The sequence below is a fragment of the Ips typographus genome, linkage group LG3, assembly GCF_016097725.1.
Source record: "Ips typographus isolate SLU linkage group LG3, UJ_Ityp_2.0, whole genome shotgun sequence".
Lineage (NCBI taxonomy): Eukaryota > Metazoa > Arthropoda > Insecta > Coleoptera > Curculionidae > Ips > Ips typographus.
In genome coordinates this window covers 13,273,927-13,346,015 of record NC_138424.1, presented here as the reverse complement: position 1 = coordinate 13,346,015, position 72,089 = coordinate 13,273,927, and the positions used below count along the sequence as shown (strand labels likewise).

General features: G+C 37.1%; 1 protein-coding gene and 1 long non-coding RNA gene across 2 annotated transcripts; one reads left to right on the top strand and one right to left on the bottom strand.

Moving 5' to 3' along the window:
- The first annotated feature begins 51,010 nt into the window (after positions 1-51,010).
- On the top strand, positions 51,011-63,239 carry LOC145726026 (uncharacterized). Its single transcript, XM_081974960.1, has 9 exons — positions 51,011-51,613; positions 51,689-51,888; positions 53,125-53,368; positions 59,941-60,480; positions 60,526-60,621; positions 60,715-61,267; positions 61,418-61,649; positions 62,886-63,129; positions 63,177-63,239. The coding sequence occupies exons 1-9, from the start codon at positions 51,011-51,013 to the stop codon at positions 63,237-63,239; spliced, it is 2,775 nt and encodes a 924-aa protein (XP_081831086.1).
- Positions 63,240-67,475: 4,236 nt separating this feature from the next.
- Positions 67,476-68,660, bottom strand: LOC145726243 (uncharacterized). The gene is made up of 2 exons (XR_014177542.1): positions 68,325-68,660; positions 67,476-68,268 (listed from the first exon to the last, which is right to left on the bottom strand). It is a non-coding gene; the product is annotated as an uncharacterized LOC145726243 (long non-coding RNA).
- Positions 68,661-72,089: the final 3,429 nt, after the last annotated feature.

Here is a 72,089-nt window from a genome sequence, read left to right as displayed (position 1 = left end):
TTGGGGCGATTTGGCTGAAATTTGGCACACATTTGCACGACCACCAGGAGCTTCTTCCCTGAATATTTCAAGCTTCTAACTGAAAAGCTGACAAAGTTATGAAAATTTTAAAAATTCCTAAAAATAAATTAAAATTTTTGGTTTTTTGTTTTTTTGCGACTACAGTGTAAATCTGGCTTTGAACCCTAAAGTGTTTGGTATGGTTGGATAGAGGACTTCAAGAGCTAACAGACAGTTTTTGTCCGGTCGCTGTAACCCAAAAAACAACCGAGTTATAACGTTTTTACGCACTCTCCATTAAGTGGGAGAAGTTTCCAAAACGCTGTATCTTCGAAACCTTAAGAGAGATTTAAGTGAAATTTGGTACAAACTTTCTCTCTAGTATTGAGAGTGTTCTTGCGTGGAATTATCCGGAAAACTGTCAGAAATGACATATCCAAAAATCACGCACTTCTGTCAAATCCTTCAGGAGTTTTTACGGGATTGAAATGACACAAAGTAGGAAATTAATGAAAAACGCATGTCAATGGAAAAACATTAATATCTCGGGAAGTAAAAGAGGTAAAAACGTGGTTTTTGCGTGGAATTATCCGGAAAACTGTCAGAAATGACATATCCAAAAATCACGCACTTCTGTCAAATCCTTCAGGAGTTTTTACGGGATTGAAATGACACAAAGTAGGAAATTAATGAAAAACGCATGTCAATGGAAAAACATTAATATCTCGGGAAGTAAAAGAGGTAAAAACGTGGTTTTTGCGTGGAATTATCCGGAAAACTGTCAGAAATGACATATCCAAAAATCACGCACTTCTGTCAAATCCTTCAGGAGTTTTTACGGGATTGAAATGACACAAAGTAGGAAATTAATGAAAAACGCATGTCAATGGAAAAACATTAATATCTCGGGAAGTAAAAAAGGTAGAAACGTCATTTTTGCGCTGACTTAATCAGAAAACTGTCACAAATGACATATCCAAAAATCACGCACTTCTGTGAAATCCTTCAGGAGTTTTTACGGGATTGAAATGACACAAAGTAGGAAATTAATGAAAAACGCATGTCAATGGAAAAACATTAATATCTCGGGAAGTAAAAGAGGTAAAAACGTGGTTTTTGCGTGGAATTATCCAGAAAACTGTCAGAAATGACATATCCAAAAATCACGCACTTCTGTCAAATCCTTCAGGAGTTTTTACGGGATTGAAATGACACAAAGTAGGAAATTAATGAAAAACGCATGTCAATGGAAAAACATTAATATCTCGGGAAGTAAAAAAGGTAGAAACGTCATTTTTGCGCTGACTTAATCAGAAAACTGTCACAAATGACATATCCAAAAATCACGCACTTCTGTCAAATCCTTCAGGAGTTTTCACGAGGTTGAAATGACACAAAGTAGGAAATTAATGAAAAACGCATGTCAATGGAAAAACATTAATATCTCGGGAAGTAAAAGAGGTAGAAACGTCATTTTTGCGCTGACTTAATCAGAAAACTGTCACAAATGACATATCCAAAAATCACGCACTTCTGTGAAATCCTTCAGGAGTTTTTACGGGATTGAAATGACACAAAGTAGGAAATTAATGAAAAACGCATGTCAATGGAAAAATATTAATATCTCGGGAAGTAAAAGAGGTAAAAACGTGGTTTTTGCGTGGAATTATCCGGAAATCTGTCAAAAATGACATATCCAAAAATCACGCACTTCTGTCAAATGCTTCAGGAGTTTTTACGGGATTGAAATGACACAAAGTAGGAAATTAATGAAAAACGCATGTCAATGGAAAAACATTAATATCTCGGGAAGTAAAAGAGGTAGAAACGTCATTTTTGCGCTGACTTAATTGTAGGGCGATTTTAACAAAATTTGGCACACATGTGTAGGTTAGTTAGGAGCTTCTATCCTGAAAATTTCAACTTTCAAACCCAACAACTAACTAAGTTATGAAGCTTTAAAAATTTTATATTTTTGTGACTAAATTTGCGTGTACACGTCCTTGGGAGTCGTGGGTAACTGTCCTGAAAATTTCAGCCTTCTAGGTGCAATAATAACAGAGTTAGAGCGTTTTGAAAACTTCTCCATGTTAATGGAGAATGCGTAAAAACGTTATAACTTTGAAAGTTGTGGGTCGATTTTGACGAAATTTGGCACACATGTGTAGGTTAGTTAGGAGCTTCTGTCCTGAAAATTTCAGCTTTCTAGCTGCAAAAAGAAGGGAGCTAGAGCGTTTTGGAAACTTCTCCATGTTAATGGAGAGTTTTCAAAACGCTGTAACTTCCAAACCCTTGGGGGGATTTTGATGATTTTTGGCACACTTCTCCAACCTGACAAGGTGATTATTTGTAGAAAAACTCAGCTTCGTTATAACTCGGTTGTTTTTTGGGTTACAGCGACCGGACAAAAACTGTCTGGTAGCTCTTGAAGTCCTCTATCCAACCATACCAAACACTTTAGGTTTCAAAGCTAGATTTACATTTTTTAAGTTTACTCTAGCTTTTCAGATAACCAAGATACAGGTAATTAAAGTTGAAGAAGAGTTTTGTTAATTACAGCGATGAGGGTTGCGAGTTTTCAAACTTTACAAATGCAACTTTGCCGTTTTTTGCAAATAACTTCCTTAAACGTCTCCGTAGACAAAAAGTGCTTATTACCATTCTTGTAGAGAATAAAATTCCCTACATTTTGCATATTTTAAGTTTACTCTAGCTTTTCAGATAACCAAGATACAGGCAATTAAAGTTGAAGAAGAGTTTTGTTAATTACAGCGATGAGGGTTGCGAGTTTTCAAACTTTACAAATGCACCGTTGCGGTTTTTTGCAAATAACTCCCTTAAACGTCTCCGTAGACAAAAAGTGCTTATTACCATTCTTGTAGAGAATAAAATTCCCTACATTTTGCATTTTTTAAGTTTACTCTAGCTTTTTAAATAACCAAGATACAGGCATTTAAAGTTGAAGAAGAGGTTTGTTAATTACAGCGATGAGGGTTGCGAGTTTTCAAACTTTACAAATGCACCGTTGCGGTTTTTTGCAAATAACTCCCTTAAACGTCTCCGTAGACCAAAAGTGCTTATTACCATTCTTGTAGAGAATAAAATTCCCTACATTTTGCATTTTTTAAGTTTACTCTAGCTTTTCAAATAACAAAGATACAGGCATTTAAAGTTGAAGAAGAGTTTTGTTAATTAAAGCGATGAGGGCGGCGAGTTTTCAAACTTTACAAATGCAACTTTGCAATGAGGTGCATGTCAATATTTTGACGGAAAATTCAAAATGGCGGCCTCGGACGCCATTTTGTCTGTCATTTCTTGAAACTACGTGAAATTTCCTTTAAAATGAGGTGCAAGTCAATATTTTGACCGAAAATTCAAAATGGCGGCCTCGGACGCCATTTTGTCTGTCATTTCTTGAAACTACGTGAAATTTCCTTTAAAATGAGGTGCAAGTCAATATTTTGACCGAAAATTCAAAATGGCGGCCTCGGACGCCATTTTGTCTGTCATTTCTTAAAACTACGTGAAATTTCCTTTAAAATGAGGTGCATGTCAACATTTTGACAGAAAATTCAAAATGGCGGCCTCGGACGCCATTTTGTCTGTCATTTCTTAAAACTACGTGAAATTCCCTTTAAAACGAGGTGCATGTCAATATTTTGACAGAAAATTCAAAATGGCGGCCTTGGACGCCATTTTGTCTGTCATTTCCTAAAACTACGTGAAATTTCCTTTAAAATGAGGTGCATGTCAATATTTTGACAGAAAATTCAAAATGGCGGCCTCGGACGCCATTTTGTCTGTCATTTCCTAAAACTACGTGAAATTTCCTTTAAAATGAGGTGCATGTCAATATTTTGACAGACAATTCAAAATGGCGGCCTCGGACGCCATTTTGTCTGTCACTTCTTGAAACTACGTGAAATTCCTTTAAAATGAGGTGCATGTCAATATTTTGACCGAAAATTCAAAATGGCGGCCTCGGACGCCATTTTGTCTGTCATTTCTTAAAACTACGTGAAATTTCCTTTAAAATGAGGTGCATGTCAACATTTTGACAGAAAATTCAAAATGGCGGCCTCGGACGCCATTTTGTCTGTCATTTCTTAAAACTACGTGAAATTCCCTTTAAAACGAGGTGCATGTCAATATTTTGACAGAAAATTCAAAATGGCGGCCTCGGACGCCATTTTGTCTGTCATTTCCTAAAACTACGTGAAATTTCCTTTAAAATGAGGTGCATGTCAATATTTTGACAGAAAATTCAAAATGGCGGCCTCGGACGCCATTTTGTCTGTCATTTCCTAAAACTACGTGAAATTTCCTTTAAAATGAGGTGCATGTCAATATTTTGACAGACAATTCAAAATGGCGGCCTCGGACGCCATTTTGTTTGTCACTTCTTGAAACTACGTGAAATTCCCTTTAAAATGAGGTGCATGTCAATATTTTGACAGAAAATTCAAAATGGCGGCCTGGGGCGCCATTTTGTCTGTCATTTCTTGAAACTACGTGAAATTCCCTTTAAAATGAGGTGCAACATCGTTTTTTGACAGAAAATTCAAAATGGCGGCCTCGAACTGTCAAAAAATACAACTTTTTTATTTGTCAAGTTACAGTTGTCATCTCGGTGTCATTTTATGTTAAAATTTCCCGGAAAAGACGCCGGTGCAGTCGGTTTTTTAATATCTCAAAAACTAACAGAGTTAGATCTAACCTAACCTAATTCAACAATTTCTTTGCTAGAAACTCGGCCGGATTGAGACATGAAATCTGACAAAAAAATATTTACAATATAATACGTGATATTATGGTAAAGGAACTTTGATGCCCTCTAGCGGCCAAACGGTGTTATCAATCAACTCATGGGGGGACATTTTTGGAAAGCTTGAAATCTGCTCTATCTTTTGTTTTCTATGACATTTTGACGTAACTTGTCAAATAAGGAAGTAATTTAGGGTCAAAGCGAGGTGTGTCCCAAAATATGTGATTTTAGGGTGAAATGAAATAACCTCGTTATTTGAGCAGCTAGAAGGCTGAAATTTTCAGGATAGACACTCAATCCCCTCAGCTACACACTCACAAAAAATTAACACAAACTGAACCATTCAAAACGCAGAACAAGTAACTTTCGGAATCCGGCAATCTGGAACGGAACATTCCAAATTACACCGATTTCGCATTTAAGTGATTGTTATGCTAATGGCGTAGTTGCTTCCGAATCGACGTGTACAACGCAGTATAATAAACCTTATTCGAGATAATATCGGTCGGTAGCTAACCTGAAAATTTCAGCCCTCTAACTGTAAAAACAACGGAGTTATAACGTTTTTACGCACTCTCCATTAAGTGGGAGAAGTTTCCAAAAGGCCGTATCTTCGAAACCTTAAGAGAGATTTAAGTGAAATTTGGTACAAACTTTCTCTATGTTATTGAGAGTGTTCACACCAAATTTCATCAAAATCAAACCCCAGACAGGGCTGGAATTGACCAAAATGTAGTATTTGGTAACTGACAAACTCAAATTTCATTTTGTTGCCTAAATTGACCTTTTCTCCATTAGAAACAACCTTCCTGAAAATTTCACTCCTGTAACTGTAATAACAACGGAGTTAGAACGTTTTTACGCACTCTCCATTAAGTGGGAGAACTTTCCAAAACGCTGTAGCTCGTGAACCTTTGGGGCGATTTAGCTGAAATTTGGCACACATTTGCACGTACACCAGGAGCTTCTTCCCTAAACATTTCAAGCTTCTAACTAATAAACTGACAAAGTTATGCAAATTTAAAAAATGTATAAAAAAAATTTAAATTTTTTGATTTTTTGGTTTTTTGCGACTACAGTGTAAATCTGGCTTTGATTCCTAAAGTGTTTGGTATGGTTGAATAGAGGACTTAAAGAGCTACCAGATGGTTTTTGTCCGGTCGCTGTAACCCAAAAAACAACCGAGTTATAACGTTTTTACGGATTCTTCAAGTTAAGGGAGAAGTTTCTAAAACGCTGTATCTTCGAAACCTTAAGAGAGATTTAAGTGAAATTTGGTACAAACTTTCTCTCTAGAATTGAGAGTGTTCACACCAAATTTCATCAAAATCAGACCCCAGACAGGGCTGGAATTGACCAAAATGTAGTATTTGGTAACTTAAAAACTCAAATTTAAATTTTTTGCTTAAATTGTCTCTTTTTCCATTAAAAACAACCCTCCTGAAAATTTCACTCCTGTAACTGTAATAACAGCGGAGTTAGAACGTTTTTACGCACTCTCCATTAAGTGGGAGAACTTTCCAAAACGCTGTAGCTCGCGAACCTTTGGGGCGATTTGGCTGAAATTTGGCACACATTTGCACGACCACCAGGAGCTTCTTCCCTGAATATTTCAAGCTTCTAACTGAAAAGCTGACAAAGTTATGAAAATTTTAAAAATTCCTAAAAATAAATTAAAATTTTTGGTTTTTTGTTTTTTTGCGACTACAGTGTAAATCTGGCTTTGAACCCTAAAGTGTTTGGTATGGTTGGATAGAGGACTTCAAGAGCTAACAGACAGTTTTTGTCCGGTCGCTGTAACCCAAAAAACAACCGAGTTATAACGTTTTTACGCACTCTCCATTAAGTGGGAGAAGTTTCCAAAACGCTGTATCTTCGAAACCTTAAGAGAGATTTAAGTGAAATTTGGTACAAACTTTCTCTCTAGTATTGAGAGTGTTCTTGCGTGGAATTATCCGGAAAACTGTCAGAAATGACATATCCAAAAATCACGCACTTCTGTCAAATCCTTCAGGAGTTTTTACGGGATTGAAATGACACAAAGTAGGAAATTAATGAAAAACGCATGTCAATGGAAAAACATTAATATCTCGGGAAGTAAAAGAGGTAAAAACGTGGTTTTTGCGCTGGACTTATCAGAAAACTGTCAGAAATGACATATCCAAAAATCACGCACTTCTGTCAAATCCTTCAGGAGTTTTTACGGGATTGAAATGACACAAAGTAGGAAATTAATGAAAAACGCATGTCAATGGAAAAACATTAATATCTCGGGAAGTAAAAGAGGTAAAAACGTGGTTTTTGCGTGGAATTATCCGGAAAACTGTCAGAAATGACATATCCAAAAATCACGCACTTCTGTCAAATCCTTCAGGAGTTTTTACGGGATTGAAATGACACAAAGTAGGAAATTAATGAAAAACGCATGTCAATGGAAAAACATTAATATCTCGGGAAGTAAAAGAGGTAGAAACGTCATTTTTGCGCTGACTTAATCAGAAAACTGTCACAAATGACATATCCAAAAATCACGCACTTCTGTCAAATCCTTCAGGAGTTTTCACGAGGTTGAAATGACACAAAGTAGGAAATTAATGAAAAACGCATGTCAATGGAAAAACATTAATATCTCGGGAAGTAAAAGAGGTAGAAACGTCATTTTTGCGCTGACTTAATCAGAAAACTGTCACAAATGACATATCCAAAAATCACGCACTTCTGTCAAATCCTTCAGGAGTTTTCACGAGGTTGAAATGACACAAAGTAGGAAATTAATGAAAAACGCATGCCAATGGAAAAACATTAATATCTCGGGAAGTAAAAGAGGTAGAAACGTCATTTTTCCGCTGACTTAATCAGAAAACTGTCACAAATGACATATCCAAAAATCACGCACTTCTGTGAAATCCTTCAGGAGTTTTCACGAGGTTGAAATGACACAAAGTAGGAAATTAATGAAAAACGCATGTCAATGGAAAAACATTAATATCTCGGGAAGTAAAAGAGGTAGAAACGTCATTTTTGCGCTGACTTAATCAGAAAACTGTCACAAATGACATATCCAAAAATCACGCACTTCTGTCAAATCCTTCAGGAGTTTTTACGGGATTGAAATGACACAAAGTAGGAAATTAATGAAAAACGCATGTCAATGGAAAAACATTAATATCTCGGGAAGTAAAAGAGGTAAAAACGTGGTTTTTGCGTGGAATTATCCGGAAAACTGTCAGAAATGACATATCCAAAAATCACGCACTTCTGTCAAATCCTTCAGGAGTTTTCACGAGGTTGAAATGACACAAAGTGGGAAATTAATGAAAAACGCATGCCAATGGAAAAACATTAATATCTCGGGAAGTAAAAGAGGTAGAAACGTCATTTTTGCGCTGACTTATCCGGAAAACTGTCAGAAATGACATATCCAAAAATCACGCACTTCTGTGAAATCCTTCAGGAGTTTTTACGGGATTGAAATGACACAAAGTAGGAAATTAATGAAAAACGCATGTCAATGGAAAAACATTAATATCTCGGGAAGTAAAAGAGGTAGAAACGTCATTTTTCCGCTGACTTAATCAGAAAACTGTCACAAATGACATATCCAAAAATCACGCACTTCTGTCAAATCCTTCAGGAGTTTTTACGGGATTGAAATGACACAAAGTAGGAAATTAATGAAAAACGCATGTCAATGGAAAAACATTAATATCTCGGGAAGTAAAAGAGGTAAAAACGTGGTTTTTGCGTGGAATTATCCGGAAAACTGTCAGAAATGACATATCCAAAAATCACGCACTTCTGTCAAATCCTTCAGGAGTTTTCACGAGGTTGAAATGACACAAAGTGGGAAATTAATGAAAAACGCATGCCAATGGAAAAACATTAATAACTCGGGAAGTAAAAGAGGTAGAAACGTCATTTTTGCGCTGACTTAATCAGAAAACTGTCACAAATGACATATCCAAAAATCACGCACTTGTGTCAAATCCTTCAGGAGTTTTTACGGGATTGAAATGACACAAAGTAGGAAATTAATGAAAAACGCATGTCAATGGAAAAATATTAATATCTCGGGAAGTAAAAGAGGTAAAAACGTGGTTTTTGCGTGGAATTATCCGGAAAACTGTCAAAAATGACATATCCAAAAATCACGCACTTCTGTCAAATCCTTCAGGAGTTTTTACGGGATTGAAATGACACAAAGTAGGAAATTAATGAAAAACGCATGTCAATGGAAAAACATTAATATCTCGGGAAGTAAAAGAGGTAAAAACGTGGTTTTTGCGTGGAATTATCCGGAAAACTGTCAGAAATGACATATCCAAAAATCACGCACTTCTGTCAAATCCTTCAGGAGTTTTTACGGGATTGAAATGACACAAAGTAGGAAATTAATGAAAAACGCATGTCAATGGAAAAACATTAATATCTCGGGAAGTAAAAGAGGTAGAAACGTCATTTTCGCGCTGACTTAATCAGAAAACTGTCACAAATGACATATCCAAAAATCACGCACTTCTGTGAAATCCTTCAGGAGTTTTTACGGGATTGAAATGACACAAAGTAGGAAATTAATGAAAAACGCATGTCAATGGAAAAACATTAATATCTCGGGAAGTAAAAGAGGTAGAAACGTCATTTTTGCGCTGACTTAATCAGAAATCTGTCACAAATGACATATCCAAAAATCACGCACTTCTGTGAAATCCTTCAGGAGTTTTTACGGGATTGAAATGACACAAAGTAGGAAATTAATGAAAAACGCATGTCAATGGAAAAACATTAATATCTCGGGAAGTAAAAGAGGTAAAAACGTGGTTTTTGCGTGGAATTATCCGGAAAACTGTCAGAAATGACATATCCAAAAATCACGCACTTCTGTGAAATCCTTCAGGAGTTTTTACGGGATTGAAATGACACAAAGTAGGAAATTAATGAAAAACGCATGTCAATGGAAAAACATTAATATCTCGGGAAGTAAAAGAGGTAGAAACGTCATTTTTGCGCTGACTTAATCAGAAAACTGTCACAAATGACATATCCAAAAATCACGCACTTCTGTCAAATCCTTCAGGAGTTTTCACGAGGTTGAAATGACACAAAGTAGGAAATTAATGAAAAACGCATGCCAATGGAAAAACATTAATATCTCGGGAAGTAAAAGAGGTAGAAACGTCATTTTTGCGCTGACTTAATCAGAAAACTGTCACAAATGACATATCCAAAAATCACGCACTTCTGTGAAATCCTTCAGGAGTTTTTACGGGATTGAAATGACACAAAGTAGGAAATTAATGAAAAACGCATGTCAATGGAAAAACAATAATATCTCGGGAAGTAAAAGAGGTAGAAACGTCATTTTTCCGCTGACTTAATCAGAAAACTGTCACAAATGACATATCCAAAAATCACGCACTTCTGTGAAATCCTTCAGGAGTTTTTACGGGATTGAAATGACACAAAGTAGGAAATTAATGAAAAACGCATGCCAATGGAAAAACATTAATAACTCGGGAAGTAAAAGAGGTAGAAACGTCATTTTTGCGCTGACTTAATCAGAAAACTGTCACAAATGACATATCCAAAAATCACGCACTTCTGTCAAATCCTTCAGGAGTTTTCACGAGGTTGAAATGACACAAAGTAGGAAATTAATGAAAAACGCATGTCAATGGAAAAACATTAATATCTCGGGAAGTAAAAGAGGTAGAAACGTCATTTTTCCGCTGACTTAATCAGAAAACTGTCACAAATGACATATTCAAAAATCACGCACTTCTGTCAAATCCTTCAGGAGTTTTTACGGGATTGAAATGACACAAAGTAGGAAATTAATGAAAAACGCATGTCAATGGAAAAACAATAATATCTCGGGAAGTAAAAGAGGTAGAAACGTCATTTTTCCGCTGACTTAATCAGAAAACTGTCACAAATGACATATCCAAAAATCACGCACTTCTGTCAAATCCTTCAGGAGTTTTCACGAGGTTGAAATGACACAAAGTAGGAAATTAATGAAAAACGCATGTCAATGGAAAAACATTAATATCTCGGGAAGTAAAAGAGGTAAAAACGTGGTTTTTGCGTGGAATTATCCGGAAAACTGTCAGAAATGACATATCCAAAAATCACGCACTTCTGTGAAATCCTTCAGGAGTTTTTACGGGATTGAAATGACACAAAGTAGGAAATTAATGAAAAACGCATGTCAATGGAAAAACATTAATATCTCGGGAAGTAAAAGAGGTAGAAACGTCATTTTTGCGCTGACTTAATCAGAAAACTGTCACAAATGACATATCCAAAAATCACGAACTTCTGTCAAATCCTTCAGGAGTTTTCACGAGGTTGAAATGACACAAAGTAGGAAATTAATGAAAAACGCATGCCAATGGAAAAACATTAATATCTCGGGAAGTAAAAGAGGTAGAAACGTCATTTTTGCGCTGACTTAATCAGAAAACTGTCACAAATGACATATCCAAAAATCACGCACTTCTGTGAAATCCTTCAGGAGTTTTTACGGGATTGAAATGACACAAAGTAGGAAATTAATGAAAAACGCATGTCAATGGAAAAACAATAATATCTCGGGAAGTAAAAGAGGTAGAAACGTCATTTTTGCGCTGACTTAATCAGAAAACTGTCACAAATGACATATCCAAAAATCACGCACTTCTGTCAAATCCTTCAGGAGTTTTCACGAGGTTGAAATGACACAAAGTAGGAAATTAATGAAAAACGCATGTCAATGGAAAAACATTAATAACTCGGGAAGTAAAAGAGGTAAAAACGTGGTTTTTGCGCTGACTTAATCAGAAAACTGTCACAAATGACATATCCAAAAATCACGCACTTCTGTGAAATCCTTCAGGAGTTTTTACGGGATTGAAATGACACAAAGTAGGAAATTAATGAAAAACGCATGTCAATGGAAAAACAATAATATCTCGGGAAGTAAAAGAGGTAGAAACGTCATTTTCGCGCTGACTTAATCAGAAAACTGTCACAAATGACATATCCAAAAATCACGCACTTCTGTGAAATCCTTCAGGAGTTTTCACGAGGTTGAAATGACACAAAGTAGGAAATTAATGAAAAACGCATGTCAATGGAAAAATATTAATATCTCGGGAAGTAAAAGAGGTAAAAACGTGGTTTTTGCGTGGAATTATCCGGAAAACTGTCAGAAATGACATATCCAAAAATCACGCACTTCTGTGAAATCCTTCAGGAGTTTTTACGGGATTGAAATGACACAAAGTAGGAAATTAATGAAAAACGCATGTCAATGGAAAAACATTAATATCTCGGGAAGTAAAAGAGGTAAAAACGTGGTTTTTGCGTGGAATTATCCGGAAAACTGTCAGAAATGACATATCCAAAAATCACGCACTTCTGTGAAATCCTTCAGGAGTTTTTACGGGATTGAAATGACACAAAGTAGGAAATTAATGAAAAACGCATGTCAATGGAAAAACATTAATATCTCGGGAAGTAAAAGAGGTAGAAACGTCATTTTTGCGCTGACTTAATCAGAAAACTGTCACAAATGACATATCCAAAAATCACGCACTTCTGTCAAATCCTTCAGGAGTTTTCACGAGGTTGAAATGACACAAAGTAGGAAATTAATGAAAAACGCATGCCAATGGAAAAACATTAATATCTCGGGAAGTAAAAGAGGTAGAAACGTCATTTTTGCGCTGACTTAATCAGAAAACTGTCACAAATGACATATCCAAAAATCACGCACTTCTGTGAAATCCTTCAGGAGTTTTTACGGGATTGAAATGACACAAAGTAGGAAATTAATGAAAAACGCATGTCAATGGAAAAACAATAATATCTCGGGAAGTAAAAGAGGTAGAAACGTCATTTTTCCGCTGACTTAATCAGAAAACTGTCACAAATGACATATCCAAAAATCACGCACTTCTGTGAAATCCTTCAGGAGTTTTTACGGGATTGAAATGACACAAAGTAGGAAATTAATGAAAAACGCATGTCAATGGAAAAACATTAATATCTCGGGAAGTAAAAGAGGTAGAAACGTCATTTTTGCGCTGACTTAATCAGAAAACTGTCACAAATGACATATCCAAAAATCACGCACTTCTGTGAAATCCTTCAGGAGTTTTTACGGGATTGAAATGACACAAAGTAGGAAATTAATGAAAAACGCATGTCAATGGAAAAACATTAATATCTCGGGAAGTAAAAGAGGTAGAAACGTCATTTTTGCGCTGACTTAATCAGAAAACTGTCACAAATGACATATCCAAAAATCACGCACTTCTGTCAAATCCTTCAGGAGTTTTCACGAGGTTGAAATGACACAAAGTAGGAAATTAATGAAAAACGCATGTCAATGGAAAAACATTAATAACTCGGGAAGTAAAAGAGGTAAAAACGTGGTTTTTGCGTGGAATTATCCGGAAAACTGTCAGAAATGACATATCCAAAAATCACGCACTTCTGTGAAATCCTTCAGGAGTTTTCACTAGGTTGAAATGACACAAAGTAGGAAATTAATGAAAAACGCATGCCAATGGAAAAACATTAATAACTCGGGAACTAAAAGAGGTAGAAACGTCATTTTTGCGCTGACTTAATCAGAAAACTGTCACAAATGACATATCCAAAAATCACGCACTTCTGTCAAATCCTTCAGGAGTTTTCACGAGGTTGAAATGACACAAAGTAGGAAATTAATGAAAAACGCATGTCAATGGAAAAACATTAATATCTCGGGAAGTAAAAGAGGTAGAAACGTCATTTTTGCGCTGACTTAATCAGAAAACTGTCACAAATGACATATCCAAAAATCACGCACTTCTGTCAAATCCTTCAGGAGTTTTCACGAGGTTGAAATGACACAAAGTAGGAAATTAATGAAAAACGCATGTCAATGGAAAAATATTAATATCTCGGGAAGTAAAAGAGGTAAAAACGTGGTTTTTGCGTGGAATTATCCGGAAAACTGTCAGAAATGACATATCCAAAAATCACGCACTTCTGTCAAATCCTTCAGGAGTTTTCACGAGGTTGAAATGACACAAAGTAGGAAATTAATGAAAAACGCATGTCAATGGAAAAACATTAATATCTCGGGAAGTAAAAGAGGTAGAAACGTCATTTTTGCGCTGACTTAATTGTAGGGCGATTTTAACAAAATTTGGCACACATGTGTAGGTTAGTTAGGAGCTTCTATCCTGAAAATTTCAACTTTCAAACCCAACAACTAACTAAGTTATGAAGCTTTAAAAATTTTATATTTTTGTGACTAAATTTGCGTGTACACGTCCTTGGGAGTCGTGGGTAACTGTCCTGAAAATTTCAGCCTTCTAGGTGCAATAATAACAGAGTTAGAGCGTTTTGAAAACTTCTCCATGTTAATGGAGAATGCGTAAAAACGTTATAACTTTGAAAGTTGTGGGTCGATTTTGACGAAATTTGGCACACATATGTAGGTTAGTTAGGAGCTTCTGTCCTGAAAATTTCAGCTTTCTAGCTGCAAAAAGAAGGGAGCTAGAGCGTTTTGGAAACTTCTCCATGTTAATGGAGAGTTTTCAAAACGCTGTAACTTCCAAACCCTTGGGGGGATTTTGATGATTTTTGGCACACTTCTCCAACCTGACAAGGTGATTATTTGTAGAAAAACTCAGCTTCGTTATAACTCGGTTGTTTTTTGGGTTACAGCGACCGGACAAAAACTGTCTGGTAGCTCTTGAAGTCCTCTATCCAACCATACCAAACACTTTAGGTTTCAAAGCTAGATTTACATTTTTTAAGTTTACTCTAGCTTTTCAGATAACCAAGATACAGGTAATTAAAGTTGAAGAAGAGTTTTGTTAATTAAAGCGATGAGGGCTGCGAGTTTTCAAACGTTACAAATGCAACTTTGCCGTTTTTTGCAAATAACTCCCTTAAACGTCTCTGTAGACAAAAAGTGCTTATTATCATTCTTGTAGAGAATAAAATTCCCTACATTTTGCATTTTTTAAGTTTACTCTAGCTTTTCAGATAACCAAGATACAGGCAATTAAAGTTGAAGAAGAGTTTTGTTAATTACAGCGATGAGGGTTGCGAGTTTTCAAACTTTACAAATGCACCGTTGCGGTTTTTTGCAAATAACTCCCTTAAACGTCTCTGTAGACAAAAAGTGCTTATTACCATTCTTGTAGAGAATAAAATTCCCTACATTTTGCATATTTTAAGTTTACTCTAGCTTTTCAGATAACCAAGATACAGGCAATTAAAGTTGAAGAAGAGTTTTGTTAATTACAGCGATGAGGGTTGCGAGTTTTCAAACTTTACAAATGCACCGTTGCGGTTTTTTGCAAATAACTCCCTTAAACGTCTCCGTAGACAAAAAGTGCTTATTACCATTCTTGTAGAGAATAAAATTCCCTACATTTTGCATTTTTTAAGTTTACTCTAGCTTTTCAAATAACCAAGATACAGGCATTTAAAGTTGAAGAAGAGGTTTGTTAATTAAAGCGATGAGGGCTGCGAGTTTTCAAACGTTACAAATGCAACTTTGCCGTTTTTTACAAATAACTCCCTTAAACGTCTCCGTAGACCAAAAGTGCTTATTACCATTCTTGTAGAGAATAAAATTCCCTACATTTTGCATTTTTTAAGTTTACTCTAGCTTTTCAAATAACAAAGATACAGGCATTTAAAGTTGAAGAAGAGTTTTGTTAATTAAAGCGATGAGGGCGGCGAGTTTTCAAACTTTACAAATGCAACTTTGCAATGAGGTGCATGTCAATATTTTGACGGAAAATTCAAAATGGCGGCCTCGGACGCCATTTTGTCTGTCATTTCTTGAAACTACGTGAAATTTCCTTTAAAATGAGGTGCAAGTCAATATTTTGACCGAAAATTCAAAATGGCGGCCTCGGACGCCATTTTGTCTGTCATTTCTTAAAACTACGTGAAATTTCCTTTAAAATGAGGTGCATGTCAACATTTTGACAGAAAATTCAAAATGGCGGCCTCGGACGCCATTTTGTCTGTCATTTCTTAAAACTACGTGAAATTCCCTTTAAAACGAGGTGCATGTCAATATTTTGACAGAAAATTCAAAATGGCGGCCTCGGACGCCATTTTGTCTGTCATTTCCTAAAACTACGTGAAATTTCCTTTAAAATGAGGTGCATGTCAATATTTTGACAGAAAATTCAAAATGGCGGCCTCGGACGCCATTTTGTCTGTCATTTCCTAAAACTACGTGAAATTTCCTTTAAAATGAGGTGCATGTCAATATTTTGACAGACAATTCAAAATGGCGGCCTCGGACGCCATTTTGTTTGTCACTTCTTGAAACTACGTGAAATTCCCTTTAAAATGAGGTGCATGTCAATATTTTGACAGAAAATTCAAAATGGCGGCCTGGGGCGCCATTTTGTCTGTCATTTCTTGAAACTACGTGAAATTCCCTTTAAAATGAGGTGCAACATCGTTTTTTGACAGAAAATTCAAAATGGCGGCCTCGAACTGTCAAAAAATACAACTTTTTTATTTGTCAAGTTACAGTTGTCATCTCGGTGTCATTTTATGTTAAAATTTCCCGGAAAAGACGCCGGTGCAGTCGGTTTTTTAATATCTCAAAAACTAACAGAGTTAGATCTAACCTAACCTAATTCAACAATTTCTTTGCTAGAAACTCGGCCGGATTGAGACATGAAATCTGACAAAAAAATATTTACAATATAATACGTGATATTATGGTAAAGGAACTTTGATGCCCTCTAGCGGCCAAACGGTGTTATCAATCAACTCATGGGGGGACATTTTTGGAAAGCTTGAAATCTGCTCTATCTTTTGTTTTCTATGACATTTTGACGTAACTTGTCAAATAAGGAAGTAATTTAGGGTCAAAGCGAGGTGTGTCCCAAAATATGTGATTTTAGGGTGAAATGAAATAACCTCGTTATTTGAGCAGCTAGAAGGCTGAAATTTTCAGGATAGACACTCAATCCCCTCAGCTACACACTCACAAAAAATTAACACAAACTGAACCATTCAAAACGCAGAACAAGTAACTTTCGGAATCCGGCAATCTGGAACGGAACATTCCAAATTACACCGATTTCGCATTTAAGTGATTGTTATGCTAATGGCGTAGTTGCTTCCGAATCGACGTGTACAACGCAGTATAATAAACCTTATTCGAGATAATATCGGTCGGTAGCTAACCTGAAAATTTCAGCCCTCTAACTGTAAAAACAACGGAGTTATAACGTTTTTACGCACTCTCCATTAAGTGGGAGAAGTTTCCAAAAGGCCGTATCTTCGAAACCTTAAGAGAGATTTAAGTGAAATTTGGTACAAACTTTCTCTATGTTATTGAGAGTGTTCACACCAAATTTCATCAAAATCAAACCCCAGACAGGGCTGGAATTGACCAAAATGTAGTATTTGGTAACTGACAAACTCAAATTTCATTTTGTTGCCTAAATTGACCTTTTCTCCATTAGAAACAACCTTCCTGAAAATTTCACTCCTGTAACTGTAATAACAACGGAGTTAGAACGTTTTTACGCACTCTCCATTAAGTGGGAGAACTTTCCAAAACGCTGTAGCTCGTGAACCTTTGGGGCGATTTAGCTGAAATTTGGCACACATTTGCACGTACACCAGGAGCTTCTTCCCTAAACATTTCAAGCTTCTAACTAATAAACTGACAAAGTTATGCAAATTTAAAAAATGTATAAAAAAAATTTAAATTTTTTGATTTTTTGGTTTTTTGCGACTACAGTGTAAATCTGGCTTTGATTCCTAAAGTGTTTGGTATGGTTGAATAGAGGACTTAAAGAGCTACCAGATGGTTTTTGTCCGGTCGCTGTAACCCAAAAAACAACCGAGTTATAACGTTTTTACGGATTCTTCAAGTTAAGGGAGAAGTTTCTAAAACGCTGTATCTTCGAAACCTTAAGAGAGATTTAAGTGAAATTTGGTACAAACTTTCTCTCTAGAATTGAGAGTGTTCACACCAAATTTCATCAAAATCAGACCCCAGACAGGGCTGGAATTGACCAAAATGTAGTATTTGGTAACTTAAAAACTCAAATTTAAATTTTTTGCTTAAATTGTCTCTTTTTCCATTAAAAACAACCCTCCTGAAAATTTCACTCCTGTAACTGTAATAACAGCGGAGTTAGAACGTTTTTACGCACTCTCCATTAAGTGGGAGAACTTTCCAAAACGCTGTAGCTCGCGAACCTTTGGGGCGATTTGGCTGAAATTTGGCACACATTTGCACGACCACCAGGAGCTTCTTCCCTGAATATTTCAAGCTTCTAACTGAAAAGCTGACAAAGTTATGAAAATTTTAAAAATTCCTAAAAATAAATTAAAATTTTTGGTTTTTTGTTTTTTTGCGACTACAGTGTAAATCTGGCTTTGAACCCTAAAGTGTTTGGTATGGTTGGATAGAGGACTTCAAGAGCTAACAGACAGTTTTTGTCCGGTCGCTGTAACCCAAAAAACAACCGAGTTATAACGTTTTTACGCACTCTCCATTAAGTGGGAGAAGTTTCCAAAACGCTGTATCTTCGAAACCTTAAGAGAGATTTAAGTGAAATTTGGTACAAACTTTCTCTCTAGTATTGAGAGTGTTCTTGCGTGGAATTATCCGGAAAACTGTCAGAAATGACATATCCAAAAATCACGCACTTCTGTCAAATCCTTCAGGAGTTTTTACGGGATTGAAATGACACAAAGTAGGAAATTAATGAAAAACGCATGTCAATGGAAAAACATTAATATCTCGGGAAGTAAAAGAGGTAAAAACGTGGTTTTTGCGTGGAATTATCCGGAAAACTGTCAGAAATGACATATCCAAAAATCACGCACTTCTGTCAAATCCTTCAGGAGTTTTTACGGGATTGAAATGACACAAAGTAGGAAATTAATGAAAAACGCATGTCAATGGAAAAACATTAATATCTCGGGAAGTAAAAGAGGTAAAAACGTGGTTTTTGCGTGGAATTATCCGGAAAACTGTCAGAAATGACATATCCAAAAATCACGCACTTCTGTCAAATCCTTCAGGAGTTTTTACGGGATTGAAATGACACAAAGTAGGAAATTAATGAAAAACGCATGCCAATGGAAAAACATTAATATCTCGGGAAGTAAAAGAGGTAGAAACGTCATTTTTCCGCTGACTTAATCAGAAAACTGTCACAAATGACATATCCAAAAATCACGCACTTCTGTCAAATCCTTCAGGAGTTTTCACGAGGTTGAAATGACACAAAGTAGGAAATTAATGAAAAACGCATGCCAATGGAAAAACATTAATATCTCGGGAAGTAAAAGAGGTAGAAACGTCATTTTTCCGCTGACTTAATCAGAAAACTGTCACAAATGACATATCCAAAAATCACGCACTTCTGTGAAATCCTTCAGGAGTTTTCACGAGGTTGAAATGACACAAAGTAGGAAATTAATGAAAAACGCATGTCAATGGAAAAACATTAATATCTCGGGAAGTAAAAGAGGTAGAAACGTCATTTTTGCGCTGACTTAATCAGAAAACTGTCACAAATGACATATCCAAAAATCACGCACTTCTGTCAAATCCTTCAGGAGTTTTTACGGGATTGAAATGACACAAAGTAGGAAATTAATGAAAAACGCATGTCAATGGAAAAACATTAATATCTCGGGAAGTAAAAGAGGTAGAAACGTCATTTTTGCGCTGACTTAATCAGAAAACTGTCACAAATGACATATCCAAAAATCACGCAATTCTGTGAAATCCTTCAGGAGTTTTTACGGGATTGAAATGACACAAAGTAGGAAATTAATGAAAAACGCATGTCAATGGAAAAACATTAATATCTCGGGAAGTAAAAGAGGTAAAAACGTGGTTTTTGCGTGGAATTATCCGGAAAACTGTCAGAAATGACATATCCAAAAATCACGCACTTCTGTCAAATCCTTCAGGAGTTTTCACGAGGTTGAAATGACACAAAGTGGGAAATTAATGAAAAACGCATGCCAATGGAAAAACATTAATATCTCGGGAAGTAAAAGAGGTAGAAACGTCATTTTTGCGCTGACTTATCCGGAAAACTGTCAGAAATGACATATCCAAAAATCACGCACTTCTGTGAAATCCTTCAGGAGTTTTTACGGGATTGAAATGACACAAAGTAGGAAATTAATGAAAAACGCATGTCAATGGAAAAACATTAATATCTCGGGAAGTAAAAGAGGTAGAAACGTCATTTTTCCGCTGACTTAATCAGAAAACTGTCACAAATGACATATCCAAAAATCACGCACTTCTGTCAAATCCTTCAGGAGTTTTTACGGGATTGAAATGACACAAAGTAGGAAATTAATGAAAAACGCATGTCAATGGAAAAACATTAATATCTCGGGAAGTAAAAGAGGTAAAAACGTGGTTTTTGCGTGGAATTATCCGGAAAACTGTCAGAAATGACATATCCAAAAATCACGCACTTCTGTCAAATCCTTCAGGAGTTTTCACGAGGTTGAAATGACACAAAGTGGGAAATTAATGAAAAACGCATGCCAATGGAAAAACATTAATAACTCGGGAAGTAAAAGAGGTAGAAACGTCATTTTTGCGCTGACTTAATCAGAAAACTGTCACAAATGACATATCCAAAAATCACGCACTTGTGTCAAATCCTTCAGGAGTTTTTACGGGATTGAAATGACACAAAGTAGGAAATTAATGAAAAACGCATGTCAATGGAAAAATATTAATATCTCGGGAAGTAAAAGAGGTAAAAACGTGGTTTTTGCGTGGAATTATCCGGAAAACTGTCAAAAATGACATATCCAAAAATCACGCACTTCTGTCAAATCCTTCAGGAGTTTTTACGGGATTGAAATGACACAAAGTAGGAAATTAATGAAAAACGCATGTCAATGGAAAAACATTAATATCTCGGGAAGTAAAAGAGGTAAAAACGTGGTTTTTGCGTGGAATTATCCGGAAAACTGTCAGAAATGACATATCCAAAAATCACGCACTTCTGTCAAATCCTTCAGGAGTTTTTACGGGATTGAAATGACACAAAGTAGGAAATTAATGAAAAACGCATGTCAATGGAAAAACATTAATATCTCGGGAAGTAAAAGAGGTAGAAACGTCATTTTCGCGCTGACTTAATCAGAAAACTGTCACAAATGACATATCCAAAAATCACGCACTTCTGTGAAATCCTTCAGGAGTTTTTACGGGATTGAAATGACACAAAGTAGGAAATTAATGAAAAACGCATGTCAATGGAAAAACATTAATATCTCGGGAAGTAAAAGAGGTAGAAACGTCATTTTTGCGCTGACTTAATCAGAAATCTGTCACAAATGACATATCCAAAAATCACGCACTTCTGTGAAATCCTTCAGGAGTTTTTACGGGATTGAAATGACACAAAGTAGGAAATTAATGAAAAACGCATGTCAATGGAAAAACATTAATATCTCGGGAAGTAAAAGAGGTAAAAACGTGGTTTTTGCGTGGAATTATCCGGAAAACTGTCAGAAATGACATATCCAAAAATCACGCACTTCTGTGAAATCCTTCAGGAGTTTTTACGGGATTGAAATGACACAAAGTAGGAAATTAATGAAAAACGCATGTCAATGGAAAAACATTAATATCTCGGGAAGTAAAAGAGGTAGAAACGTCATTTTTGCGCTGACTTAATCAGAAAACTGTCACAAATGACATATCCAAAAATCACGCACTTCTGTCAAATCCTTCAGGAGTTTTCACGAGGTTGAAATGACACAAAGTAGGAAATTAATGAAAAACGCATGCCAATGGAAAAACATTAATATCTCGGGAAGTAAAAGAGGTAGAAACGTCATTTTTGCGCTGACTTAATCAGAAAACTGTCACAAATGACATATCCAAAAATCACGCACTTCTGTGAAATCCTTCAGGAGTTTTTACGGGATTGAAATGACACAAAGTAGGAAATTAATGAAAAACGCATGCCAATGGAAAAACATTAATAACTCGGGAAGTAAAAGAGGTAGAAACGTCATTTTTGCGCTGACTTAATCAGAAAACTGTCACAAATGACATATCCAAAAATCACGCACTTCTGTCAAATCCTTCAGGAGTTTTCACGAGGTTGAAATGACACAAAGTAGGAAATTAATGAAAAACGCATGTCAATGGAAAAACATTAATATCTCGGGAAGTAAAAGAGGTAGAAACGTCATTTTTCCGCTGACTTAATCAGAAAACTGTCACAAATGACATATTCAAAAATCACGCACTTCTGTCAAATCCTTCAGGAGTTTTTACGGGATTGAAATGACACAAAGTAGGAAATTAATGAAAAACGCATGTCAATGGAAAAACAATAATATCTCGGGAAGTAAAAGAGGTAGAAACGTCATTTTTCCGCTGACTTAATCAGAAAACTGTCACAAATGACATATCCAAAAATCACGCACTTCTGTCAAATCCTTCAGGAGTTTTCACGAGGTTGAAATGACACAAAGTAGGAAATTAATGAAAAACGCATGTCAATGGAAAAACATTAATATCTCGGGAAGTAAAAGAGGTAAAAACGTGGTTTTTGCGTGGAATTATCCGGAAAACTGTCAGAAATGACATATCCAAAAATCACGCACTTCTGTGAAATCCTTCAGGAGTTTTTACGGGATTGAAATGACACAAAGTAGGAAATTAATGAAAAACGCATGTCAATGGAAAAACATTAATATCTCGGGAAGTAAAAGAGGTAGAAACGTCATTTTTGCGCTGACTTAATCAGAAAACTGTCACAAATGACATATCCAAAAATCACGCACTTCTGTCAAATCCTTCAGGAGTTTTCACGAGGTTGAAATGACACAAAGTAGGAAATTAATGAAAAACGCATGCCAATGGAAAAACATTAATATCTCGGGAAGTAAAAGAGGTAGAAACGTCATTTTTGCGCTGACTTAATCAGAAAACTGTCACAAATGACATATCCAAAAATCACGCACTTCTGTGAAATCCTTCAGGAGTTTTTACGGGATTGAAATGACACAAAGTAGGAAATTAATGAAAAACGCATGTCAATGGAAAAACAATAATATCTCGGGAAGTAAAAGAGGTAGAAACGTCATTTTTGCGCTGACTTAATCAGAAAACTGTCACAAATGACATATCCAAAAATCACGCACTTCTGTCAAATCCTTCAGGAGTTTTCACGAGGTTGAAATGACACAAAGTAGGAAATTAATGAAAAACGCATGTCAATGGAAAAACATTAATAACTCGGGAAGTAAAAGAGGTAAAAACGTGGTTTTTGCGCTGACTTAATCAGAAAACTGTCACAAATGACATATCCAAAAATCACGCACTTCTGTGAAATCCTTCAGGAGTTTTTACGGGATTGAAATGACACAAAGTAGGAAATTAATGAAAAACGCATGTCAATGGAAAAACAATAATATCTCGGGAAGTAAAAGAGGTAGAAACGTCATTTTCGCGCTGACTTAATCAGAAAACTGTCACAAATGACATATCCAAAAATCACGCACTTCTGTGAAATCCTTCAGGAGTTTTCACGAGGTTGAAATGACACAAAGTAGGAAATTAATGAAAAACGCATGTCAATGGAAAAATATTAATATCTCGGGAAGTAAAAGAGGTAAAAACGTGGTTTTTGCGTGGAATTATCCGGAAAACTGTCAGAAATGACATATCCAAAAATCACGCACTTCTGTGAAATCCTTCAGGAGTTTTTACGGGATTGAAATGACACAAAGTAGGAAATTAATGAAAAACGCATGTCAATGGAAAAACATTAATATCTCGGGAAGTAAAAGAGGTAAAAACGTGGTTTTTGCGTGGAATTATCCGGAAAACTGTCAGAAATGACATATCCAAAAATCACGCACTTCTGTGAAATCCTTCAGGAGTTTTTACGGGATTGAAATGACACAAAGTAGGAAATTAATGAAAAACGCATGTCAATGGAAAAACATTAATATCTCGGGAAGTAAAAGAGGTAGAAACGTCATTTTTGCGCTGACTTAATCAGAAAACTGTCACAAATGACATATCCAAAAATCACGCACTTCTGTCAAATCCTTCAGGAGTTTTCACGAGGTTGAAATGACACAAAGTAGGAAATTAATGAAAAACGCATGCCAATGGAAAAACATTAATATCTCGGGAAGTAAAAGAGGTAGAAACGTCATTTTTGCGCTGACTTAATCAGAAAACTGTCACAAATGACATATCCAAAAATCACGCACTTCTGTGAAATCCTTCAGGAGTTTTTACGGGATTGAAATGACACAAAGTAGGAAATTAATGAAAAACGCATGTCAATGGAAAAACAATAATATCTCGGGAAGTAAAAGAGGTAGAAACGTCATTTTTCCGCTGACTTAATCAGAAAACTGTCACAAATGACATATCCAAAAATCACGCACTTCTGTGAAATCCTTCAGGAGTTTTTACGGGATTGAAATGACACAAAGTAGGAAATTAATGAAAAACGCATGTCAATGGAAAAACATTAATATCTCGGGAAGTAAAAGAGGTAGAAACGTCATTTTTGCGCTGACTTAATCAGAAAACTGTCACAAATGACATATCCAAAAATCACGCACTTCTGTGAAATCCTTCAGGAGTTTTTACGGGATTGAAATGACACAAAGTAGGAAATTAATGAAAAACGCATGTCAATGGAAAAACATTAATATCTCGGGAAGTAAAAGAGGTAGAAACGTCATTTTTGCGCTGACTTAATCAGAAAACTGTCACAAATGACATATCCAAAAATCACGCACTTCTGTCAAATCCTTCAGGAGTTTTCACGAGGTTGAAATGACACAAAGTAGGAAATTAATGAAAAACGCATGTCAATGGAAAAACATTAATAACTCGGGAAGTAAAAGAGGTAAAAACGTGGTTTTTGCGTGGAATTATCCGGAAAACTGTCAGAAATGACATATCCAAAAATCACGCACTTCTGTGAAATCCTTCAGGAGTTTTCACTAGGTTGAAATGACACAAAGTAGGAAATTAATGAAAAACGCATGCCAATGGAAAAACATTAATAACTCGGGAACTAAAAGAGGTAGAAACGTCATTTTTGCGCTGACTTAATCAGAAAACTGTCACAAATGACATATCCAAAAATCACGCACTTCTGTCAAATCCTTCAGGAGTTTTCACGAGGTTGAAATGACACAAAGTAGGAAATTAATGAAAAACGCATGTCAATGGAAAAACATTAATATCTCGGGAAGTAAAAGAGGTAGAAACGTCATTTTTGCGCTGACTTAATCAGAAAACTGTCACAAATGACATATCCAAAAATCACGCACTTCTGTCAAATCCTTCAGGAGTTTTCACGAGGTTGAAATGACACAAAGTAGGAAATTAATGAAAAACGCATGTCAATGGAAAAATATTAATATCTCGGGAAGTAAAAGAGGTAAAAACGTGGTTTTTGCGTGGAATTATCCGGAAAACTGTCAGAAATGACATATCCAAAAATCACGCACTTCTGTCAAATCCTTCAGGAGTTTTCACGAGGTTGAAATGACACAAAGTAGGAAATTAATGAAAAACGCATGTCAATGGAAAAACATTAATATCTCGGGAAGTAAAAGAGGTAGAAACGTCATTTTTGCGCTGACTTAATTGTAGGGCGATTTTAACAAAATTTGGCACACATGTGTAGGTTAGTTAGGAGCTTCTATCCTGAAAATTTCAACTTTCAAACCCAACAACTAACTAAGTTATGAAGCTTTAAAAATTTTATATTTTTGTGACTAAATTTGCGTGTACACGTCCTTGGGAGTCGTGGGTAACTGTCCTGAAAATTTCAGCCTTCTAGGTGCAATAATAACAGAGTTAGAGCGTTTTGAAAACTTCTCCATGTTAATGGAGAATGCGTAAAAACGTTATAACTTTGAAAGTTGTGGGTCGATTTTGACGAAATTTGGCACACATATGTAGGTTAGTTAGGAGCTTCTGTCCTGAAAATTTCAGCTTTCTAGCTGCAAAAAGAAGGGAGCTAGAGCGTTTTGGAAACTTCTCCATGTTAATGGAGAGTTTTCAAAACGCTGTAACTTCCAAACCCTTGGGGGGATTTTGATGATTTTTGGCACACTTCTCCAACCTGACAAGGTGATTATTTGTAGAAAAACTCAGCTTCGTTATAACTCGGTTGTTTTTTGGGTTACAGCGACCGGACAAAAACTGTCTGGTAGCTCTTGAAGTCCTCTATCCAACCATACCAAACACTTTAGGTTTCAAAGCTAGATTTACATTTTTTAAGTTTACTCTAGCTTTTCAGATAACCAAGATACAGGTAATTAAAGTTGAAGAAGAGTTTTGTTAATTAAAGCGATGAGGGCTGCGAGTTTTCAAACGTTACAAATGCAACTTTGCCGTTTTTTGCAAATAACTCCCTTAAACGTCTCTGTAGACAAAAAGTGCTTATTATCATTCTTGTAGAGAATAAAATTCCCTACATTTTGCATTTTTTAAGTTTACTCTAGCTTTTCAGATAACCAAGATACAGGCAATTAAAGTTGAAGAAGAGTTTTGTTAATTACAGCGATGAGGGTTGCGAGTTTTCAAACTTTACAAATGCACCGTTGCGGTTTTTTGCAAATAACTCCCTTAAACGTCTCTGTAGACAAAAAGTGCTTATTACCATTCTTGTAGAGAATAAAATTCCCTACATTTTGCATATTTTAAGTTTACTCTAGCTTTTCAGATAACCAAGATACAGGCAATTAAAGTTGAAGAAGAGTTTTGTTAATTACAGCGATGAGGGTTGCGAGTTTTCAAACTTTACAAATGCACCGTTGCGGTTTTTTGCAAATAACTCCCTTAAACGTCTCCGTAGACAAAAAGTGCTTATTACCATTCTTGTAGAGAATAAAATTCCCTACATTTTGCATTTTTTAAGTTTACTCTAGCTTTTCAAATAACCAAGATACAGGCATTTAAAGTTGAAGAAGAGGTTTGTTAATTAAAGCGATGAGGGCTGCGAGTTTTCAAACGTTACAAATGCAACTTTGCCGTTTTTTACAAATAACTCCCTTAAACGTCTCCGTAGACCAAAAGTGCTTATTACCATTCTTGTAGAGAATAAAATTCCCTACATTTTGCATTTTTTAAGTTTACTCTAGCTTTTCAAATAACAAAGATACAGGCATTTAAAGTTGAAGAAGAGTTTTGTTAATTAAAGCGATGAGGGCGGCGAGTTTTCAAACTTTACAAATGCAACTTTGCAATGAGGTGCATGTCAATATTTTGACGGAAAATTCAAAATGGCGGCCTCGGACGCCATTTTGTCTGTCATTTCTTGAAACTACGTGAAATTTCCTTTAAAATGAGGTGCAAGTCAATATTTTGACCGAAAATTCAAAATGGCGGCCTCGGACGCCATTTTGTCTGTCATTTCTTAAAACTACGTGAAATTTCCTTTAAAATGAGGTGCATGTCAACATTTTGACAGAAAATTCAAAATGGCGGCCTCGGACGCCATTTTGTCTGTCATTTCTTAAAACTACGTGAAATTCCCTTTAAAACGAGGTGCATGTCAATATTTTGACAGAAAATTCAAAATGGCGGCCTCGGACGCCATTTTGTCTGTCATTTCCTAAAACTACGTGAAATTTCCTTTAAAATGAGGTGCATGTCAATATTTTGACAGAAAATTCAAAATGGCGGCCTCGGACGCCATTTTGTCTGTCATTTCCTAAAACTACGTGAAATTTCCTTTAAAATGAGGTGCATGTCAATATTTTGACAGACAATTCAAAATGGCGGCCTCGGACGCCATTTTGTTTGTCACTTCTTGAAACTACGTGAAATTCCCTTTAAAATGAGGTGCATGTCAATATTTTGACAGAAAATTCAAAATGGCGGCCTGGGGCGCCATTTTGTCTGTCATTTCTTGAAACTACGTGAAATTCCCTTTAAAATGAGGTGCAACATCGTTTTTTGACAGAAAATTCAAAATGGCGGCCTCGAACTGTCAAAAAATACAACTTTTTTATTTGTCAAGTTACAGTTGTCATCTCGGTGTCATTTTATGTTAAAATTTCCCGGAAAAGACGCCGGTGCAGTCGGTTTTTTAATATCTCAAAAACTAACAGAGTTAGATCTAACCTAACCTAATTCAACAATTTCTTTGCTAGAAACTCGGCCGGATTGAGACATGAAATCTGACAAAAAAATATTTACAATATAATACGTGATATTATGGTAAAGGAACTTTGATGCCCTCTAGCGGCCAAACGGTGTTATCAATCAACTCATGGGGGGACATTTTTGGAAAGCTTGAAATCTGCTCTATCTTTTGTTTTCTATGACATTTTGACGTAACTTGTCAAATAAGGAAGTAATTTAGGGTCAAAGCGAGGTGTGTCCCAAAATATGTGATTTTAGGGTGAAATGAAATAACCTCGTTATTTGAGCAGCTAGAAGGCTGAAATTTTCAGGATAGACACTCAATCCCCTCAGCTACACACTCACAAAAAATTAACACAAACTGAACCATTCAAAACGCAGAACAAGTAACTTTCGGAATCCGGCAATCTGGAACGGAACATTCCAAATTACACCGATTTCGCATTTAAGTGATTGTTATGCTAATGGCGTAGTTGCTTCCGAATCGACGTGTACAACGCAGTATAATAAACCTTATTCGAGATAATATCGGTCGGTAGCTAACCTGAAAATTTCAGCCCTCTAACTGTAAAAACAACGGAGTTATAACGTTTTTACGCACTCTCCATTAAGTGGGAGAAGTTTCCAAAAGGCCGTATCTTCGAAACCTTAAGAGAGATTTAAGTGAAATTTGGTACAAACTTTCTCTATGTTATTGAGAGTGTTCACACCAAATTTCATCAAAATCAAACCCCAGACAGGGCTGGAATTGACCAAAATGTAGTATTTGGTAACTGACAAACTCAAATTTCATTTTGTTGCCTAAATTGACCTTTTCTCCATTAGAAACAACCTTCCTGAAAATTTCACTCCTGTAACTGTAATAACAACGGAGTTAGAACGTTTTTACGCACTCTCCATTAAGTGGGAGAACTTTCCAAAACGCTGTAGCTCGTGAACCTTTGGGGCGATTTAGCTGAAATTTGGCACACATTTGCACGTACACCAGGAGCTTCTTCCCTAAACATTTCAAGCTTCTAACTAATAAACTGACAAAGTTATGCAAATTTAAAAAATGTATAAAAAAAATTTAAATTTTTTGATTTTTTGGTTTTTTGCGACTACAGTGTAAATCTGGCTTTGATTCCTAAAGTGTTTGGTATGGTTGAATAGAGGACTTAAAGAGCTACCAGATGGTTTTTGTCCGGTCGCTGTAACCCAAAAAACAACCGAGTTATAACGTTTTTACGGATTCTTCAAGTTAAGGGAGAAGTTTCTAAAACGCTGTATCTTCGAAACCTTAAGAGAGATTTAAGTGAAATTTGGTACAAACTTTCTCTCTAGAATTGAGAGTGTTCACACCAAATTTCATCAAAATCAGACCCCAGACAGGGCTGGAATTGACCAAAATGTAGTATTTGGTAACTTAAAAACTCAAATTTAAATTTTTTGCTTAAATTGTCTCTTTTTCCATTAAAAACAACCCTCCTGAAAATTTCACTCCTGTAACTGTAATAACAGCGGAGTTAGAACGTTTTTACGCACTCTCCATTAAGTGGGAGAACTTTCCAAAACGCTGTAGCTCGCGAACCTTTGGGGCGATTTGGCTGAAATTTGGCACACATTTGCACGACCACCAGGAGCTTCTTCCCTGAATATTTCAAGCTTCTAACTGAAAAGCTGACAAAGTTATGAAAATTTTAAAAATTCCTAAAAATAAATTAAAATTTTTGGTTTTTTGTTTTTTTGCGACTACAGTGTAAATCTGGCTTTGAACCCTAAAGTGTTTGGTATGGTTGGATAGAGGACTTCAAGAGCTAACAGACAGTTTTTGTCCGGTCGCTGTAACCCAAAAAACAACCGAGTTATAACGTTTTTACGCACTCTCCATTAAGTGGGAGAAGTTTCCAAAACGCTGTATCTTCGAAACCTTAAGAGAGATTTAAGTGAAATTTGGTACAAACTTTCTCTCTAGTATTGAGAGTGTTCTTGCGTGGAATTATCCGGAAAACTGTCAGAAATGACATATCCAAAAATCACGCACTTCTGTCAAATCCTTCAGGAGTTTTTACGGGATTGAAATGACACAAAGTAGGAAATTAATGAAAAACGCATGTCAATGGAAAAACATTAATATCTCGGGAAGTAAAAGAGGTAAAAACGTGGTTTTTGCGTGGAATTATCCGGAAAACTGTCAGAAATGACATATCCAAAAATCACGCACTTCTGTCAAATCCTTCAGGAGTTTTTACGGGATTGAAATGACACAAAGTAGGAAATTAATGAAAAACGCATGTCAATGGAAAAACATTAATATCTCGGGAAGTAAAAGAGGTAAAAACGTGGTTTTTGCGTGGAATTATCCGGAAAACTGTCAGAAATGACATATCCAAAAATCACGCACTTCTGTCAAATCCTTCAGGAGTTTTTACGGGATTGAAATGACACAAAGTAGGAAATTAATGAAAAACGCATGTCAATGGAAAAACATTAATATCTCGGGAAGTAAAAAAGGTAGAAACGTCATTTTTGCGCTGACTTAATCAGAAAACTGTCACAAATGACATATCCAAAAATCACGCACTTCTGTGAAATCCTTCAGGAGTTTTTACGGGATTGAAATGACACAAAGTAGGAAATTAATGAAAAACGCATGTCAATGGAAAAACATTAATATCTCGGGAAGTAAAAGAGGTAAAAACGTGGTTTTTGCGTGGAATTATCCAGAAAACTGTCAGAAATGACATATCCAAAAATCACGCACTTCTGTCAAATCCTTCAGGAGTTTTTACGGGATTGAAATGACACAAAGTAGGAAATTAATGAAAAACGCATGTCAATGGAAAAACATTAATATCTCGGGAAGTAAAAAAGGTAGAAACGTCATTTTTGCGCTGACTTAATCAGAAAACTGTCACAAATGACATATCCAAAAATCACGCACTTCTGTCAAATCCTTCAGGAGTTTTCACGAGGTTGAAATGACACAAAGTAGGAAATTAATGAAAAACGCATGTCAATGGAAAAACATTAATATCTCGGGAAGTAAAAGAGGTAGAAACGTCATTTTTGCGCTGACTTAATCAGAAAACTGTCACAAATGACATATCCAAAAATCACGCACTTCTGTGAAATCCTTCAGGAGTTTTTACGGGATTGAAATGACACAAAGTAGGAAATTAATGAAAAACGCATGTCAATGGAAAAACATTAATATCTCGGGAAGTAAAAGAGGTAGAAACGTCATTTTTGCGCTGACTTAATTGTAGGGCGATTTTAACAAAATTTGGCACACATGTGTAGGTTAGTTAGGAGCTTCTATCCTGAAAATTTCAACTTTCAAACCCAACAACTAACTAAGTTATGAAGCTTTAAAAATTTTATATTTTTGTGACTAAATTTGCGTGTACACGTCCTTGGGAGTCGTGGGTAACTGTCCTGAAAATTTCAGCCTTCTAGGTGCAATAATAACAGAGTTAGAGCGTTTTGAAAACTTCTCCATGTTAATGGAGAATGCGTAAAAACGTTATAACTTTGAAAGTTGTGGGTCGATTTTGACGAAATTTGGCACACATGTGTAGGTTAGTTAGGAGCTTCTGTCCTGAAAATTTCAGCTTTCTAGCTGCAAAAAGAAGGGAGCTAGAGCGTTTTGGAAACTTCTCCATGTTAATGGAGAGTTTTCAAAACGCTGTAACTTCCAAACCCTTGGGGGGATTTTGATGATTTTTGGCACACTTCTCCAACCTGACAAGGTGATTATTTGTAGAAAAACTCAGCTTCGTTATAACTCGGTTGTTTTTTGGGTTACAGCGACCGGACAAAAACTGTCTGGTAGCTCTTGAAGTCCTCTATCCAACCATACCAAACACTTTAGGTTTCAAAGCTAGATTTACATTTTTTAAGTTTACTCTAGCTTTTCAGATAACCAAGATACAGGTAATTAAAGTTGAAGAAGAGTTTTGTTAATTACAGCGATGAGGGTTGCGAGTTTTCAAACTTTACAAATGCAACTTTGCCGTTTTTTGCAAATAACTTCCTTAAACGTCTCCGTAGACAAAAAGTGCTTATTATCATTCTTGTAGAGAATAAAATTCCCTACATTTTGCATATTTTAAGTTTACTCTAGCTTTTCAGATAACCAAGATACAGGCAATTAAAGTTGAAGAAGAGTTTTGTTAATTACAGCGATGAGGGTTGCGAGTTTTCAAACTTTACAAATGCACCGTTGCGGTTTTTTGCAAATAACTCCCTTAAACGTCTCCGTAGACAAAAAGTGCTTATTACCATTCTTGTAGAGAATAAAATTCCCTACATTTTGCATTTTTTAAGTTTACTCTAGCTTTTTAAATAACCAAGATACAGGCATTTAAAGTTGAAGAAGAGGTTTGTTAATTACAGCGATGAGGGTTGCGAGTTTTCAAACTTTACAAATGCACCGTTGCGGTTTTTTGCAAATAACTCCCTTAAACGTCTCCGTAGACCAAAAGTGCTTATTACCATTCTTGTAGAGAATAAAATTCCCTACATTTTGCATTTTTTAAGTTTACTCTAGCTTTTCAAATAACAAAGATACAGGCATTTAAAGTTGAAGAAGAGTTTTGTTAATTAAAGCGATGAGGGCGGCGAGTTTTCAAACTTTACAAATGCAACTTTGCAATGAGGTGCATGTCAATATTTTGACGGAAAATTCAAAATGGCGGCCTCGGACGCCATTTTGTCTGTCATTTCTTGAAACTACGTGAAATTTCCTTTAAAATGAGGTGCAAGTCAATATTTTGACCGAAAATTCAAAATGGCGGCCTCGGACGCCATTTTGTCTGTCATTTCTTGAAACTACGTGAAATTTCCTTTAAAATGAGGTGCAAGTCAATATTTTGACCGAAAATTCAAAATGGCGGCCTCGGACGCCATTTTGTCTGTCATTTCTTAAAACTACGTGAAATTTCCTTTAAAATGAGGTGCATGTCAACATTTTGACAGAAAATTCAAAATGGCGGCCTCGGACGCCATTTTGTCTGTCATTTCTTAAAACTACGTGAAATTCCCTTTAAAACGAGGTGCATGTCAATATTTTGACAGAAAATTCAAAATGGCGGCCTTGGACGCCATTTTGTCTGTCATTTCCTAAAACTACGTGAAATTTCCTTTAAAATGAGGTGCATGTCAATATTTTGACAGAAAATTCAAAATGGCGGCCTCGGACGCCATTTTGTCTGTCATTTCCTAAAACTACGTGAAATTTCCTTTAAAATGAGGTGCATGTCAATATTTTGACAGACAATTCAAAATGGCGGCCTCGGACGCCATTTTGTCTGTCACTTCTTGAAACTACGTGAAATTCCCTTTAAAATGAGGTGCATGTCAATATTTTGACCGAAAATTCAAAATGGCGGCCTCGGACGCCATTTTGTCTGTCATTTCTTAAAACTACGTGAAATTTCCTTTAAAATGAGGTGCATGTCAACATTTTGACAGAAAATTCAAAATGGCGGCCTCGGACGCCATTTTGTCTGTCATTTCTTAAAACTACGTGAAATTCCCTTTAAAACGAGGTGCATGTCAATATTTTGACAGAAAATTCAAAATGGCGGCCTCGGACGCCATTTTGTCTGTCATTTCCTAAAACTACGTGAAATTTCCTTTAAAATGAGGTGCATGTCAATATTTTGACAGAAAATTCAAAATGGCGGCCTCGGACGCCATTTTGTCTGTCATTTCCTAAAACTACGTGAAATTTCCTTTAAAATGAGGTGCATGTCAATATTTTGACAGACAATTCAAAATGGCGGCCTCGGACGCCATTTTGTTTGTCACTTCTTGAAACTACGTGAAATTCCCTTTAAAATGAGGTGCATGTCAATATTTTGACAGAAAATTCAAAATGGCGGCCTGGGGCGCCATTTTGTCTGTCATTTCTTGAAACTACGTGAAATTCCCTTTAAAATGAGGTGCAACATCGTTTTTTGACAGAAAATTCAAAATGGCGGCCTCGAACTGTCAAAAAATACAACTTTTTTATTTGTCAAGTTACAGTTGTCATCTCGGTGTCATTTTATGTTAAAATTTCCCGGAAAAGACGCCGGTGCAGTCGGTTTTTTAATATCTCAAAAACTAACAGAGTTAGATCTAACCTAACCTAATTCAACAATTTCTTTGCTAGAAACTCGGCCGGATTGAGACATGAAATCTGACAAAAAAATATTTACAATATAATACGTGATATTATGGTAAAGGAACTTTGATGCCCTCTAGCGGCCAAACGGTGTTATCAATCAACTCATGGGGGGACATTTTTGGAAAGCTTGAAATCTGCTCTATCTTTTGTTTTCTATGACATTTTGACGTAACTTGTCAAATAAGGAAGTAATTTAGGGTCAAAGCGAGGTGTGTCCCAAAATATGTGATTTTAGGGTGAAATGAAATAACCTCGTTATTTGAGCAGCTAGAAGGCTGAAATTTTCAGGATAGACACTCAATCCCCTCAGCTACACACTCACAAAAAATTAACACAAACTGAACCATTCAAAACGCAGAACAAGTAACTTTCGGAATCCGGCAATCTGGAACGGAACATTCCAAATTACACCGATTTCGCATTTAAGTGATTGTTATGCTAATGGCGTAGTTGCTTCCGAATCGACGTGTACAACGCAGTATAATAAACCTTATTCGAGATAATATCGGTCGGTAGCTAACCTGAAAATTTCAGCCCTCTAACTGTAAAAACAACGGAGTTATAACGTTTTTACGCACTCTCCATTAAGTGGGAGAAGTTTCCAAAAGGCCGTATCTTCGAAACCTTAAGAGAGATTTAAGTGAAATTTGGTACAAACTTTCTCTATGTTATTGAGAGTGTTCACACCAAATTTCATCAAAATCAAACCCCAGACAGGGCTGGAATTGACCAAAATGTAGTATTTGGTAACTGACAAACTCAAATTTCATTTTGTTGCCTAAATTGACCTTTTCTCCATTAGAAACAACCTTCCTGAAAATTTCACTCCTGTAACTGTAATAACAACGGAGTTAGAACGTTTTTACGCACTCTCCATTAAGTGGGAGAACTTTCCAAAACGCTGTAGCTCGTGAACCTTTGGGGCGATTTAGCTGAAATTTGGCACACATTTGCACGTACACCAGGAGCTTCTTCCCTAAACATTTCAAGCTTCTAACTAATAAACTGACAAAGTTATGCAAATTTAAAAAATGTATAAAAAAAATTTAAATTTTTTGATTTTTTGGTTTTTTGCGACTACAGTGTAAATCTGGCTTTGATTCCTAAAGTGTTTGGTATGGTTGAATAGAGGACTTAAAGAGCTACCAGATGGTTTTTGTCCGGTCGCTGTAACCCAAAAAACAACCGAGTTATAACGTTTTTACGGATTCTTCAAGTTAAGGGAGAAGTTTCTAAAACGCTGTATCTTCGAAACCTTAAGAGAGATTTAAGTGAAATTTGGTACAAACTTTCTCTCTAGAATTGAGAGTGTTCACACCAAATTTCATCAAAATCAGACCCCAGACAGGGCTGGAATTGACCAAAATGTAGTATTTGGTAACTTAAAAACTCAAATTTAAATTTTTTGCTTAAATTGTCTCTTTTTCCATTAAAAACAACCCTCCTGAAAATTTCACTCCTGTAACTGTAATAACAGCGGAGTTAGAACGTTTTTACGCACTCTCCATTAAGTGGGAGAACTTTCCAAAACGCTGTAGCTCGCGAACCTTTGGGGCGATTTGGCTGAAATTTGGCACACATTTGCACGACCACCAGGAGCTTCTTCCCTGAATATTTCAAGCTTCTAACTGAAAAGCTGACAAAGTTATGAAAATTTTAAAAATTCCTAAAAATAAATTAAAATTTTTGGTTTTTTGTTTTTTTGCGACTACAGTGTAAATCTGGCTTTGAACCCTAAAGTGTTTGGTATGGTTGGATAGAGGACTTCAAGAGCTAACAGACAGTTTTTGTCCGGTCGCTGTAACCCAAAAAACAACCGAGTTATAACGTTTTTACGCACTCTCCATTAAGTGGGAGAAGTTTCCAAAACGCTGTATCTTCGAAACCTTAAGAGAGATTTAAGTGAAATTTGGTACAAACTTTCTCTCTAGTATTGAGAGTGTTCTTGCGTGGAATTATCCGGAAAACTGTCAGAAATGACATATCCAAAAATCACGCACTTCTGTCAAATCCTTCAGGAGTTTTTACGGGATTGAAATGACACAAAGTAGGAAATTAATGAAAAACGCATGTCAATGGAAAAACATTAATATCTCGGGAAGTAAAAGAGGTAGAAACGTCATTTTTGCGCTGACTTAATCAGAAAACTGTCAGAAATGACATATCCAAAAATCACGCACTTCTGTCAAATCCTTCAGGAGTTTTTACGGGATTGAAATGACACAAAGTAGGAAATTAATGAAAAACGCATGTCAATGGAAAAACATTAATATCTCGGGAAGTAAAAAAGGTAGAAACGTCATTTTTGCGCTGACTTAATCAGAAAACTGTCACAAATGACATATCCAAAAATCACGCACTTCTGTGAAATCCTTCAGGAGTTTTTACGGGATTGAAATGACACAAAGTAGGAAATTAATGAAAAACGCATGTCAATGGAAAAACATTAATATCTCGGGAAGTAAAAGAGGTAAAAACGTGGTTTTTGCGTGGAATTATCCGGAAAACTGTCAGAAATGACATATCCAAAAATCACGCACTTCTGTCAAATCCTTCAGGAGTTTTTACGGGATTGAAATGACACAAAGTAGGAAATTAATGAAAAACGCATGTCAATGGAAAAACATTAATATCTCGGGAAGTAAAAGAGGTAGAAACGTCATTTTTGCGCTGACTTAATCAGAAAACTGTCACAAATGACATATCCAAAAATAACGCACTTCTGTGAAATCCTTCAGGAGTTTTTACGGGATTGAAATGACACAAAGTAGGAAATTAATGAAAAACGCATGTCAATGGAAAAACATTAATATCTCGGGAAGTAAAAGAGGTAAAAACGTGGTTTTTGCGTGGAATTATCCGGAAAACTGTCAGAAATGACATATCCAAAAATCACGCACTTCTGTCAAATCCTTCAGGAGTTTTTACGGGATTGAAATGACACAAAGTAGGAAATTAATGAAAAACGCATGTCAATGGAAAAACATTAATATCTCGGGAAGTAAAAGAGGTAGAAACGTCATTTTTGCCGCTGACTTAATCACAAAACTGTCACAAATGACATATCCAAAAATAACGCACTTCTGTGAAATCCTTCAGGAGTTTTTACGGGATTGAAATGACACAAAGTAGGAAATTAATGAAAAACGCATGTCAATGGAAAAACATTAATATCTCGGGAAGTAAAAGAGGTAAAAACGTGGTTTTTGCGTGGAATTATCCGGAAAACTGTCAGAAATGACATATCCAAAAATCACGCACTTCTGTGAAATCCTTCAGGAGTTTTTACGGGATTGAAATGACACAAAGTAGGAAATTAATGAAAAACGCATGTCAATGGAAAAACATTAATATCTCGGGAAGTAAAAGAGGTAAAAACGTGGTTTTTGCGTGGAATTATCCGGAAAACTGTCAGAAATGACATATCCAAAAATCACGCACTTCTGTCAAATCCTTCAGGAGTTTTTACGGGATTGAAATGACACAAAGTAGGAAATTAATGAAAAACGCATGTCAATGGAAAAACATTAATATCTCGGGAAGTAAAAGAGGTAGAAACGTCATTTTTGCGCTGACTTAATCAGAAAACTGTCACAAATGACATATCCAAAAATCACGCACTTCTGTGAAATCCTTCAGGAGTTTTTACGGGATTGAAATGACACAAAGTAGGAAATTAATGAAAAACGCATGTCAATGGAAAAACATTAATATCTCGGGAAGTAAAAGAGGTAAAAACGTGGTTTTTGCGTGGAATTATCCGGAAAACTGTCAGAAATGACATATCCAAAAATCACGCACTTCTGTCAAATCCTTCAGGAGTTTTTACGGGATTGAAATGACACAAAGTAGGAAATTAATGAAAAACGCATGTCAATGGAAAAACATTAATATCTCGGGAAGTAAAAGAGGTAGAAACGTCATTTTTGCGCTGACTTAATCAGAAAACTGTCACAAATGACATATCCAAAAATCACGCACTTCTGTGAAATCCTTCAGGAGTTTTTACGGGATTGAAATGACACAAAGTAGGAAATTAATGAAAAACGCATGTCAATGGAAAAACATTAATATCTCGGGAAGTAAAAGAGGTAGAAACGTCATTTTTGCGCTGACTTAATCAGAAAACTGTCACAAATGACATATCCAAAAATCACGCACTTCTGTCAAATCCTTCAGGAGTTTTTACGGGATTGAAATGACACAAAGTAGGAAATTAATGAAAAACGCATGTCAATGGAAAAACATTAATATCTCGGGAAGTAAAAGAGGTAGAAAACGTCAGTTTTTGCGCTGACTTAATCCGGAAAACTGTCACAAATGACATATCCAAAAATCACGCACTTCTGTGCAAATCCTTCAGGAGTTTTTACGGGATTGAAATGACACAAAGTAGGAAATTAATGAAAAACGCATGTCAATGGAAAAACATTAATATCTCGGGAAGTAAAAGAGGTAGAAACGTCATTTTTGCGCTGACTTAATCAGAAAACTGTCACAAATGACATATCCAAAAATCACGCACTTCTGTCAAATCCTTCAGGAGTTTTTACGGGATTGAAATGACACAAAGTAGGAAATTAATGAAAAACGCATGTCAATGGAAAAACATTAATATCTCGGGAAGTAAAAGAGGTAAAAACGTGGTTTTTGCGTGGAATTATCCGGAAAACTGTCAGAAATGACATATCCAAAAATCACGCACTTCTGTCAAATCCTTCAGGAGTTTTTACGGGATTGAAATGACACAAAGTAGGAAATTAATGAAAAACGCATGTCAATGGAAAAACATTAATATCTCGGGAAGTAAAAGAGGTAGAAACGTCAGTTTTTGCGCTGACTTAATCAGGAAAACTGTCAGAAATGACATATCCAAAAATCACGCACTTCTGTGAAATCCTTCAGGAGTTTTTACGGGATTGAAATGACACAAAGTAGGAAATTAATGAAAAACGCATGTCAATGGAAAAACATTAATATCTCGGGAAGTAAAAGAGGTAGAAACGTCATTTTTGCGCTGACTTAATCAGAAAACTGTCACAAATGACATATCCAAAAATCACGCACTTCTGTCAAATCCTTCAGGAGTTTTTACGGGATTGAAATGACACAAAGTAGGAAATTAATGAAAAACGCATGTCAATGGAAAAACATTAATATCTCGGGAAGTAAAAGAGGTAGAAACGTCATTTTTGCGCTGACTTAATCAGAAAACTGTCACAAATGACATATCCAAAAATCACGCACTTCTGTCAAATCCTTCAGGAGTTTTTACGGGATTGAAATGACACAAAGTAGGAAATTAATGAAAAACGCATGTCAATGGAAAAACATTAATATCTCGGGAAGTAAAAGAGGTAAAAACGTGGTTTTTGCGCTGGAATTATCCGGAAAACTGTCAGAAATGACATATCCAAAAATCACGCACTTCTGTGAAATCCTTCAGGAGTTTTTACGGGATTGAAATGACACAAAGTAGGAAATTAATGAAAAACGCATGTCAATGGAAAAACATTAATATCTCGGGAAGTAAAAGAGGTAGAAACGTCATTTTTGCGCTGACTTAATCAGAAAACTGTCACAAATGACATATCCAAAAATCACGCACTTCTGTCAAATCCTTCAGGAGTTTTTACGGGATTGAAATGACACAAAGTAGGAAATTAATGAAAAACGCATGTCAATGGAAAAACATTAATATCTCGGGAAGTAAAAGAGGTAAAAACGTGGTTTTTGCGTGGAATTATCCGGAAAACTGTCAGAAATGACATATCCAAAAATCACGCACTTCTGTGAAATCCTTCAGGAGTTTTTACGGGATTGAAATGACACAAAGTAGGAAATTAATGAAAAACGCATGTCAATGGAAAAACATTAATATCTCGGGAAGTAAAAGAGGTAGAAACGTCGGTTTTTGCGCTGAATTATCAGGAAAACTGTCAGAAATGACATATCCAAAAATCACGCACTTCTGTGAAATCCTTCAGGAGTTTTTACGGGATTGAAATGACACAAAGTAGGAAATTAATGAAAAACGCATGTCAATGGAAAAACATTAATATCTCGGGAAGTAAAAGAGGTAGAAACGTCATTTTTGCGCTGACTTAATCAGAAAACTGTCACAAATGACATATCCAAAAATCACGCACTTCTGTCAAATCCTTCAGGAGTTTTTACGGGATTGAAATGACACAAAGTAGGAAATTAATGAAAAACGCATGTCAATGGAAAAACATTAATATCTCGGGAAGTAAAAGAGGTAGAAACGTCATTTTTGCGCTGACTTAATCAGAAAACTGTCACAAATGACATATCCAAAAATCACGCACTTCTGTCAAATCCTTCAGGAGTTTTTACGGGATTGAAATGACACAAAGTAGGAAATTAATGAAAAACGCATGTCAATGGAAAAACATTAATATCTCGGGAAGTAAAAGAGGTAAAAACGTGGTTTTTGCGTGGAATTATCCGGAAAACTGTCAGAAATGACATATCCAAAAATCACGCACTTCTGTCAAATCCTTCAGGAGTTTTTACGGGATTGAAATGACACAAAGTAGGAAATTAATGAAAAACGCATGTCAATGGAAAAACATTAATATCTCGGGAAGTAAAAGAGGTAGAAACGTCATTTTTGCGCTGACTTAATCAGAAAACTGTCACAAATGACATATCCAAAAATCACGCACTTCTGTCAAATCCTTCAGGAGTTTTTACGGGATTGAAATGACACAAAGTAGGAAATTAATGAAAAACGCATGTCAATGGAAAAACATTAATATCTCGGGAAGTAAAAGAGGTAAAAACGTGGTTTTTGCGTGGAATTATCCGGAAAACTGTCAGAAATGACATATCCAAAAATCACGCACTTCTGTGAAATCCTTCAGGAGTTTTTACGGGATTGAAATGACACAAAGTAGGAAATTAATGAAAAACGCATGTCAATGGAAAAACATTAATATCTCGGGAAGTAAAAGAGGTAGAAACGTCATTTTTGCGCTGACTTAATCAGAAAACTGTCACAAATGACATATCCAAAAATCACGCACTTCTGTCAAATCCTTCAGGAGTTTTTACGGGATTGAAATGACACAAAGTAGGAAATTAATGAAAAACGCATGTCAATGGAAAAACATTAATATCTCGGGAAGTAAAAGAGGTAGAAACGTCATTTTTGCGCTGACTTAATCAGAAAACTGTCACAAATGACATATCCAAAAATCACGCACTTCTGTCAAATCCTTCAGGAGTTTTTACGGGATTGAAATGACACAAAGTAGGAAATTAATGAAAAACGCATGTCAATGGAAAAACATTAATATCTCGGGAAGTAAAAGAGGTAAAAACGTGGTTTTTGCGTGGAATTATCCGGAAAACTGTCAGAAATGACATATCCAAAAATCACGCACTTCTGTGCAAATCCTTCAGGAGTTTTTACGGGATTGAAATGACACAAAGTAGGAAATTAATGAAAAACGCATGTCAATGGAAAAACATTAATATCTCGGGAAGTAAAAGAGGTAGAAACGTCATTTTTGCGCTGACTTAATCAGAAAACTGTCACAAATGACATATCCAAAAATCACGCACTTCTGTCAAATCCTTCAGGAGTTTTTACGGGATTGAAATGACACAAAGTAGGAAATTAATGAAAAACGCATGTCAATGGAAAAACATTAATATCTCGGGAAGTAAAAGAGGTAAAAACGTGGTTTTTGCGTGGAATTATCCGGAAAACTGTCAGAAATGACATATCCAAAAATCACGCACTTCTGTCAAATCCTTCAGGAGTTTTTACGGGATTGAAATGACACAAAGTAGGAAATTAATGAAAAACGCATGTCAATGGAAAAACATTAATATCTCGGGAAGTAAAAGAGGTAAAACGTGGTTTTTGCGTGGAATTATCCGGAAAACTGTCAGAAATGACATATCCAAAAATCACGCACTTCTGTCAAATCCTTCAGGAGTTTTTACGGGATTGAAATGACACAAAGTAGGAAATTAATGAAAAACGCATGTCAATGGAAAAACATTAATATCTCGGGAAGTAAAAGAGGTAAAAACGTGGTTTTTGCGTGGAATTATCCGGAAAACTGTCAGAAATGACATATCCAAAAATCACGCACTTCTGTCAAATCCTTCAGGAGTTTTCACGAGGATTGAAATGACACAAAGTAGGAAATTAATGAAAAACGCATGTCAATGGAAAAACATTAATATCTCGGGAAGTAAAAGAGGTAGAAACGTCATTTTTGCGCTGACTTAATCAGAAAACTGTCACAAATGACATATCCAAAAATCACGCACTTCTGTGAAATCCTTCAGGAGTTTTTACGGGATTGAAATGACACAAAGTAGGAAATTAATGAAAAACGCATGTCAATGGAAAAACATTAATATCTCGGGAAGTAAAAGAGGTAAAAACGTGGTTTTTGCGTGGAATTATCCGGAAAACTGTCAGAAATGACATATCCAAAAATCACGCACTTCTGTGAAATCCTTCAGGAGTTTTTACGGGATTGAAATGACACAAAGTAGGAAATTAATGAAAAACGCATGTCAATGGAAAAACATTAATATCTCGGGAAGTAAAAGAGGTAGAAACGTCATTTTTGCGCTGACTTAATCAGAAAACTGTCACAAATGACATATCCAAAAATCACGCACTTCTGTCAAATCCTTCAGGAGTTTTTACGGGATTGAAATGACACAAAGTAGGAAATTAATGAAAAACGCATGTCAATGGAAAAACATTAATATCTCGGGAAGTAAAAGAGGTAAAAACGTGGTTTTTGCGTGGAATTATCCGGAAAACTGTCAGAAATGACATATCCAAAAATCACGCACTTCTGTCAAATCCTTCAGGAGTTTTCACGAGGATTGAAATGACACAAAGTAGGAAATTAATGAAAAACGCATGTCAATGGAAAAACATTAATATCTCGGGAAGTAAAAGAGGTAGAAACGTCATTTTTGCGCTGACTTAATCAGAAAACTGTCACAAATGACATATCCAAAAATCACGCACTTCTGTGAAATCCTTCAGGAGTTTTACGAGGATTGAAATGACACAAAGTAGGAAATTAATGAAAAACGCATGTCAATGGAAAAACATTAATATCTCGGGAAGTAAAAGAGGTAAAAACGTGGTTTTTGCGTGGAATTATCCGGAAAACTGTCAGAAATGACATATCCAAAAATCACGCACTTCTGTGAAATCCTTCAGGAGTTTTTACGGGATTGAAATGACACAAAGTAGGAAATTAATGAAAAACGCATGTCAATGGAAAAACATTAATATCTCGGGAAGTAAAAGAGGTAGAAACGTCATTTTTGCGCTGACTTAATCAGAAAACTGTCACAAATGACATATCCAAAAATCACGCACTTCTGTCAAATCCTTCAGGAGTTTTTACGGGATTGAAATGACACAAAGTAGGAAATTAATGAAAAACGCATGTCAATGGAAAAACATTAATATCTCGGGAAGTAAAAGAGGTAAAAACGTGGTTTTTGCGTGGAATTATCCGGAAAACTGTCAGAAATGACATATCCAAAAATCACGCACTTCTGTCAAATCCTTCAGGAGTTTTTACGGGATTGAAATGACACAAAGTAGGAAATTAATGAAAAACGCATGTCAATGGAAAAACATTAATATCTCGGGAAGTAAAAGAGGTAAAAACGTGGTTTTTGCGTGGAATTATCCGGAAAACTGTCAGAAATGACATATCCAAAAATCACGCACTTCTGTCAAATCCTTCAGGAGTTTTCACGAGGTTGAAATGACACAAAGTAGGAAATTAATGAAAAACGCATGTCAATGGAAAAACATTAATATCTCGGGAAGTAAAAGAGGTAAAAACGTGGTTTTTGCGTGGAATTATCCGGAAAACTGTCAGAAATGACATATCCAAAAATCACGCACTTCTGTCAAATCCTTCAGGAGTTTTCACGAGGATTGAAATGACACAAAGTAGGAAATTAATGAAAAACGCATGTCAATGGAAAAACATTAATATCTCGGGAAGTAAAAGAGGTAGAAACGTCATTTTTGCGCTGACTTAATCAGAAAACTGTCACAAATGACATATCCAAAAATCACGCTCTTCTGTGAAATCCTTCAGGAGTTTTTACGGGATTGAAATGACACAAAGTAGGAAATTAATGAAAAACGCATGTCAATGGAAAAACATTAATATCTCGGGAAGTAAAAGAGGTAAAAACGTGGTTTTTGCGTGGAATTATCCGGAAAACTGTCAGAAATGACAGTATCCAAAAATCACGCACTTCGGTGAAATCCTTCAGGAGTTTTTACGGGATTGAAATGACACAAAGTAGGAAATTAATGAAAAACGCATGTCAATGGAAAAACATTAATATCTCGGGAAGTAAAAGAGGTAGAAACGTCATTTTTGCGCTGACTTAATCAGAAAACTGTCACAAATGACATATCCAAAAATCACGCACTTCTGTCAAATCCTTCAGGAGTTTTTACGGGATTGAAATGACACAAAGTAGGAAATTAATGAAAAACGCATGTCAATGGAAAAACATTAATATCTCGGGAAGTAAAAGAGGTAAAAACGTGGTTTTTGCGTGGAATTATCCGGAAAACTGTCAGAAATGACATATCCAAAAATCACGCACTTCTGTCAAATCCTTCAGGAGTTTTCACGAGGTTGAAATGACACAAAGTAGGAAATTAATGAAAAACGCATGCCAATGGAAAAACATTAATAACTCGGGAAGTAAAAGAGGTAGAAACGTCATTTTTGCGCTGACTTAATCAGAAAACTGTCACAAATGACATATCCAAAAATCACGCACTTCTGTGAAATCCTTCAGGAGTTTTCACGAGGTTGAAATGACACAAAGTAGGAAATTAATGAAAAACGCATGTCAATGGAAAAACATTAATATCTCGGGAAGTAAAAGAGGTAAAAACGTGGTTTTTGCGTGGAATTATCCGGAAAACTGTCAGAAATGACATATCCAAAAATCACGCACTTCTGTGAAATCCTTCAGGAGTTTTTACGGGATTGAAATGACACAAAGTAGGAAATTAATGAAAAACGCATGTCAATGGAAAAACATTAATATCTCGGGAAGTAAAAGAGGTAAAAACGTGGTTTTTGCGTGGAATTATCCGGAAAACTGTCAGAAATGACATATCCAAAAATCACGTACTTCCGTCAAATCCTTCAGGAGTTTTTACGGGATTGAAATGACACAAAGTAGGAAATTAATGAAAAACGCATGTCAATGGAAAAACATTAATATCTCGGGAAGTAAAAGAGGTAAAAACGTGGTTTTTGCGTGGAATTATCCGGAAAACTGTCAGAAATGACATATCCAAAAATCACGCACTTCTGTCAAATCCTTCAGGAGTTTTCACGAGGTTGAAATGACACAAAGTAGGAAATTAATGAAAAACGCATGTCAATGGAAAAACATTAATATCTCGGGAAGTAAAAGAGGTAAAAACGTGGTTTTTGCGTGGAATTATCCGGAAAACTGTCAGAAATGACATATCCAAAAATCACGCACTTCTGTCAAATCCTTCAGGAGTTTTCACGAGGTTGAAATGACACAAAGTAGGAAATTAATGAAAAACTCATGTCAATGGAAAAACATTAATATCTCGGGAAGTAAAAGAGGTAGAAACGTCATTTTTGCGCTGACTTAATCAGAAAACTGTCACAAATGACATATCCAAAAATCACGCACTTCTGTGAAATCCTTCAGGAGTTTTTACGGGATTGAAATGACACAAAGTAGGAAATTAATGAAAAACGCATGTCAATGGAAAAACATTAATATCTCGGGAAGTAAAAGAGGTAGAAACGTCATTTTTGCGCTGACTTAATCAGAAAACTGTCACAAATGACATATCCAAAAATCACGCACTTCTGTGAAATCCTTCAGGAGTTTTTACGGGATTGAAATGACACAAAGTAGGAAATTAATGAAAAACGCATGTCAATGGAAAAACATTAATATCTCGGGAAGTAAAAGAGGTAGAAACGTCATTTTTGCGCTGACTTAATCAGAAAACTGTCACAAATGACATATCCAAAAATCACGCACTTCTGTCAAATCCTTCAGGAGTTTTTACGGGATTGAAATGACACAAAGTAGGAAATTAATGAAAAACGCATGTCAATGGAAAAACATTAATATCTCGGGAAGTAAAAGAGGTAGAAACGTGGTTTTTGCGTGGAATTATCCGGAAAACTGTCAGAAATGACATATCCAAAAATCACGCACTTCGGTGAAATCCTTCAGGAGTTTTCACGAGGTTGAAATGACACAAAGTAGGAAATTAATGAAAAACGCATGCCAATGGAAAAACATTAATAACTCGGGAAGTAAAAGAGGTAGAAACGTCATTTTTGCGCTGACTTAATCAGAAAACTGTCACAAATGACATATCCAAAAATCACGCACTTCTGTGAAATCCTTCAGGAGTTTTTACGGGATTGAAATGACACAAAGTAGGAAATTAATGAAAAACGCATGTCAATGGAAAAACATTAATATCTCGGGAAGTAAAAGAGGTAAAAACGTGGTTTTTGCGTGGAATTATCCGGAAAACTGTCAGAAATGACATATCCAAAAATCACGCACTTCTGTGAAATCCTTCAGGAGTTTTTACGGGATTGAAATGACACAAAGTAGGAAATTAATGAAAAACGCATGTCAATGGAAAAACATTAATATCTCGGGAAGTAAAAGAGGTAAAAACGTGGTTTTTGCGTGGAATTATCCGGAAAACTGTCAGAAATGACATATCCAAAAATCACGCACTTCTGTCAAATCCTTCAGGAGTTTTCACGAGGTTGAAATGACACAAAGTAGGAAATTAATGAAAAACTCATGTCAATGGAAAAACATTAATATCTCGGGAAGTAAAAGAGGTAGAAACGTCATTTTTGCGCTGACTTAATCAGAAAACTGTCAGAAATGACATATCCAAAAATCACGCACTTCTGTGAAATCCTTCAGGAGTTTTTACGGGATTGAAATGACACAAAGTAGGAAATTAATGAAAAACGCATGTCAATGGAAAAACATTAATATCTCGGGAAGTAAAAGAGGTAAAAACGTGGTTTTTGCGTGGAATTATCCGGAAAACTGTCAGAAATGACATATCCAAAAATCACGCACTTCTGTGAAATCCTTCAGGAGTTTTTACGGGATTGAAATGACACAAAGTAGGAAATTAATGAAAAACGCATGTCAATGGAAAAACATTAATATCTCGGGAAGTAAAAGAGGTAAAAACGTGGTTTTTGCGTGGAATTATCCGGAAAACTGTCAGAAATGACATATCCAAAAATCACGCACTTCTGTCAAATCCTTCAGGAGTTTTCACGAGGTTGAAATGACACAAAGTAGGAAATTAATGAAAAACGCATGCCAATGGAAAAACATTAATAACTCGGGAAGTAAAAGAGGTAGAAACGTCATTTTTGCGCTGACTTAATCAGAAAACTGTCACAAATGACATATCCAAAAATCACGCACTTCTGTGAAATCCTTCAGGAGTTTTTACGGGATTGAAATGACACAAAGTAGGAAATTAATGAAAAACGCATGTCAATGGAAAAACATTAATATCTCGGGAAGTAAAAGAGGTAAAAACGTGGTTTTTGCGTGGAATTATCCGGAAAACTGTCAGAAATGACATATCCAAAAATCACGCACTTCTGTCAAATCCTTCAGGAGTTTTCACGAGGTTGAAATGACACAAAGTAGGAAATTAATGAAAAACGCATGTCAATGGAAAAACATTAATATCTCGGGAAGTAAAAGAGGTAGAAACGTGGTTTTTGCGTGGAATTATCCGGAAAACTGTCAGAAATGACATATCCAAAAATCACGCACTTCTGTCAAATCCTTCAGGAGTTTTCACGAGGTTGAAATGACACAAAGTAGGAAATTAATGAAAAACTCATGTCAATGGAAAAACATTAATATCTCGGGAAGTAAAAGAGGTAGAAACGTCATTTTTGCGCTGACTTAATCAGAAAACTGTCAGAAATGACATATCCAAAAATCACGCACTTCTGTCAAATCCTTCAGGAGTTTTCACGAGGTGGAAATGACACAAAGTAGGAAATTAATGAAAAACGCATGTCAATGGAAAAACATTAATATCTCGGGAAGTAAAAGAGGTAGAAACGTCATTTTTGCGCTGACTTAATCAGAAAACTGTCAGAAATGACATATCCAAAAATCACGCACTTCTGTGAAATCCTTCAGGAGTTTTTACGGGATTGAAATGACACAAAGTAGGAAATTAATGAAAAACGCATGTCAATGGAAAAACATTAATATCTCGGGAAGTAAAAGAGGTAGAAACGTCATTTTTGCGCTGACTTAATCAGAAAACTGTCACAAATGACATATCCAAAAATCACGCACTTCTGTCATATCCTTCAGGAGTTTTTACGGGATTGAAATGACACAAAGTAGGAAATTAATGAAAAACGCATGTCAATGGAAAAACATTAATATCTCGGGAAGTAAAAGAGGTAGAAACGTCATTTTTGCGCTGACTTAATCAGAAAACTGTCACAAATGACATATCCAAAAATCACGCACTTCTGTCAAATCCTTCAGGAGTTTTTACGGGATTGAATTGACACAAAGTAGGAAATTAATGAAAAACGCATGTCAATGGAAAAACATTAATATCTCGGGAAGTAAAAGAGGTAAAAACGTGGTTTTTGCGTGGAATTATCCGGAAAACTGTCAGAAATGACATATCCAAAAATCACGCACTTCTGTGAAATCCTTCAGGAGTTTTCACGAGGTTGAAATGACACAAAGTAGGAAATTAATGAAAAACGCATGTCAATGGAAAAACATTAATATCTCGGGAAGTAAAAGAGGTAAAAACGTGGTTTTTGCGTGGAATTATCCGGAAAACTGTCACAAATGACATATCCAAAAATCACGCACTTCTGTGAAATCCTTCAGGAGTTTTTACGGGATTGAAATGACACAAAGTAGGAAATTAATGAAAAACGCATGTCAATGGAAAAACATTAATATCTCGGGAAGTAAAAGAGGTAGAAACGTCATTGTTGCGCCGACTTAATCAGAAAACTGTCACAAATGACATATCCAAAAATCACGCACTTCTGTGAAATCCTTCAGGAGTTTTTACGGGATTGAAATGACACAAAGTAGGAAATTAATGAAAAACGCATGTCAATGGAAAAACATTAATATCTCGGGAAGTAAAAGAGGTAGAAACGTCATTTTTGCGCTGACTTAATCAGAAAACTGTCACAAATGACATATCCAAAAATCACGCACTTCTGTCAAATCCTTCAGGAGTTTTTACGGGATTGAATTGACACAAAGTAGGAAATTAATGAAAAACGCATGTCAATGGAAAAACATTAATATCTCGGGAAGTAAAAGAGGTAAAAACGTGGTTTTTGCGTGGAATTATCCGGAAAACTGTCAGAAATGACATATCCAAAAATCACGCACTTCTGTGAAATCCTTCAGGAGTTTTCACGAGGTTGAAATGACACAAAGTAGGAAATTAATGAAAAACGCATGTCAATGGAAAAACATTAATATCTCGGGAAGTAAAAGAGGTAAAAACGTGGTTTTTGCGTGGAATTATCCGGAAAACTGTCACAAATGACATATCCAAAAATCACGCACTTCTGTGAAATCCTTCAGGAGTTTTTACGGGATTGAAATGACACAAAGTAGGAAATTAATGAAACACATTGCATGAATGAAAATCATTGCATGATGCTCTTGCCTACGCTTTGGAGTTTGAGGTGGTCAAGCAAGTATCACGAGGACATACTCGAGTGCGTCAAGTCAGAAGCCTTACACCGGAACCGAGAAACCGATCTTCCAATTCAGATCACACAATCACTCAGTCAGACTTGAATCGTCAGCTGGAGACATTTCGAAAAGAACTAATGGGAGCGTTAAATAGAAGAAGTCAGAACAACCGAAACGCTCAAACCACCACGTTTACTCGGTCATTGGAATGCTGGAACTGTGGAGAAAAGGGGCACATTCAATCGCAGTGCCGCAAACCTAGAAGAATGCAGAACCAGGAAAACGAAGAGTAGCCAGTTTTCCGGGGCAAAAGCTGGCTATGCAACACTGTCAAGCCCCACCAACCATAATTAAAGTAGCCCGTCTTCAGCACGAAAATACCAGCTTAATAGTGACCGGTAAGATTTGCGGCCGGGATTGCCAAATGGTTGTTGATACCGGTTCTTGCCATACTATCGTAAGGCCGGACATGGTGAAACACTGCAGGATTAGCGACACTGGTACAAAGTTTATATTGGAAACTGCCGCTGGTGAGTCAATGCCTGTTCTGGGAATCCATGAAGCTGAAGTGAAGCTTGGGCGACATGTCTTCAACCATACCGTTTTTGTGGCCAACATAACTGATGACGTCTTAATGGGCTTAGATCTTATGGAGCAACACAAGTTCCAGCTGGATTTGGAGAATAGACTGATCAAGACTGGACAAGACGAGATTGTTATGATGACACCCGAACAAGATATGCGTGTGAGGAAAGTCACGTTGCAGGAAGATGTCAACTTACCTGCAAGATCAGAGACCATCGTTAAAGTTAATTTGGACAGAAAAACGGAATTGAGCAAACTTCAGCTGATAGAACCGAGTTATGAAGAGGAAGATGATGCTGTGAAGAAGGGAGTTCTTGTAGCCCGCACCCTAGTCCAGCAGAAAAACGGCCAAGCATACGTAAAAGTCGCCAATTTGAAAGAATGTGGTCAAAGATTAAAAAAAGGCGATATAATAGCCAAATCCGAACCAGTACTTATGGTGACTAAGGAGTCGCACGAAACAAAACCAAACCCCGACAGTGACCTTCCTGAGTGTTTAGTGCACTTAATGAAAAAGACGAGCTCAATTTTGACTGATCAAGAAAAACAGACTTTTGGCCGTTTGCTTCACGACTACAAGGACGTGTTCGCCTTAAATGAAACGGATTTGGGAAGAACTCATTTAGTGAGGCATAAAATTGAAACAGGGGATTATTTGCCCATTAAGCAAAGACCCAGACGGCTCCCATTGGCTAAGCAGGCAGAACTGGAAAATCTTATACAGGACATGGCGGATCGTAGCGTCATTGAGCCATCCACCAGTCCTTGGAGTTCTCCTGTGGTACTTGTTACTAAGAAAGACGGGTCGACAAGATTCTGCGTGGACTATAGAAGACTAAATGAAGTTACAAAGAAAGACAGTTATCCCTTGCCCAGAATAGATGACACCATAGACACTCTGGCTAACGCAAAGTGGTTTTCCACCTTGGATCTAAAAAGCGGATACTGGCAAGTGGAGATGGATCAACGGGACAAAGAGAAAACTGCCTTCTCAACTGGAAATGGCTTGTGGCATTTTAACGTCATGCCTTTTGGACTTTGCAATGCTCCGGCAACCTTCGAAAGACTAATGGAAACTATTCTACGAGGATTGACTTGGAAAACCTGTCTTGTTTATTTAGACGACATCATTATTATGGGCAAAACATTTGAAGAACACCTGCAAAACGTTGAAGAAATCTTCAAGAAGTTCAGAGGGGCAAATCTGAAATTAAATCCGAAGAAGTGCAGCTTTTTCCAAGAAGAAGTCGAATACTTGGGACACGTTATATCGTCAAAAGGAGTAAAAACCGACCCGAAGAAAACTGAAGCTGTAAAGAATTGGCCTGTACCGAAAGACAAGCACGAATTGAGAAGTTTTCTGGGATTGTGTTCCTATTACAGAAGGTTTGTTCGTGGATTTGCTGATATAGCCAGACCCCTACACAAATTGACGGAGAATAACCAGCCCTTCGAATGGACTACAACATGTCAGGAAGCCATGGAAGAACTGAAAGTAACCCTTTGTTCTCCACCAGTTTTGGCTTTTCCACGACCTGGGGAAGAGTTTATTGTGGACGCAGATGCTAGTAATATTGGTTTAGGCGGAGTTTTATCTCAAATCCAAGATGGTGAAGAACGAGTGATCGCCTATTTCAGCAAATCACTATCAAAGCCAGAGAGAAATTATTGCGTAACCAGGAAGGAGCTGTTAGCCGTAGTGAAAACAGTCGAGCAGTTTCACAAATACCTGTACGGACAACGATTCAGACTAAGGACGGACCATGCCTCTCTGAAATGGCTATTTCAATTCAAAAATCCAGAAGGACAAATAGCTCGATGGTTGCAAAGACTTCAAGAATATGACTTCCAGATTGAACACAGAAAGGGACGTTTACACGGAAACGCGGACGCAGTGTCACGAAGACCTTGTGTGGAAGGTTGCAATCACTGTAAACGCCTGGAGATAGCTGAATTTGGAAAGCCTTGTCGAAGGATTGCTCTGAAAAATGACATCGCATGGGATCGGGAAAACTTGGCTGCCGATCAACGAGAAGACCCCGATTTAGGACAGATAATTAACTAGAAAGAGCGTGGAGAAAGACCAAATTGGGAGGAGATTTCCGCTAAGTCTCCAACATTAAAGGGATATTGGGCATTATGGGAGTCCCTTATTATTGATGGAGATTTACTAAAAAGAAAATGGGAAAGTCCGGATGGGAAAGAAGAACGACTTCAGGTAGTTCTGCCAAGAAACCGAGTTAGTGACGTACTGAAAGAAGCCCATAATGGAATTGGTGGAGGGCACTTTGGCATCAACAAAACGTTAAATAAAGTTAGGGAAAGGTTCTATTGGCTACAAAGCCGCTCAGATGTAGAAGATTGGTGTCGGCGTTGCGCAGACTGTTTCAGTAGCAAGGGTCCCAAAACTCGGAGCCGAGGATGTATGAAGCAGTATAATGTCGGAGCTCCGTTTGAGAGGATTGCCGTTGATGTAGCTGGACCTTTTCCCAAAACTAATTCCGGAAATCGCTACGTCTTGGTCGCAATGGACGACTTCAGTAAATGGCCAGAAGTGTACGCAATACCAAACCAGGAAGCCGCTACTGTAGCAGAAGTTCTGGTTGACAACTTCTTCTGCAGATTTGGAGTACCGAGGGAGCTGCATTCGGATCAAGGGCGTAATTTCGAATCGGCAGTATTCACGAAAGTGTGTGACCGATTGGGAATTAAGAAAACCAGAACTACTCCATTACACCCACAGTCAGACGGAATGGTGGAACGTTTCAACCGGACAATAGACAACTACCTAAGGACAGTCGTCGATAACAATCAGACAGATTGGGATCAGCACATTCCGTTGTTCCTGATGGCTTATCGATCGGCAGTACATGATTCCACTGGCAAAACACCAGCTAGTGTTGTCTTTGGAAGGGAGCTTCGTTTGCCAATGGATCTTCTTTTTGGACGACCGGAAGAACCCCCAGCCTCTTGTGATAGCTATTCAGAAAAATTGGCGCAACGCTTGCACGTGATCCATGAGGAAGTCCGGCAGAAGTTGAAATTTGCAAGCGACCGACTAAAGACAAGATATGACAAAAGGGCCAACAGCAGCGGATTCCAAGCCGGTGATCAGGTCTGGTTATACAATCCAGCTCGAAAAAAAGGAAAGTCACCGAAGCTGCAGAGGTCATGGGAGGGACCCTACGACGTTATAAAGCGTCTGAACGACGTCGTCTACAGAATACAGCGAGGACATCGGGCGAAAATGAAAATAGTTCACCTGGATCGACTTGCACCTTACCGACCACCCAAAGCTGGCGAAGTTGATGATCGGGACGATCAACTCTAGGAGGGGGGCAGTGTTGCGAAGCGAACTTTTGATTATTAGTTAGGATTTCTTTAGTTATTTGTTGTTACCCCTGTATGTTACGTTGCTTTGTTTACGTTCTACATTCTTTTGGTTGTGTTCTAGAAAATCCTGGCTCCGTTGCTTATATAGAGAGAGATTTATGTTATAGCTTAATGAGTGTGAGAGAGAAAGTCAATTTCGTGAATATTTGGGAATTTTCTAGAAACCATGGAAGCCTATATAAGCAGCTGAACCAGGCCTGGTTAGTTAGTTGTTGAGTTGATGGTTGTAGTGAAGTTGAAGTTGTCAGATAACGAGGTTAAAAGTCAGTGTCAGTTTATTGTTTGTAAACAATATACAGTGTTGTACAAGAAGTGTGTCATTAAGGAGTACGACGGTACAATATCTCGGGAAGTAAAAAAGGTAGAAACGTCATTTTTGCGCTGACTTAATCAGAAAACTGTCACAAATGACATATCCAAAAATCACGCACTTCTGTCAAATCCTTCAGGAGTTTTTACGGGATTGAAATGACACAAAGTAGGAAATTAATGAAAAACGCATGTCAATGGAAAAACATTAATATCTCGGGAAGTAAATAAGGTAGAAACGTCATTTTTGCGCTGACTTAATCAGAAAACTGTCACAAATGACATATCCAAAAATCACGCACTTCTGTGAAATCCTTCAGGAGTTTTTACGGGATTGAAATGACACAAAGTAGGAAATTAATGAAAAACGCATGTCAATGGAAAAACATTAATATCTCGGGAAGTAAAAGAGGTAAAAACGTGGTTTTTGCGTGGAATTATCCGGAAAACTGTCAGAAATGACATATCCAAAAATCACGCACTTCTGTCAAATCCTTCAGGAGTTTTCACGAGGTTGAAATGACACAAAGTAGGAAATTAATGAAAAACGCATGTCAATGGAAAAACATTAATATCTCGGGAAGTAAAAGAGGTAGAAACGTCATTTTTGCGCTGACTTAATCAGAAAACTGTCACAAATGACATATCCAAAAATCACGCACTTCTGTCAAATCCTTCAGGAGTTTTTACGGGATTGAAATGACACAAAGTAGGAAATTAATGAAAAACGCATGTCAATGGAAAAACATTAATATCTCGGGAAGTAAAAGAGGTAGAAACGTCATTTTTGCGCTGACTTAATCAGAAAACTGTCACAAATGACATATCCAAAAATCACGCACTTCTGTGAAATCCTTCAGGAGTTTTTACGGGATTGAAATGACACAAAGTAGGAAATTAATGAAAAACGCATGTCAATGGAAAAACATTAATATCTCGGGAAGTAAAAGAGGTAAAAACGTGGTTTTTGCGTGGAATTATCCGGAAAACTGTCAGAAATGACATATCCAAAAATCACGTACTTCCGTCAAATCCTTCAGGAGTTTTTACGGGATTGAAATGACACAAAGTAGGAAATTAATGAAAAACGCATGTCAATGGAAAAACATTAATATCTCGGGAAGTAAAAGAGGTAAAAACGTGGTTTTTGCGTGGAATTATCCGGAAAACTGTCAGAAATGACATATCCAAAAATCACGCACTTCTGTCAAATCCTTCAGGAGTTTTCACGAGGTTGAAATGACACAAAGTAGGAAATTAATGAAAAACGCATGTCAATGGAAAAACATTAATATCTCGGGAAGTAAAAGAGGTAAAAACGTGGTTTTTGCGTGGAATTATCCGGAAAACTGTCAGAAATGACATATCCAAAAATCACGCACTTCTGTCAAATCCTTCAGGAGTTTTCACGAGGTTGAAATGACACAAAGTAGGAAATTAATGAAAAACTCATGTCAATGGAAAAACATTAATATCTCGGGAAGTAAAAGAGGTAGAAACGTCATTTTTGCGCTGACTTAATCAGAAAACTGTCACAAATGACATATCCAAAAATCACGCACTTCTGTGAAATCCTTCAGGAGTTTTTACGGGATTGAAATGACACAAAGTAGGAAATTAATGAAAAACGCATGTCAATGGAAAAACATTAATATCTCGGGAAGTAAAAGAGGTAGAAACGTCATTTTTGCGCTGACTTAATCAGAAAACTGTCACAAATGACATATCCAAAAATCACGCACTTCTGTGAAATCCTTCAGGAGTTTTTACGGGATTGAAATGACACAAAGTAGGAAATTAATGAAAAACGCATGTCAATGGAAAAACATTAATATCTCGGGAAGTAAAAGAGGTAGAAACGTCATTTTTGCGCTGACTTAATCAGAAAACTGTCACAAATGACATATCCAAAAATCACGCACTTCTGTCAAATCCTTCAGGAGTTTTTACGGGATTGAAATGACACAAAGTAGGAAATTAATGAAAAACGCATGTCAATGGAAAAACATTAATATCTCGGGAAGTAAAAGAGGTAGAAACGTGGTTTTTGCGTGGAATTATCCGGAAAACTGTCAGAAATGACATATCCAAAAATCACGCACTTCGGTGAAATCCTTCAGGAGTTTTCACGAGGTTGAAATGACACAAAGTAGGAAATTAATGAAAAACGCATGCCAATGGAAAAACATTAATAACTCGGGAAGTAAAAGAGGTAGAAACGTCATTTTTGCGCTGACTTAATCAGAAAACTGTCACAAATGACATATCCAAAAATCACGCACTTCTGTGAAATCCTTCAGGAGTTTTTACGGGATTGAAATGACACAAAGTAGGAAATTAATGAAAAACGCATGTCAATGGAAAAACATTAATATCTCGGGAAGTAAAAGAGGTAAAAACGTGGTTTTTGCGTGGAATTATCCGGAAAACTGTCAGAAATGACATATCCAAAAATCACGCACTTCTGTGAAATCCTTCAGGAGTTTTTACGGGATTGAAATGACACAAAGTAGGAAATTAATGAAAAACGCATGTCAATGGAAAAACATTAATATCTCGGGAAGTAAAAGAGGTAAAAACGTGGTTTTTGCGTGGAATTATCCGGAAAACTGTCAGAAATGACATATCCAAAAATCACGCACTTCTGTCAAATCCTTCAGGAGTTTTCACGAGGTTGAAATGACACAAAGTAGGAAATTAATGAAAAACTCATGTCAATGGAAAAACATTAATATCTCGGGAAGTAAAAGAGGTAGAAACGTCATTTTTGCGCTGACTTAATCAGAAAACTGTCAGAAATGACATATCCAAAAATCACGCACTTCTGTGAAATCCTTCAGGAGTTTTTACGGGATTGAAATGACACAAAGTAGGAAATTAATGAAAAACGCATGTCAATGGAAAAACATTAATATCTCGGGAAGTAAAAGAGGTAAAAACGTGGTTTTTGCGTGGAATTATCCGGAAAACTGTCAGAAATGACATATCCAAAAATCACGCACTTCTGTCAAATCCTTCAGGAGTTTTCACGAGGTTGAAATGACACAAAGTAGGAAATTAATGAAAAACGCATGCCAATGGAAAAACATTAATAACTCGGGAAGTAAAAGAGGTAGAAACGTCATTTTTGCGCTGACTTAATCAGAAAACTGTCACAAATGACATATCCAAAAATCACGCACTTCTGTGAAATCCTTCAGGAGTTTTTACGGGATTGAAATGACACAAAGTAGGAAATTAATGAAAAACGCATGTCAATGGAAAAACATTAATATCTCGGGAAGTAAAAGAGGTAAAAACGTGGTTTTTGCGTGGAATTATCCGGAAAACTGTCAGAAATGACATATCCAAAAATCACGCACTTCTGTCAAATCCTTCAGGAGTTTTCACGAGGTTGAAATGACACAAAGTAGGAAATTAATGAAAAACGCATGTCAATGGAAAAACATTAATATCTCGGGAAGTAAAAGAGGTAGAAACGTGGTTTTTGCGTGGAATTATCCGGAAAACTGTCAGAAATGACATATCCAAAAATCACGCACTTCTGTCAAATCCTTCAGGAGTTTTCACGAGGTTGAAATGACACAAAGTAGGAAATTAATGAAAAACTCATGTCAATGGAAAAACATTAATATCTCGGGAAGTAAAAGAGGTAGAAACGTCATTTTTGCGCTGACTTAATCAGAAAACTGTCAGAAATGACATATCCAAAAATCACGCACTTCTGTCAAATCCTTCAGGAGTTTTCACGAGGTGGAAATGACACAAAGTAGGAAATTAATGAAAAACGCATGTCAATGGAAAAACATTAATATCTCGGGAAGTAAAAGAGGTAGAAACGTCATTTTTGCGCTGACTTAATCAGAAAACTGTCAGAAATGACATATCCAAAAATCACGCACTTCTGTGAAATCCTTCAGGAGTTTTTACGGGATTGAAATGACACAAAGTAGGAAATTAATGAAAAACGCATGTCAATGGAAAAACATTAATATCTCGGGAAGTAAAAGAGGTAGAAACGTCATTTTTGCGCTGACTTAATCAGAAAACTGTCACAAATGACATATCCAAAAATCACGCACTTCTGTCATATCCTTCAGGAGTTTTTACGGGATTGAAATGACACAAAGTAGGAAATTAATGAAAAACGCATGTCAATGGAAAAACATTAATATCTCGGGAAGTAAAAGAGGTAGAAACGTCATTTTTGCGCTGACTTAATCAGAAAACTGTCACAAATGACATATCCAAAAATCACGCACTTCTGTCAAATCCTTCAGGAGTTTTTACGGGATTGAATTGACACAAAGTAGGAAATTAATGAAAAACGCATGTCAATGGAAAAACATTAATATCTCGGGAAGTAAAAGAGGTAAAAACGTGGTTTTTGCGTGGAATTATCCGGAAAACTGTCAGAAATGACATATCCAAAAATCACGCACTTCTGTGAAATCCTTCAGGAGTTTTCACGAGGTTGAAATGACACAAAGTAGGAAATTAATGAAAAACGCATGTCAATGGAAAAACATTAATATCTCGGGAAGTAAAAGAGGTAAAAACGTGGTTTTTGCGTGGAATTATCCGGAAAACTGTCACAAATGACATATCCAAAAATCACGCACTTCTGTGAAATCCTTCAGGAGTTTTTACGGGATTGAAATGACACAAAGTAGGAAATTAATGAAAAACGCATGTCAATGGAAAAACATTAATATCTCGGGAAGTAAAAGAGGTAGAAACGTCATTGTTGCGCCGACTTAATCAGAAAACTGTCACAAATGACATATCCAAAAATCACGCACTTCTGTGAAATCCTTCAGGAGTTTTTACGGGATTGAAATGACACAAAGTAGGAAATTAATGAAAAACGCATGTCAATGGAAAAACATTAATATCTCGGGAAGTAAAAGAGGTAGAAACGTCATTTTTGCGCTGACTTAATCAGAAAACTGTCACAAATGACATATCCAAAAATCACGCACTTCTGTCAAATCCTTCAGGAGTTTTTACGGGATTGAATTGACACAAAGTAGGAAATTAATGAAAAACGCATGTCAATGGAAAAACATTAATATCTCGGGAAGTAAAAGAGGTAAAAACGTGGTTTTTGCGTGGAATTATCCGGAAAACTGTCAGAAATGACATATCCAAAAATCACGCACTTCTGTGAAATCCTTCAGGAGTTTTCACGAGGTTGAAATGACACAAAGTAGGAAATTAATGAAAAACGCATGTCAATGGAAAAACATTAATATCTCGGGAAGTAAAAGAGGTAAAAACGTGGTTTTTGCGTGGAATTATCCGGAAAACTGTCACAAATGACATATCCAAAAATCACGCACTTCTGTGAAATCCTTCAGGAGTTTTTACGGGATTGAAATGACACAAAGTAGGAAATTAATGAAACACATTGCATGAATGAAAATCATTGCATGATGCTCTTGCCTACGCTTTGGAGTTTGAGGTGGTCAAGCAAGTATCACGAGGACATACTCGAGTGCGTCAAGTCAGAAGCCTTACACCGGAACCGAGAAACCGATCTTCCAATTCAGATCACACAATCACTCAGTCAGACTTGAATCGTCAGCTGGAGACATTTCGAAAAGAACTAATGGGAGCGTTAAATAGAAGAAGTCAGAACAACCGAAACGCTCAAACCACCACGTTTACTCGGTCATTGGAATGCTGGAACTGTGGAGAAAAGGGGCACATTCAATCGCAGTGCCGCAAACCTAGAAGAATGCAGAACCAGGAAAACGAAGAGTAGCCAGTTTTCCGGGGCAAAAGCTGGCTATGCAACACTGTCAAGCCCCACCAACCATAATTAAAGTAGCCCGTCTTCAGCACGAAAATACCAGCTTAATAGTGACCGGTAAGATTTGCGGCCGGGATTGCCAAATGGTTGTTGATACCGGTTCTTGCCATACTATCGTAAGGCCGGACATGGTGAAACACTGCAGGATTAGCGACACTGGTACAAAGTTTATATTGGAAACTGCCGCTGGTGAGTCAATGCCTGTTCTGGGAATCCATGAAGCTGAAGTGAAGCTTGGGCGACATGTCTTCAACCATACCGTTTTTGTGGCCAACATAACTGATGACGTCTTAATGGGCTTAGATCTTATGGAGCAACACAAGTTCCAGCTGGATTTGGAGAATAGACTGATCAAGACTGGACAAGACGAGATTGTTATGATGACACCCGAACAAGATATGCGTGTGAGGAAAGTCACGTTGCAGGAAGATGTCAACTTACCTGCAAGATCAGAGACCATCGTTAAAGTTAATTTGGACAGAAAAACGGAATTGAGCAAACTTCAGCTGATAGAACCGAGTTATGAAGAGGAAGATGATGCTGTGAAGAAGGGAGTTCTTGTAGCCCGCACCCTAGTCCAGCAGAAAAACGGCCAAGCATACGTAAAAGTCGCCAATTTGAAAGAATGTGGTCAAAGATTAAAAAAAGGCGATATAATAGCCAAATCCGAACCAGTACTTATGGTGACTAAGGAGTCGCACGAAACAAAACCAAACCCCGACAGTGACCTTCCTGAGTGTTTAGTGCACTTAATGAAAAAGACGAGCTCAATTTTGACTGATCAAGAAAAACAGACTTTTGGCCGTTTGCTTCACGACTACAAGGACGTGTTCGCCTTAAATGAAACGGATTTGGGAAGAACTCATTTAGTGAGGCATAAAATTGAAACAGGGGATTATTTGCCCATTAAGCAAAGACCCAGACGGCTCCCATTGGCTAAGCAGGCAGAACTGGAAAATCTTATACAGGACATGGCGGATCGTAGCGTCATTGAGCCATCCACCAGTCCTTGGAGTTCTCCTGTGGTACTTGTTACTAAGAAAGACGGGTCGACAAGATTCTGCGTGGACTATAGAAGACTAAATGAAGTTACAAAGAAAGACAGTTATCCCTTGCCCAGAATAGATGACACCATAGACACTCTGGCTAACGCAAAGTGGTTTTCCACCTTGGATCTAAAAAGCGGATACTGGCAAGTGGAGATGGATCAACGGGACAAAGAGAAAACTGCCTTCTCAACTGGAAATGGCTTGTGGCATTTTAACGTCATGCCTTTTGGACTTTGCAATGCTCCGGCAACCTTCGAAAGACTAATGGAAACTATTCTACGAGGATTGACTTGGAAAACCTGTCTTGTTTATTTAGACGACATCATTATTATGGGCAAAACATTTGAAGAACACCTGCAAAACGTTGAAGAAATCTTCAAGAAGTTCAGAGGGGCAAATCTGAAATTAAATCCGAAGAAGTGCAGCTTTTTCCAAGAAGAAGTCGAATACTTGGGACACGTTATATCGTCAAAAGGAGTAAAAACCGACCCGAAGAAAACTGAAGCTGTAAAGAATTGGCCTGTACCGAAAGACAAGCACGAATTGAGAAGTTTTCTGGGATTGTGTTCCTATTACAGAAGGTTTGTTCGTGGATTTGCTGATATAGCCAGACCCCTACACAAATTGACGGAGAATAACCAGCCCTTCGAATGGACTACAACATGTCAGGAAGCCATGGAAGAACTGAAAGTAACCCTTTGTTCTCCACCAGTTTTGGCTTTTCCACGACCTGGGGAAGAGTTTATTGTGGACGCAGATGCTAGTAATATTGGTTTAGGCGGAGTTTTATCTCAAATCCAAGATGGTGAAGAACGAGTGATCGCCTATTTCAGCAAATCACTATCAAAGCCAGAGAGAAATTATTGCGTAACCAGGAAGGAGCTGTTAGCCGTAGTGAAAACAGTCGAGCAGTTTCACAAATACCTGTACGGACAACGATTCAGACTAAGGACGGACCATGCCTCTCTGAAATGGCTATTTCAATTCAAAAATCCAGAAGGACAAATAGCTCGATGGTTGCAAAGACTTCAAGAATATGACTTCCAGATTGAACACAGAAAGGGACGTTTACACGGAAACGCGGACGCAGTGTCACGAAGACCTTGTGTGGAAGGTTGCAATCACTGTAAACGCCTGGAGATAGCTGAATTTGGAAAGCCTTGTCGAAGGATTGCTCTGAAAAATGACATCGCATGGGATCGGGAAAACTTGGCTGCCGATCAACGAGAAGACCCCGATTTAGGACAGATAATTAACTAGAAAGAGCGTGGAGAAAGACCAAATTGGGAGGAGATTTCCGCTAAGTCTCCAACATTAAAGGGATATTGGGCATTATGGGAGTCCCTTATTATTGATGGAGATTTACTAAAAAGAAAATGGGAAAGTCCGGATGGGAAAGAAGAACGACTTCAGGTAGTTCTGCCAAGAAACCGAGTTAGTGACGTACTGAAAGAAGCCCATAATGGAATTGGTGGAGGGCACTTTGGCATCAACAAAACGTTAAATAAAGTTAGGGAAAGGTTCTATTGGCTACAAAGCCGCTCAGATGTAGAAGATTGGTGTCGGCGTTGCGCAGACTGTTTCAGTAGCAAGGGTCCCAAAACTCGGAGCCGAGGATGTATGAAGCAGTATAATGTCGGAGCTCCGTTTGAGAGGATTGCCGTTGATGTAGCTGGACCTTTTCCCAAAACTAATTCCGGAAATCGCTACGTCTTGGTCGCAATGGACGACTTCAGTAAATGGCCAGAAGTGTACGCAATACCAAACCAGGAAGCCGCTACTGTAGCAGAAGTTCTGGTTGACAACTTCTTCTGCAGATTTGGAGTACCGAGGGAGCTGCATTCGGATCAAGGGCGTAATTTCGAATCGGCAGTATTCACGAAAGTGTGTGACCGATTGGGAATTAAGAAAACCAGAACTACTCCATTACACCCACAGTCAGACGGAATGGTGGAACGTTTCAACCGGACAATAGACAACTACCTAAGGACAGTCGTCGATAACAATCAGACAGATTGGGATCAGCACATTCCGTTGTTCCTGATGGCTTATCGATCGGCAGTACATGATTCCACTGGCAAAACACCAGCTAGTGTTGTCTTTGGAAGGGAGCTTCGTTTGCCAATGGATCTTCTTTTTGGACGACCGGAAGAACCCCCAGCCTCTTGTGATAGCTATTCAGAAAAATTGGCGCAACGCTTGCACGTGATCCATGAGGAAGTCCGGCAGAAGTTGAAATTTGCAAGCGACCGACTAAAGACAAGATATGACAAAAGGGCCAACAGCAGCGGATTCCAAGCCGGTGATCAGGTCTGGTTATACAATCCAGCTCGAAAAAAAGGAAAGTCACCGAAGCTGCAGAGGTCATGGGAGGGACCCTACGACGTTATAAAGCGTCTGAACGACGTCGTCTACAGAATACAGCGAGGACATCGGGCGAAAATGAAAATAGTTCACCTGGATCGACTTGCACCTTACCGACCACCCAAAGCTGGCGAAGTTGATGATCGGGACGATCAACTCTAGGAGGGGGGCAGTGTTGCGAAGCGAACTTTTGATTATTAGTTAGGATTTCTTTAGTTATTTGTTGTTACCCCTGTATGTTACGTTGCTTTGTTTACGTTCTACATTCTTTTGGTTGTGTTCTAGAAAATCCTGGCTCCGTTGCTTATATAGAGAGAGATTTATGTTATAGCTTAATGAGTGTGAGAGAGAAAGTCAATTTCGTGAATATTTGGGAATTTTCTAGAAACCATGGAAGCCTATATAAGCAGCTGAACCAGGCCTGGTTAGTTAGTTGTTGAGTTGATGGTTGTAGTGAAGTTGAAGTTGTCAGATAACGAGGTTAAAAGTCAGTGTCAGTTTATTGTTTGTAAACAATATACAGTGTTGTACAAGAAGTGTGTCATTAAGGAGTACGACGGTACAATATCTCGGGAAGTAAAAAAGGTAGAAACGTCATTTTTGCGCTGACTTAATCAGAAAACTGTCACAAATGACATATCCAAAAATCACGCACTTCTGTCAAATCCTTCAGGAGTTTTTACGGGATTGAAATGACACAAAGTAGGAAATTAATGAAAAACGCATGTCAATGGAAAAACATTAATATCTCGGGAAGTAAATAAGGTAGAAACGTCATTTTTGCGCTGACTTAATCAGAAAACTGTCACAAATGACATATCCAAAAATCACGCACTTCTGTGAAATCCTTCAGGAGTTTTTACGGGATTGAAATGACACAAAGTAGGAAATTAATGAAAAACGCATGTCAATGGAAAAACATTAATATCTCGGGAAGTAAAAGAGGTAAAAACGTGGTTTTTGCGTGGAATTATCCGGAAAACTGTCAGAAATGACATATCCAAAAATCACGCACTTCTGTCAAATCCTTCAGGAGTTTTCACGAGGTTGAAATGACACAAAGTAGGAAATTAATGAAAAACGCATGTCAATGGAAAAACATTAATATCTCGGGAAGTAAAAGAGGTAGAAACGTCATTTTTGCGCTGACTTAATCAGAAAACTGTCACAAATGACATATCCAAAAATCACGCACTTCTGTCAAATCCTTCAGGAGTTTTTACGGGATTGAAATGACACAAAGTAGGAAATTAATGAAAAACGCATGTCAATGGAAAAACATTAATATCTCGGGAAGTAAAAGAGGTAGAAACGTCATTTTTGCGCTGACTTAATCAGAAAACTGTCACAAATGACATATCCAAAAATCACGCACTTCTGTCAAATCCTTCAGGAGTTTTTACGGGATTGAAATGACACAAAGTAGGAAATTAATGAAAAACGCATGTCAATGGAAAAACATTAATATCTCGGGAAGTAAAAGAGGTAAAAACGTGGTTTTTGCGTGGAATTATCCGGAAAACTGTCAGAAATGACATATCCAAAAATCACGTACTTCCGTCAAATCCTTCAGGAGTTTTTACGGGATTGAAATGACACAAAGTAGGAAATTAATGAAAAACGCATGTCAATGGAAAAACATTAATATCTCGGGAAGTAAAAGAGGTAGAAACGTCATTTTTGCGCTGACTTAATCAGAAAACTGTCACAAATGACATATCCAAAAATCACGCACTTCTGTCAAATCCTTCAGGAGTTTTCACGAGGTTGAAATGACACAAAGTAGGAAATTAATGAAAAACGCATGTCAATGGAAAAACATTAATATCTCGGGAAGTAAAAGAGGTAAAAACGTGGTTTTTGCGTGGAATTATCCGGAAAACTGTCAGAAATGACATATCCAAAAATCACGCACTTCCGTCAAATCCTTCAGGAGTTTTTACGGGATTGAAATGACACAAAGTAGGAAATTAATGAAAAACGCATGTCAATGGAAAAACATTAATATCTCGGGAAGTAAAAGAGGTAAAAACGTGGTTTTTGCGTGGAATTATCCGGAAAACTGTCAGAAATGACATATCCAAAAATCACGCACTTCTGTCAAATCCTTCAGGAGTTTTTACGGGATTGAAATGACACAAAGTAGGAAATTAATGAAAAACGCATGTCAATGGAAAAACATTAATATCTCGGGAAGTAAAAGAGGTAAAAACGTGGTTTTTGCGTGGAATTATCCGGAAAACTGTCAGAAATGACATATCCAAAAATCACGCACTTCTGTCAAATCCTTCAGGAGTTTTCACGAGGTTGAAATGACACAAAGTAGGAAATTAATGAAAAACGCATGTCAATGGAAAAACATTAATATCTCGGGAAGTAAAAGAGGTAGAAACGTCATTTTTGCGCTGACTTAATCAGAAAACTGTCACAAATGACATATCCAAAAATCACGCACTTCTGTCAAATCCTTCAGGAGTTTTTACGGGATTGAAATGACACAAAGTAGGAAATTAATGAAAAACGCATGTCAATGGAAAAACATTAATATCTCGGGAAGTAAAAGAGGTAAAAACGTGGTTTTTACGTGGAATTATCCGGAAAACTGTCAGAAATGACATATCCAAAAATCACGCACTTCTGTCAAATCCTTCAGGAGTTTTTACGGGATTGAAATGACACAAAGTAGGAAATTAATGAAAAACGCATGTCAATGGAAACACATTAATATCTCGGGAAGTAAAAGAGGTAAAAACGTGGTTTTTGCGTGGAATTATCCGGAAAACTGTCAGAAATGACATATCCAAAAATCACGCACTTCTGTCAAATCCTTCAGGAGTTTTTACGGGATTGAAATGACACAAAGTAGGAAATTAATGAAAAACGCATGTCAATGGAAAAACATTAATATCTCGGGAAGTAAAAGAGGTAGAAACGTCATTTTTGCGCTGACTTAATCAGAAAACTGTCACAAATGACATATCCAAAAATCACGCACTTCTGTGAAATCCTTCAGGAGTTTTTACGGGATTGAAATGACACAAAGTAGGAAATTAATGAAAAACGCATGTCAATGGAAAAACATTAATATCTCGGGAAGTAAAAGAGGTAGAAACGTCATTTTTGCGCTGACTTAATCAGAAAACTGTCACAAATGACATATCCAAAAATCACGCACTTCTGTGAAATCCTTCAGGAGTTTTTACGGGATTGAAATGACACAAAGTAGGAAATTAATGAAAAACGCATGTCAATGGAAAAACATTAATATCTCGGGAAGTAAAAGAGGTAAAAACGTGGGTTTTGCGTGGAATTATCCGGAAAACTGTCAGAAATGACATATCCAAAAATCACGCACTTCTGTCAAATCCTTCAGGAGTTTTTACGGGATTGAAATGACACAAAGTAGGAAATTAATGAAAAACGCATGTCAATGGAAAAACATTAATATCTCGGGAAGTAAAAGAGGTAGAAACGTCATTTTTGCGCTGACTTAATCAGAAAACTGTCACAAATGACATATCCAAAAATCACGCACTTCTGTGAAATCCTTCAGGAGTTTTTACGGGATTGAAATGACACAAAGTAGGAAATTAATGAAAAACGCATGTCAATGGAAAAACATTAATATCTCGGGAAGTAAAAGAGGTAAAAACGTGGGTTTTGCGTGGAATTATCCGGAAAACTGTCAGAAATGACATATCCAAAAATCACGCACTTCTGTCAAATCCTTCAGGAGTTTTTACGGGATTGAAATGACACAAAGTAGGAAATTAATGAAAAACGCATGTCAATGGAAAAACATTAATATCTCGGGAAGTAAAAGAGGTAGAAACGTCATTTTTGCGCTGACTTAATCAGAAAACTGTCACAAATGACATATCCAAAAATCACGCACTTCTGTCAAATCCTTCAGGAGTTTTTACGGGATTGAAATTACAACATTTTTCAATTAGATAGCTCAAGGTCGTGGATTAATTGCATGAGTTCATAACTAGCTATAGATGAACACACTTGGATATACTGCAGGAAATCAAACGAACCACTCGTTGTATATGTACACGTGTATATTACAAATTAAAATAACTACAACATTTACAAAAATTTACAAAATATTTATAAAATTTACAAAAGTTGCCACAAGAAAGTTGAAAACAAAAAAAAAGTTAAATTTGAAATAAATTTAAAAAAAAAACAGGAAAAGTTTTCCCAGTGCCAAACTGTAATTGACTGCCCTTACCAGTTGTCAAAGACGATGTTTGGGTCCTGGAACCTCCAGTATCCTCTTCCCAGTAGTCAGTAGTGGCCACCGCTGATTTCCAGGCAGGAAATGGGGTCCAGAGACTGGTGACAGGTACCTAGGGCAGAAAACAGCAGAACACCAGGGAAAACGAACAAACAGCTTCAACACTTGTTCCGGCAACCAAAAAGGTGACCAGAGGTGATGACAAGTGTTGAAGTTGTTTAGAGCAAACTAATATAACTAAAAAATAAAAATAAAATAAAATGAAATTAAATAAAACTAGTGATCAAGTGAGGAATCGTGGTGGTTCGACTCTGACCTTTCTAAACCTCTGTGGCCGGTGATCGGCTTTCCCAACACGTGGGCTGGTCCGGAAAACTCTGGACAAAGCAGTCCCGGTCAGGCTGATTCAACCCCCGATTGAAATGTTCTCCGGTCGGCAAAATCCCTGGATCTCTGGTCAGAAAACCCTCAGATTTCCGGTCAGAAAGCCCTTAGATTTCCGGTTGGAAAGTGTCTTTAAATCTCCGGTTGGAAAAGTCCTTGAATCTCCGGTTGGAAAAATCTCCGAATATCCGGTTGGGCCGAACACAATACTGTAATTCGGCCAGATGTTTACGGATTAAAAATCAAATTCACACACACGCCACACCGCTCAGAAAAAAGTCAGATGTCGGCAGTTCGAGTGCTGTAGTGGTAAAGAGACCGATATCACAAAGTGGGGTGATTAAATAGGCACATGGCACCTGACACAAAGAAACACGACCACAAACCGACGCTTCCCCGACAAAAATCGAAACCAATCACGTGACTACGGCACCTGATAACTTATCAGGTCACGCACCCACATTTACAACAAAATGTGCACAAAGTGCAATTGGAGGATTTAAGCGATCGGAATCGGTCTACTAGTGTAACTAGGCCCATGTACATTAAAAACACAAATCAAACGAGTTAACGGACGAAAACTCTATTTCGTACGTAACAGATACAACGTGGAGACTCCAGCCGAGAATCCTTCGATGGATCTACTGCGTTCGCCCGATGATAACATACGGAGGGATTGTTTGGTCCGGAGCTATGGATACGACCAAGTTACGAGCCTTGTTGGACAGGGTTCAAAGACTTGTCTGCGTCTGTATTACAGGGGCAATGAAAACTGCCCCAACAAGGGCACTGGAGCGGCTATGTGGGCTCGAGGCGCTGCACCTGTTTATACAAAAAGAAGCTGCCAGGGCAGCCCACAGACTGGCAGGTCTTAATATGTTGATTACAGATTCAGCTGAATCGTGGGGACCTCTAAAGTTTGTAGTACCCGAGAGGACTGGGAATTCTCTCAAAACTCTGACCTCCCGTCGCATGGAGACACCTGATTTACAGATGGATCTAAAAACGTAACGGGGGCAGGGAAAGGTGTGTATGGTGCGACTTTGGGGACGAGGCTTAGCTTCCCTCTAGGCTGCTACTGTACCATTTTCCAAGCCAAGATATTCACGATCATCCGACGCGGGGAGTTCATTTTAAACTCACCGCTACGCCGGAAGGATATATTTGTCTAACAGGACAGCAATGCAGCAATGGCTGTTTTAAAAGCTGATTCAAGGTCTGCGCTGGTGCTGGAGTGTAAGAAAACTGTTGTCGCTCACGCGGATGGCCAAAGTACGTCTAACTTGGGATCCAGAGCACTCCGGTGTTAGGGAAAACAAGGAGGCAGACAGGTTGGCTCTTTGTGCTTACAAAGAGAGACCCGTAGGGCCCGAACCTATTGTAGGACTAGCCTACGCGGTCGGATCCGTCATTGTGGACCGTATCTTCTGGCAAAGATCCGATATTGCTTGGAGGAGGCCGGAGGCATGCTGCAGTCGCGATGTCTCATGGGCTTCTTTCCAAGAAACAAGTTGAATTCCCTGATGGAATTATCCAGAAGGGCCCTCAGATCTGTGACAGGGCTTCTCACGGGTCACTGTCAGATGAGAAGACACATGCACATTCTGGGTCTGTCACAGGATCCGGTATGTCGCTTGTGTCTGGAAGACGAGGAAACTCCGATACACGTTCCCACACAGTGCCCGGCACTTGCGACGATCAGAAAATAGCTTTAGGGTAAGAGAGAAGAGATCCTTTGGTATTCAAGGAGGCTCAGGAGGCCAAGGAGACTTTGCGGTTTTGTCAGGGCCACCGAACTGGAGGGGTACTAGCTTGTGTTGGGTCACAATGGGCCCGGCTAGCGGCCTAAGTTTCTTCTCCGAAGGGAGCCCATCTAACAATATTCATTCATTCATTCAAGCCTGGATAAAGTGTGAAGGAAGCATTAAAAATTACATTTAACCAAATGCAAAAAAGGGACTTTTTAGTTACCCCTGTATACTTTTAAGCATTATTGACACAATAAGCTGATGAGGTAAAAGTGTGACGTGACCAATATTTAACTTAAAGTAATAAGTTCTCAGAGAAACAACATGAATTTCATATCCAATTCAATTGTCAAAGTTGGTGAAATTAAGATAAATATTCACCTTTTCTTCGAAACCCTGTATTTTTTCTAATAATTGAGATATAGAGTTATAAAGTGATGTCAACTGTCAGTCGTTCAATCCACAGGGTGTCTCAAAAACACCGTAAATGACTTACTTCCTTTACGTCCCTGTATATGACTTAAAGACAAACCATTTAAAAATGGTAATAAGGCAGATGTATTCATGAAGAATCAAGCTGTAATACATAAAAAATATGAAGGAAATCGAGCGAAGAGTTCAAGAGAAAATTGATGTTAAACTAAGTGTAAATTTTGACCGTTCCCCTAATTTTGCCGGTGTGTGTAGTTTTCAAAATTAAATTTCCTTAGAATTTGATTTATATAATCCTCCTGATACAAAGAAAATTGTACCAGTTTTAATGTAGTTATTTTCATACTTAAACACTCTGTTGCCTCCCTAAATCTTTAATCTTAAATTCTGATTAAAGTTGATTCTTACATTATAAACACAAAGTCAATCTCCACAAAATCTTTATTTAGTAGCTAAAAGCTGCCCAACATGTTTTGTGTAAACGATTCATCATCAAGGGCTAAAATTCACGGATCTGTCACATTGGACGAATTATGAACGATATTTTTCATTATACTTCTTTGAAAACGAAGGCATTAAAACCAGACTTGAGAAAAAATAACATAACTGACACCTAACTGATCAATTCTATTACTAGTTTAAAGTAGTTCAAAGGTGATTTAATTGTTGTAAGTTATCACTGTCAGGCAATGTCCATAAAACGTCAACAAATACTGCGGAAATATATATAAATATTCCAGCATTTACATATTAAATGACAATACAGGTTTGTGCTAAATATTTGCCTGTTTATGAATTGCCTTAAATTTAATATACTGTGCTGTAGGATTCTATTTTAAAGGCATTTTAATTCAGCGCACGAGTTAACTATTTCGATATGGCAAGGCCTTAAAAACAACTAAAATTTACTAATTATGTTTATTGTGGTTAATCTAACATCTAACTAGTCTTAGAGCTAAAAATTAAGTCACCTAATAATTAAAATAAAAATGGTTTTATTCAATATAAGTGCTTTGTCAGCATCTGGCTTATTCAGCGGAACTCGTACAGGACCGTCACATAACTCACGGAAAAGAATTTCCGTGCGAGCGCAGAGAAAAACGCGTTTTTATTACTCCTAAAGATGAAAATATAGGGTTTTCAAAGGTATAATGAAATTGTAATTTAACGGAAACTTTTACGACCGCATGTAAAAGCACACTTTTACGCCCGGAAGTACAAAAACATTATTAACACTATACACTGTTTTTTTTTAGTAACGTGCGGTTTGGTATTGATGTCATATTTTAAAGAAGGGTTCCGATGCTTTAGGCATTTTGGAACCTATTGTCCAAAGAATCAGATTGAACGGTGTAAATAAAGATAAAAGCTTTAAAAACGAACTAGCAAAGATGCTGTGCTATCTAATGGTTTTTTTGAACAAAACGTAAATATACAGGTTTGATAACTTCAAAGGAAATCAACCGTTTGAAAAGAGAACCAATGCGCACGTCAAAGATAATGAAAAGTTTCTTTTTATGTATTTTACACCAATCAAAATTCCAATTTTAAAATAATGCTGTAGAAGTACAACACCAGCACAATACATATTTTATTGTAGCCCCTGCCTTAAGTTATAACCTAAAACTATAATCATTTTGACAATCAATCAATATCACATTTAATTACTGACATACGTTTATTGCTAGTGAATGTGACGGAACAGTTAGAAGTTTGCTGAACAGAGAGTACGCAGTTCTGTTATATCAAACTGAGATTGATTTTCATCATCTGGTATAAAATCTGGATCATCTTCTGCACTGATATTTTATGCAACTTCCTCAAAACCAGCATCAGTCTCTTTCTCCTTG

Coding starts and splice junctions, on each gene's coding strand:
- LOC145726026 (XM_081974960.1), top strand. CDS start 51,011: ATGAAAAAGACGAGCTCAATTTTGACTGATCAAGAAAAACAGACTTTT. Junction 60,481..60,525: donor CTGCAAGATCAGAGACCATC/GTTAAAGTTAAT, acceptor AGCAAACTTCAG/CTGATAGAACCGAGTTATGA. Junction 63,130..63,176: donor TGATGGCTTATCGATCGGCA/GTACATGATTCC, acceptor TGTCTTTGGAAG/GGAGCTTCGTTTGCCAATGG.